We start from the raw sequence: 53,421 nt of genomic DNA, 5'->3' as shown, positions 1-53,421 counted from the left end.
TTGAAATTTTTTTTTTCATTCATCAGCGGCATCACGAAAGTGTCAAATTTGCACCAGTTTTAATGAATTCTTGCTCTAGCATGGCAAAAGCTCCTATACCTACATCGTTTTGATATCATCAATCCACCCCCTTCCGATTCCGACCTGTTGCATTAAAAATGAATGAGAAGTTGACATGTATTCTTTGAATGTACGAGTGGGTATTATTGTAAGCAAGCCCAACAATTCATGGGAGGCCTGTGGGCACATAATATCCGTATGGTTCAATTCGGCCAGCAAATGTCACTGGGATAAAAGTAAAATTTTAAAAGCATTTTCGAAGCAGACAGGGTCAGACAGCTTATTGATGATACAAACTGGTTACCTTGGGAACGAAAATACATGGCAATGTTGAGACGGCACTTCCAGCGAGGAAGAGAGGTGTACGACGCAATTATTACAATGCTGTGATAAAACCTAAAATTGGCAATATTAAGCGCTCCATTATGCCCGGGATGCACATGTTAAAAAAACAGCCCAAAGCACCAAAGAGGTAAATCATTATTGCATTCTTCGTCAGCGACCAGGATGCTACATTGATATTAATTAAAAAAAAATCTGTTTCTGAAGCAGACGTGCACACAAAATTATACGTCTGCTCCTGGTCGGACTGATTTTAAGGCTGCGTTCACATAGAAGTATACTATTCGGGTATTCGGGCTCGTTTTTCGAGGGCACGCGAATAGCTTGAATCGAACGATAGGATTTCCTCACACCGGTTCACATAAGAGGGCACTATTCGAAAGTACCGAATACCTGCGAAAAGTATAGCAAAGTGGGAATCGAGCTTGTTCGATTTTCTTGCAGCGTATACCGTCTCTCGTTTATGAAATAATGACAATTTTGGTCTGGATTTGCCCGTTAGCAAAAATAAGCATGTAGACTGACATTCTGATGCAGTTTAGAAATTAATAATAAGATTTGCTGCGATGTAGGAGGAAGAAATCCTCACTACATGGGATGGTGAGTTGACGGTGCGGGTGATGGTGTATTCGGTGCTCGAATAGCGAATAGCGAATAGCGAATACCGAATACCGAATACTTCTATGTGAACGTAGCCTAAAAGGAACCCGTTTGTGGTGGAATGCGATGGGTCTGTCTAGATGCTACTGCCATGCCTGTGACTTTTAGGCTGCGTTCACATATAAGTATACGTATTCGCTATTCGCTATTCGTTATTCGCTTCGCTATGCGCCGTCAAGTCGACCCAGTACACCATCACCCGCACCATCCACTCCCTATACTTCTTCCTCCTACACAATCATCCCAGCAATAACAATTTCTAAACTGCACCAGAATGTCAGTCTACATGCTTATTTTTGCTAAAGGGCAAATCCAGTTCAAAATTTTCATCATTTCATAAACGAAAGATGGTATACGCCGATTCCCACTATGCTATACTATTCAATGCTATTCGGCATTTTCCAACAGTGCCCTCCTATGTGAGGAAATCCTATCGTTCGATTCAAGCTATTCGCGTGCCCTCGAAAACGCGCACCGAATACCCGAATAGTATAGGCCTACTTCTATGTGAACGCAGCTTTACGAATGTGATAGACAGGTTTGCTAACAGGTTAACATTATTCAAATCATATGCATGGGCTTATGACAAAGATTGTTATTGTCAAAGAAGAAAGTCTGCTTGAAGTTTACTCCGAAGCTTTCAATGCCGTTAGCATAAACAGGTGGATGAAGATACAGTACATAACATGGGGTTTGCTCAAGTTGCTTGAGACGACAGCCTTGTTTGCTAACGTATTCAGATGTATGATTACTTTCACCGAGGTGCTAATAACAAACTATGCAATTCACCCGCGTTCACCACATACTTGCGTCAATACCCGATCGAGGAATCCAATTTAACACGCATTGGGTATTGAGATAGCCTGCTGGCAGGCAGAGGTAATGTTTGTTGTGAAGACAAACATTAAATCGCATGCTGGTTAACCAGTCTTTCCAATCAGAGGCCAGGGCCCTGTTTTATCAAAAGATATAATCGATTTTAAATTTCCTTAACACACACGCTGCCACAGACTCACGACAGAAATAAACTTTATAATCAGTTTTAACTCTTCAGAAAACAGGGCCCAAAATTCATCTTGAACGCTGCTATGCGATACTATCGTTAAGATTCCATGCAACAAGATTATGAAAAGTAATGACAGTCAGACGTTTACAAATGTCTAGTTGAACCCAAACTTTCTTTCAGACACAGATCCATGTCATCCCTTCTTATTCCATCAGAAGGGGAATCATTCTGTCACTGTAACTACCAGCGCGAAATAGAGCGACGTGTTTGCTACCGCAGATGCTGCTAGGTTGCAGGGCAAATTCTGCAAATTTATCAAAAGCTGTTCTATACTCGAATAGTGCAAATCATTCGAAAGTATGTTCCATCTCCATCACTTTCTCATATTAAAAGAGGGCTGTTTAAGATTCCATTATGCGTGGCGTGTATTGCATAGGGGTACAAGGTTGAGACTTAGGCCTAACCACTGCTACGACGATGATGATCAGGCATGGTGATATTGCTCTGCATTAATCTTCCTTTGATATGAATTGAGCGGTTCGTAATGTGATAACAGCTTATCTTATTAGAATTTTTATAACGTGCCTAATAGCACAAAATTCTCTCAAGCAGTATCGCCTGCTGAAGAAACTGCAATAATCTAGCATGTGTCAAACCTAAAAATGATGATATTGATTTATGTAGCGCATTATTATTACAAAAATCAATTTAATTAATGTCCATATGCTACTGGAGGATGGAAAGTATATGAATAAATAAAGGAGAATAGACATAAGAGAGGTAGGAGGAAACAAGGAAAGATTAAAAGTGACAAAACTTTGGCATACAGCGCAAAGCCTAGTCAACTGACAAGGTTTAGTTTAAAAAAATAATTATTCACCTCATAATTATACTTCTGGTTTCAGTCTTTCGAATTGTAAAAGTCACACACCCTTCGTGCATCTCGTTTCAAGTGGACTGACTATTCAAAGCAGTCCCAGGAGTGGTAATTGCCCTCTCTTTCTACCCCGTCCCATTTTCACCAATGACTGGAATAGCATTTGGTGATGAAAGAGTAGCATTTATCAAGCTTCAACTCACAAATACCTGACTTTGGAAATAAAAAATGAAGATGTTCCATTCAGTCCCTCCCTCTCTTCTCGTAAGCACTAAACTTCACTTGGCACTTTTCAAAGACTCACGATAAAGTGACCTACCTAACCCTAAGGCTGCGTTCACATAGAAGTATACTATTCGGGTATTCGGGCACGCGAATAGCTTGAATCGAACGATAGGATTTCCTCACACCGGTTCACATAGGAGGGCGCTATTCGAAAGTGCGAATAGCTGCGAAAAGTATAGCAAAGTGGGAATCGAGCTTGTTCGATTTTCTTGCAGCGTATACCGTCTCTCGTTTATGAAATAATGACACTTTTGGTCTGGATTTGCCCTTTAGCAAAAATAAGCATGTAGACTGACATTCTGATGCAGTTTAGAAATTGTTAATAAGATTTGCTGGGATGTAGGAGGAAGAAATCCTCGCTGCATGGGATGGTGAGTTGACGGTGCGGGTGATGGTGTATTCGGTGCCCGAATAGCGAATAGCGAATAGCGAATAGCGAATACCGAATACTTCTATGTGAACGCAGCCTAAGGCTGCGTTCACATATTCGGGTATTCGGGGCTCGTTTTCGAGGGCACGCGAATAACTTGAATCGAACGATACACCGGTTCACATAAGAGGGCACTATTCGAAAGTACCGAATAGCTGCGAATAGTATAGCAAAGTGGGAATCGAGTTTGTTCGATTTTCTTGCAGCGTATACCGTCTCTCGTCTATGAAATAATGACACTTTTGGTCTGGATTTGCCCTTTAGCAAAAATAAGCATGTAGACTGACATTCTGAGGCAGTTTAGAAATTGCAAATAAGATTTGCTGGGATGTAGGAGGAAGAAATCCTCACTGCATGGGATGGTGAGTTGACGGTGCGGGTGATGGTGTACTCGGTGCCCGAATAGCGAATAGCGAATAGCGAATAGCGAATATCGAATACCGAATACTTCTATGTGAACGCAGAGGGCACTATTCGAAAGTACCGAATAGCTGCGAATAGTATAGCATAGTGGGAATCGAGCTTGTTCAATTTTCTTGAAGCGTATACCGTCTCTCGTTTATGAAATAATGACAATTTTGGTCTGAATTTGCCCTTTAGCAAAAATAAGCATGTAGACTGACATTCTGATTCAGTTTAGAAATTGTTAATAAGATTTGCTGGGATGTAGGAGGAAGAAATCCTCACTGCATGGAATGGTGAGTTGACGGTGCGGGTGATGGTGTACTCGGTGCTCGAATAGCGAATAGCGAATAGCGAATAACGAATAGCGAATAGCGAATACGTATACTTCTATGTGAACGCAGCCTAACAGTACTACTTATTCAGAATATTACCGTCATCGAATTCCTACGACTATGGGTGCACATGATTATGGGCAGAGGTAACCAGGTAAAAGAGAGGTAGCGGTATTCATGTCTGTTGTGCCCGTGACTAAGAAAATCTCCTACATTGTTGACAGACAAAGTTGGTGAAAGCAGGTAAAAATGGCAAGGTTTTCCCGAAATCTGCAGTGTTTCCAACTTGCCGTCAGGTTATCGTGACGTGCTTGCAGGGCAAGATGAATGAAGAATTCGATCGAATTACCAGTAGGCCCACTTGGGCCCCGTTGCATAAAATTTACGATCAAACGCAAGTCAAGAAGATCAAACGTAAGTCCCAAATGCTCCATTCTGATTGGTTGAAAATCAAGTTGCATATGATTTTCTTGACTTGCGTTTGATCATAACTTTTATGCAACAGGGCCTTGGTCGGGTAGACTTCCAGCAATCTAATTGTAAGTTAAAATGATTGTTTGATTTTTTTTTTTAATAATTTTTTTTTTATTTCAGTGGGGGGAGGGGGCAAATTGAAATCTTACCAATCTTCACATACTGCAAAGTGTAGATCGCGATGTGGAATCACATGTCAAGGTGTTTTTTTTTTTCCGGGCAATGCTTAGAGAGCGCAAGTCTTTATTCGAGACCACTCCCTCGGTAAGAAAATGCCTTTCCGAAACAAATCTACAATGACATTTCTGCAAAACCGACTTGACAGAGATTGTAAACAACGGAAGCGTATATAAAGCTTTATCACACAAAATCCGCCATGACCACGATGACCGGTCTTTAGGCTGCAAAAAGTCGGTCATTTTAGTATTGGCAGTCGCAAAAATAGGCGTCATTCCCCCATCACTCAATGCAATGGTTTCCTTTATCCACCCCAATCTCCCAAATCTCTCATTTCAGGCTATTCAATAAATCCATCCCTGTTGAATACATTTCAAAAACTGGACCGTCATACCAAAATATTTTTTCCTCGATATTTTTTCCTCGATATTTCATTCATCTTACGACAGTCTAGGTGTAGGTTGTTCACCGTTGCCCTATTTTTTTTTTGTGATCCTTTGACATGGGGAGGGACACAGAGCCAACATGTCCTCGTGCCCGCCCTGTCCAAATTACGTGAATTTTATAACAGACTCGAGCGGGAGGGGGGGGGGGGGGGGGGAGAATGTTGTGCGTATTCGTGTCTTTGTGCGATTTGATGTTGTTTCTTTTTCTAGTATTAAATGTTGATTTACTCAGAAGGGGATACAATAGGAATTGCGAGGCAAACTCTGTGACAAGAATGCAGACTGACACGACCAGCTTCTGACGAATCCCAAATCAAAACACTTCATCTTTCAATTGGGGTATTTACATTGTCGCTACCCAGGGAGCCTTACGGGTTTACCTCGGGACAAAATGCGACGCGCGTCTCCTAGAAGAGGGGCGTCCCAAGCCCTTCTTTCTCCAACTGCACGGTCTCTTTCACAGGGCATTTGTTCAAAACCCCTAAGTTGTTGTTTTTTGTCAATTGAACTTATGATAATTATGAGCAGATAAACTACTGTTATTATCACCCCAGTCCAACGATACTTTCCCTATTTCTCTTTTCCTTTCTTCGTGATAGACAATGCTACACACAGGGGCGGATAAAGGAATTCCGTAAAGGGGAGAGGGGCGCCTTTACAAAATGAAGAGGGGGGGGGGGGGGGGAAACGCTCCCATTCCATTTTTCTTTTTATTTCTTTTGTTTAAAAAAAATAAGGGGCGTCCGGTGCGCCCCCTCCTGAATCCGCCACTGGCACAGAAAAAAAAAGTAATATGGCCCCTTCTGCAATGTATGCGGTTTTTCACCAGATGTTATGCAACGGCAATATTGTGTTTAATTGGAAGAAGTCTCCCTTAATTAAGTAAACACAACCACAGAATAAACGAAACCATCATATATATATATATATATATATATATATATATATATATATATATATATGGCGTCATGCAATGGATGATAAGAGGATAATGTGCATTCTAGACCCATATCAGATTTTGGCATGTTAGACTGAATATCGGGAACGTTGCGTTATTGTTTATTGTCATGATCACTGCCATCATTATCATCATTATCATTATCACTCTCATAATTATTTCTAGCCGACATGAAATTATGAAATACCAATTCAATATTTTTCGTAGATTTGTCGTCAATGAAGTAGCTTTTGCCATAATCATATCAAGAGATCATAAGCCGCAGCATAAGATATCTATATCTGGTATAAGTATGTTACCTCCCGATAGCCCGCCAACATGCTTTGTAGTATGGCTGAAGCATACGGTCTGATGTTTGTGTCATGGCAAAAGAAAATTATACATGTATATTTTCCGCCGTGTTAATCCACGACCAAGTGTACTCTGTGATCGAACATGCCACTTAGGTCAGAGATCATGAAGAATGGGAAATAACAGTACTGCAAGAACACATCTTATAATGCAATGACTAATATCAGAGACTGCTGTAGTTGTTTTTTGTCATCATTTTTGCATTTCCATGACTCTGGCTACCTACAAATGTATGTGTGTGTGTGTGTGGGTACTTCAGCACGCATGCGTGGGTTCTATAGACGGCTGTCACAACATCTATTCAAGTGTAGATGAGGGCATGTTCTTGAGTAAATGTTTTGGTAAGAATTCGAGTCCCCCAGCGTTGAAATGTTTATCTTGAAACCTTTGCCGAGTTTATTTCAGTCTCATGAATGGCTCGTGGACTCCGCCTTTAAGCTCGATCAATGTGAAAAACGTCTGAAAGTGCTTTATAGAAAAAAAAATACAATGATCCAACAGAGACTGAACTACTTACGTTTGCGTATATTCAGCAGCTCATAGCACAAACCATAACTGGTTTTGTATGTGTGTGTGTGTGTGTGTGTGTGTGTGTGTGTGTGTGTGTGTGTGTGTGTGTGTGTGTGTGTGTGTGTGTGTGTCTCAGTGTGTGTGGGTGTGTGTTTATGGGTGTACATATTGCATGACAAGTGAGAAAGAGAGAAATAGAGAAGATGGAGAGAGAGAGGGAGAGAAGAGGGAGAGATGTGGGACGAGAGAGATTGTAACCTGAAACATTTCACCTCTTTCTCACCTGTTCATTGTAACCCCAGACTGGTACGAGACGAAAATCCCACAACGCGTAGGTTTCAATTCATTTCATGTTGCCAGAATTATATAGAAGAAAACCCTCTCACGCAGAAATAGCCGATCTAATCTCCAAAATCAGAGATTTGTCGATTATTTTGGTCCTTCACCTTTCTCGACTCGTTGACAAAATCTCATTTCAATCAGTATCAATGGCGACGAAATCAGCTTCTGATCAATATCAAATTTCTTTGGTCCTACCCAACTATAGATGCCAACTTTTTTATAGGAGATAATACACGACATTGATGGGTGCAAGACGACATCAAGAACATGATTGCTCGTAATTCTTGCAAAAAAAAAATGATTCCTGAAAAAGTAAAAGAAAAACGTTCAGTATTTCAGTGTCTTGTCACGTATACTTTCTGCAAAAGCGTTGCCCCTTTGAATCATTTTTTTTGTCGTTTTAAATCGCGCAATATTTGGGACGAAAAGTGTTCTCAAACTCAAAACCAGGCTGCAGCTAAAGTGCATCTGTGCTCAGTTTTACAATACTTTCACCATTTTTTAAAGCCTTGCAAAGGCAACCGGATTTACCCAATCATTGGCTGAAACAAACCATCAAAACCAAGACTAGGTTTCATTAGAAGACCGATTGCTTGAAAATGCTTTTCAGTACAATTAAAATGATGGTTTGTCCAAGATTTATGCTTGAATGAACCAAGTATACAAAGTCGTTGCGTTGAAAGGGTTGAAAACCTCTCCTCGTAAAGGGCAAGGCCGTGTAAAGATTCAAAATCTTTGTCACAGAAAATAAGTAAACAATGGCAAGCCTCTTTACTTTCTTCTTTTGTTTAGGAGGGTGCCCTGAAATAACTTTACCCGTCGCTTCCATTTTAATAGATTCGAAATTATATGACTGCAAAGAAAGCACCGAAGCGCAATTAGAAATCCTCTTTTACGCCATGCCTTCACGTATTAAGTGCAAGCGGTGAAGAATTCCTAAAGATCGCGAGGATGCGATTGAACTTTTCACCTGTTTTCTTGTTTGTGTTTGTTTCCATCTTCAGCCAACAATATCACACTGCAATGCAAAGGGTGATTACCATCTCTATATATATGTCCATGTATGTAATACTAAGTATATTGTTATGGATTGTAACAGTGTACTGTTCAAAATTTGTTTCAAATTGTAATCTGTATTTTAATAATTTTATGTAATACAGGGCTCACTTGTAAAGCAGTTTTATGTACTGAATAGACTACCCTGTATAAAGAACACAGAATAAATAAATAAATGAATGTCATGTGCCCCGTGTTTCATCGTCTCCTTGGTCGTCAACTTATCTCCTTTTTCTTTCCTCATCCCTGTACAACTTCAACGTCTAATGTTGATACAAATACGACGACATTACACGGCTGTACCACTGCCAGAGTCAGAGCATGTACTTTTCACTGTAACGATTGCATCAACCTGGTCAAACTACCGGTAACAATGCATACTTGACTTCTATTTCTACTACGGGCGTTCCGATGTTATACTGTCAGTTTACTATGTATCTTTCTACTGCGAACAATATTGTTGCTTCTATTTCTATTTCTTCTTTTACTACTACTTTCTCTACTACTGCTGCTACTACTGCAACCACCAAGGATACCACAACCAAATAACTTATCTTTAATAGAATTACCGATTGTCACAACTTTGGTTTATTTAGTCACTACTTTTGCTTATGAAAACACCAATTCATGTGTGTAATGATGTATTCGTTCAATAGATCTGTGTTTTTTGAATGGAATGAATAAAAACTGATTTGAAATAGATGAGGTAATTTGTTCTCTCTCCTCTGTCTCCAGCAAACAAATGTTTTAAAGCTATTTATTTGGGTTTTTAAAAAATAATTTCCATTTGTAATTGTATTGCAACACTCCGCACAAGCGCTTTAAACTCATAATCTTTAATCACTTTCTACGAAAGTCAACATCGGTCAAGGTACAAAGAATTGCAGCGTAAGATGAAGTGACACATGTATATTCAGAGCTGGATAAATTGAAGATTTGACAGGGGCCTCGAATTAACTTCGGGCAATGAAGGTGTGCTCTTATTTTCTTTTCATTTCTTTTTTAACGTTCTTCCTCCGAGAATAGGAAGCAGCCACCGCCGGACTGGGTTAGGTGAGTAATGAGGATCAGAGGTGTCACAATAGAACCACTTTTATCAGCTCTCCCTCTCCAGACCCACCCCCCCCCCATTCTCTCTCCCTCTCTTTCTATCTCCCCGTGTCCCTTCTTAGATAACCCCAATCATGCAGTATACATCAGGATTCGTTTCTTTTCTATGTTGTAAAGAGTATAACTTAATTGCGTAGTCGCCATTATGATCATTCCCATCTCTCTCACAGCTTGGCTCGCCTATTTTTATTTGCGACTTTCTGACAATTTTTGACTATCATGCCTCACACAGGCGAATCTTCTGTCCTTTTTCAAATTCGTAGTCTCCCGTACCTTCTCTCTCCCCCATTCATCAGCAGGCTTCAACATATTCTCTAAATCCCTTTAACAGTGTTTAGAGGAAGGCTATTTCATGCACCAGAATTAACAGAGAGATAATTATTCATTCCATTGCACTCATCTCAGATAATGCTAGTGACGGAATGCATTAAGCCATTAAACCGTCTGGGTGAACGCGCAAATCTCAGTTTTGACTACGTCTGCTTTCGATAGCATGTAAGTTAGCATTTACGATCCACCAGGGTAGTCAAAATTGTATAATGGTCAAGTGTGTGTGTGTGTGTGTGTGTGTGTGTGTGTGCGTGTGTGTGTGTGTGTTTGTGTGTGTGTGTGCGTGTGGGTGCGTGTGTATGTGTGTGTGGGAGAGCATGTATTTTTATGATATATACATGAAATTATATAATTATACATGTCCATGCATTATCATGTATACATTATAGTCAAGGTCAAGAGAAAAAAAACATGGGTTACGCAATGCCATATTCTGCCAATAACTCATTGTAAAATACATGTAATTTATTGGCAAAAAGGCATGTCCATTTTTCTCTTAATATAACTTCCGACAAGTATGTTTGAGCGTGCGCGCTTTGGTGTGTATTACATATGCACGGCCAAACTTGTTCTTGTTATGAAAACGTTCATGCCACAAGGGAAGGGGTATGTCATAGCCAGAGGGTTTGTGACTTGCCTCGTACAAGTTTAGCCTTTGTCATTCCTGACGTAAGTCTGCATCGCTCATGATGAGAATTCAGCAATACGTTTGGCAGGATGTACTTTGAAAAGGTCAGTTTTAACATTTATTTGGTTACTCATAATTCATGGATTTTACTTTGTCTCCATCATGTAGGTTAGTGAGCTTTTGGCCACACATCAGCAACTGAAATTCAGTTTGCTATATTTGTTGTTGCGACGTCGCGAGTCGGGCGTAAGTCGGGCAAGCTCTGCGTCTGTGGGTTAAAATAAAAAGGAAGAAATGTAAAAGTTATCGGCAGCACTAGTAATTTATGTGTTATCAGGAATTGTCCTCTTCTTTTACATTTCACACATGTGAATTAAAGTTCCAAACATAAGTTGTTGCTATGTTGGGCAAACTTTTAGCATTTTTTCTTGGGGGGGGGGGGTGGGGGCGGAACAGGAAAGAGAGCTATTACGACCAATGTTTATATGAGCAGACCTTGACACAGTCAATACGCCTGCCATCTATGATGTTGCTGGTCCGGTTAATGTGAAGCAAAATTATGCAGTGCCATCCTCTGTACTTCTTGTGTCGTATATATTTTGTTTGTAGGAACAAAGTTACAAACTGTCATATAGCAACAATTGATGAACCTTATGTACCTCATTTCAAAACTTCGGAGAAATATCTATAAATTTGAGTTGACGAGTGAGCCTGGCTTCTAATAACCACGGCAACCATTCCATCTCTAAGCCGACTGACCCACGGCAGAGCAAGCATGCCCTTTTTTCTCCAATCTTGACTTGCTATTCAGGCATACAAGTTGATGAGTTCAGAAGGTCTTGTGTGTTGGACATTAAAGGTATATTTCCATCTTCCAGCCCTTTCCTCTTCTTTCCCCCTATAACGTCACGCCCTCCTCTCTTTCGCTCTCCATTTCTCCTTGAATACAAGTTTCTCTATGATGATGCCACAAGCTTGCGAAAGCATAGATGATTGAAAACGCTACGATGCTAAAATAAGCTAATGCTCCAGGATTACTGTCTTTAAGATGGGAGATATAGAATTGATCTCGGTCTTTTAGTGCTTGGAACTCCTCGCAAGTACCTACGAACCCGACAGCTTTCTAATCCAATACACTGATGAAAGCTTTCTGCTCTGTTAATTCCTTATTCGTTTTTCGGCTTGTTTGTTTCTTGAAGGAGGGTCTATAGCGTGGCTGCTAAAAAGTAAAGCCTACGCGAATAGTGCACGTCTGGAGCAGAAATGTCGACCCTTGGCGTTGATTTATGCCCTCAATTCGCTACGGCTTAACACATAATGCTTAATACAAGAGGCGCTGCCATAAGAAATCACGGCAGGCGACACATAGGTCTATATACATGCACCCATGCCTTTGAAAAGTAGGGCGTGTCCGTATAAAGCCATCGTCACTGAATCACCGACCCATTCTTATCCATTGTCTGGTCCCAGGTTCCTCAGAAGTCTTACAGTTTTCGATCGATGACAATGGATCGTGCATACCAGCCAGCAGAGTGGTAGGGCCAAGAGAGATTAACCTAAAGACAAATCTGTGCAAGGCACTATAAGAAAATAAGCAAAATATTCTCCACGCGTATATCTGTAAATCAGAATTTTAACGTTCTTATCTCCCACTTTCTCGCTTCCAGCGTATTTTCGCAAACTTGAGGTGCAGTATATACAGTGTCTACCTACAAAAATGCCAAGGTTAAAACTGTGTCCAGGCGCTTTTGACTTTCTTTAAGCTCTTGGTCTCTGTAACACGAAAATCTTTGTTATTGAAAACTATCTCTTCTTCTTCTTTTTTTTTTTTTGTTCCTTTATTCCTTTCTGGAATTTACTCGCTATCTTCATGTTACCGAAACAACGACAGGCTTGCGTGCATTGGAGATTTGCCAACACGTAGTGTGTAACCCACAAATAAAAAGAATCACTTAAGGGGACAACCAATTGCCCTCTAAACTTCCGACATCACGGTATGTCTTTTAAGTACTGGGGACTGGGGTTCAAAGACTTTTAACTAGAATTCTAACTCATAAGTGAGAGAGATTTATTTGATATTATAGATTATTATTTTTTGAATTATTTCTCATGAAATAGAAATAATCTAGGATAAAATTTGAAATTCAAAGTAATTTTATAAGTAAATATTCGGCGTAAATATTCTTAGGGTATGATAAACGCCCACAAATTTGAATAACAACAACAACTCCTTAATACTCAACATTAGCCAACCGGGACCCTATAGATATGTAGAAAGGTACGCCTAACTCTCGAAGCGATTTTAGGAACTAGAACGCACTTGACATCTCAAATCTTTAATGTCGTTTTCTCAAACCTTTTACTATTTTGGTAGGTGGGTGAAGGGTCGATATTTTGGGTTTGAGCTCAGAACAGTCCGCGTCGCAGAGAGTCGTGAAGTTAAGTTGCAAGCCGCGTCGAGTTTTACGGAGGAGCTCGTACCCTCGTTCTCCAAAGAGACAACGCAAGCTTCCGCCTCTATACAAATTACAAAATACATGTCACGCATTTCGAGTCTGCGACATGGCATTCATTCTTGTTTATCTGTGGTAGCTTGTAAGAAGCCTCGCTGTAGGGCTAGTGTTGATGAGTAGGCTACTTGGCAAGGCCGTTCATCGGTCGCTAGGCTTCCAGAATGTAAAACTTGGAGTGCTTCGTAGTAAGGAAAAGAGGAAGAGTTCATTCAGCGGTTTCCCTTTGAGAGTTATGCTTCGTGGATTACGCGGATTTTTCCCTCCGTACCTCAGACGATAGCAAAACGTGATCTCTCAAAATACTTATCATTGGGTGCGGCGCACATTTTGTTTTTGTTTTCGTTTTTGTTTTAATATTAGGCTATCGTACATGTTCATTATGTAGGCCTGCTCCGGTTTTGTTTTGTTTTGTTTTGTTTTGTTTTGTTTTGTTTTTTTTTTTTTTTGGGGGGGGGGGGTGTTGTTGTTAATGCCTAATCGAGCCCACCTAACTCATTACACAACCCATTGAATCATCTTTATTTTTTTATTTTCATATTCATTTTTATCTTTTATCTTTGCTTCAGGGACCCCAAATTACGGCCGACATAAGTAATACGAACGAGTCTAGACATTATACAATCTTGTAGGGATGGGTGCAGTGCTTGGCTGTAGAAAGGCTCGTGGGTGGGATAACGTTTGGGTCCATTTTAGCCTCATTATTACTATTATTGCAACCTGTCCTACCAGTGACTGGTTGGTATTATCAATGCCATTAAAACGTACCTATTCTTCCACTGAGAGTGCACATTCCAGACGATTTGAAGAGACACAGAAAAAGAAAACCATTCAACTCAAACACACACACATGTGTTAACCCTATAATCGTTCCTCTCCGCGTTTTAATAGTAGGCAAATCGTTAAGGCATCAGAGGGATGGGGAATTGTATATAGGGAACATTGTAGGCAGTGAAAAGGAAATCCACTGTAAGCTCTGTACGCTGGATGCACACAGTAAGTACGAAAATACAACACTGCGATAGAGCAGGCCTAGACAAGTTCTGCCAAAAAAACCTGCGGCTCTTCTGTCGGTCAACATTCTTTCTTTCATGTTATGTAAAAGAGACATGGCTCCGTATCTGACTAGATGGAGCTGTATGCCCTATTCATTGTGTATTCTATGTAACCTACTGCTGTACAGGTTTCCAAACAGTTTAGGACAGTTGTATCCAAACATGTAAAGATGGACAATGGATTGACAGGCAAACGTAATCATGTGATAGGCTAGTAATGTTCTCTCCCTTTATTCTCTCTTTTTCCTTTCTCTTTCATCTCCCTCTCCCTCTCTCTATCTCTCCCTACCCCACCCCTTCTCTCCTTCCTATATCTCCACAATCACTGCCCCTTTTTTAGGAGATCTTTTCTCTGAGAATCATTTCACCATGTTTCCTTTCATTCCATCAGTTTCTTTTCATTCTGTACAGGTGCAAAAAAAATCCATCGTACACTGATCACACGACCACACCAGTCTAGTTTTGTTTTGTCCATGCCACTTCATGTTTATTCATTTAATTATCGTTATCATTTTTGTTTCTTGGCACATTCGAAATGAATGAAAATGGGTAAGGGATGAGGAAGTACGTATAGAGAGAGAATCTGTCATTCAACTCTCTCTTCTTTCTTCTTATTCTCTTCTTATCCTTCTTTTTTTTTTTCACTTTGCATAATAAACAAAGTAAAAAGAAATATTCGCAAGAAAATCATCTTATAAACTTTGATATGATAATCATTACCAAGCAAGTCATCATTTAATATCGTCAATCCAGTCAATTTTTTTACATCAACAATCTTGAGTACTGCACTGCTGTACCAGTATGTAATAGCTTCAAGCACAAGAAGAAAATTACTTGAGATACACAAGAAGAATTAGGATTATTCAACTGGGCTATTTTTAGCTGCCCAGTATTGAGCCTCCATGATGGTCCTTACAATGAACAGCTTTAGCAGCCAGATTGCTAAAAATACACTGCATTGCTGAGGATCTACACAAAACTGTTTGTTATTGTTGTTGTTGTTGTTGTTGTTTAACACTAATTCTCAGGTATGGGTGAGCTTTGTACACTGACACTGTGTACTGTACGCTTGTTGACTTAAACATACTCACCACAATGGTCATAGTGTACACACTCCAGCAAAGAATGGTGTTTTTATTTAGACTCTAGAATAACATACACTTTGGTGAGATTCTCTTAAGGCAGTGTTCATGTGCTAACATGTTTTGTTTTTAATTCTCCTTTTGTCAAATGGAACCAATGATCTTTAATGCGTGATCAAATGCACAGCACTCTTTGCTCCAAGACAGGTAAAACTGTAAACAAGGGCACACTTGCCATTGTCATATGATTTTTATTTGTCTACTATTTCATTCATAATTTCTAGAATTCTACATCCCCATCAGAGAAAACTATGAGGTGGACATTAATTGTTATCAAATCGTCTGTTGAGAATGGGAAGGGCGTTAAGTTGTCTTGAACACTACGGGTTTTGTGGCAACTTAACGCCCTTATCATTTTCAGCCGAGGCATTCCATTGCATCTTCAATGCTTTAAATACATGTACAGTGACATTTTTAAGTGTCAATCTGAGAGCACAAGAAACCAGACACTTGTAAATCAGGAACACAAGTTGATCTACTACAATGTAGCAACGTAAAAGCTGCCATCCCTCCTCCATTTTGGAGAGTGTGTCTACTTCCCATGTTGTGCCAGTGTGCAATGTATGGCAGGGGCTATCTAGGGAGTTGGCCTTATTTTGATTCATAAGAATCTGACAGGCCTTGTCTGTAGCATCTTCTATTTATCTGCTAAGGCATTATATGCAATACATCTGTATCTAAACATGTCTTCAACCTCTTAGAGGGGAAAATTACTCATGGAAGCTAGCTGGTCTTGGACCTACAATCATCTTCCCAATAAGAAATTAATTCCTTTCTTATGTTTTTTTTTTCTTCAAACACTGATCAGCTTCAGGTTTTGTGTCCCTGATATGAGACAGAGCCAGTTCATTGACACTCCATTGACTCAAATCTTTGCAAATTCTCTAACACAGAAAACAGACCACATCACCTCTTAAAATTTGTGTGCCCCTTCTGCAATCCTGAAAATCAGATCCCTTTCACAGGCTGGTATATGGTAGAGATTCACATTCTTAAGTAACATGGGCTTAGCATTTAACTTCTTACAAAAAAAAAATCATATAAAAAAAACCCTCTTGAGATGTGCTACCATGAAACTTTATACATAGTCTAGGAAGCCATTTTGCTTCAAGCGTACATACAAGTTTGTGACATTTGCAGAAGGGATGTATGACCTTTAAATATTCTACAACAGTCTTCACCCTGTGCCATTAAACACGATCTGAATTGACCCAAACTGCATTGTCTTTGGGAAACCCTCAACTGTGCCCTCAAGACAACACAAATTAAATATCATCAAAGCAAGGCATAGCACTTTACATGGTCTCTTGGAAATAAAAAAGAAAAGAAAAAAGCTGCAGGTGTTACATTATGCAACATCCTGAAAGCAGCTGGTGTTGTTCTTTTCAGTTTTGTACAAATCTTTACGGAGCCATACCTCTGTCTCTCCTTCTTCTTAACCCCAACATATACATAAATTTGGTAGAGAGAAGTAACTACATATCAAATTTTGCAAAAAGCTCAGCAGGAACACCCTATGAACTCTTCTGAAATGATGCAGAGCATACTTAGTCTTTGCACCATGATGGTATTTAATCTCTTCCATGATCAACTATGGAGGATCTCACTACAAATGCAGATTCCAGCCTATGAGGATAATTGAGCCGGTTTGGGGTAGAGTCGCAAGGGAAGGGGGCGGTCATCTAGGGCTCAACCGTCATCATCGTGTCGACGGGGCTATTCCACTTCCAACGGCTACACCTTCTGATGCACTAGAACTGTCCTGTAGCTGTAAAGATTAAAAAGCAAACAAACATGGACATATACATACTTGACATCGTTAAAGCACGGTATTGCTTTGGCAGTTTAATGTATAAAATGGATAGAATATCTTCATATCACGTCATTTAGCACTGCTGTCAGAGAGATGCCACTAAGAATGTCTAAAACACAGAGTCCCCATTGTGGAAACACATGAGAGACAAAAGATGACATGATATTCCAGAATAATCAGGTTTTTACAATATCACAGATATGAAGATTTGTCACAATAACCGACAACTCAACATATGATTTCACTGTATCTGCTTTGTCTCGTTTTCAGGGACAAAACCTTTAAATACAGACATACTGGCACTAAATGACAAATGAGATGAACAATGCCTCAAAGACTGATAACACGATACATTACGATATAGGACTGTGGGGTCACATTTGCAAATAATAGAATGTGTAATTGCACAAAGAAGCAAAGGATGCAATCCACATAGTTGTATGGATGTGGGCAAATAGGTCAAAAAGAATACATGTACATATTCAAATCAAGGCATAAACTTTTCAGGCAACATTTAAATAAAAGTAAATGAGAACAGATATATATTTTCATTCAATTCGACAACAATAAAAAGCACATGATGTCATGATGTGACCCTAACTTGATGAAAGCATCATATACCAGGCATGGTGTACATGAAACCTGCTTCATAGCCTTTTAGCTCCCAATGTTCTTCCACAGTTCCTGCCATTAAAGGGTGTGTACAGTTCTGGTCGAGGTGAAGATTTAGCTTTTAACGTTTTGCGAGATATTCAGAAACCACTCTATGAGATGTCAAAGAGCATGCAGTTCTATGGGGTATCAAAAGCTTATTCGATGAAAATCAGTTTTGAAATGGCTGAGATATCCAAAAAACAAGGTGAAACAAAGAGATACTAATAAAGTTGGGGCATGTCGCCTTCTATTATTTGCTCTTTTTTGGATATCTCAGCCATTTGAAAACCAATTTTCATCAAATAAATGTCGAATCCTTCTTAAAATTACATGCTCTTTCATATTTCATAAAAGGCATTTCATTATCTCACTTAGGAATGTTCAAAACATGAATCCCAACCTCAACCACTACTGTACAGTCCCTTTAACATCCACTACCATCAAAGATATATTTGTGCAAATTATATATGGGCAAACTGGTGTACTGGGATTGAGAGACTTAATGCTTCCAATCCAGGACACTGGATCCACTGACTGTGCACCATTTCAGCGACAACTACAATCCTAAAGAAAAGCTTGAGAATATACGCCACTACTGCCTAAGACTAGGTAGAACACAAAACGCTGGAAAGGGGGGGGGGGGAGGATCAAGGAATCTTAAGTATCACGCCTTATTACGAGAACTGTATTACATGGCACACTCCAGCGATAATCTCAAGCATGATACGAGTCAAGAATTTCCCTGTCTCTGTGAGACCCTGGTTTGCTGACAAATTTGCTCAAAGTGCCTTCATAAAGTGCATATCAGGGCAGCCCCTGTAACAGTTCAATTGTTTTGTGAATTCCATTGCCTCCTGCTGGTTTCTTAATACACCAGATCTCTGTAAAGAGCATTAAGCAATCAATTCCGAGTTTTATTCTATTCTATTTGTTTTGTTGTTGTTGTTGTTGTTGTTGTGTGTGTTTGTTTGTTTGTTTCCAATGCCAGCATTCACGGACAAGACGTCTATCCTACCACCTAAATCCCTCCCCCCCCCCCCCCCAATACACACATACAAACACCCACTTTGGACTGCTACCAAAGCATCCTTCACTTGACGATTTGGGAATATTTTGTGGGCATCGCCTTGGCTAATAGATGGCTTGCTGGAAGATGACCTAAAACTGACGGAAGGCTAAAACTGACGAAAGGCTAAAACAGGAATGGAGGACACAGACAGCAGGGTTCATGTAAATCAGGATACTATGTAACAAGGCTTGTAAAGAAAGAGTTGGTGATCATCCAGTAAATGTCACTTGTAACATGATGCAGAAAGCTGTATAGTGAAACATGGAAGAAATGTATCCCACACTATACTGTTATAACACAGCGGGACAAAATACCTGTCCCTTCACACAGACGTGTTTGAAAATGTCACTGGGATCTGCAGCTGTGTGATGTAACATAGCATCATTTCATTTTACCTCCACCAAGAGAGGAGGTTCTGTTTTCGTTACCGTTTGTTTGTTTGTCCGTGTGCAAAATAACTCAAAAAGTTGCAAACGGATTTGGATGAAACTTGCAGGAAAGGTTGACAGTGACACAAGGAACAGATGATTAAATTTTGGCAGTGATTCCGAAACTTTTATGGATTTTATGAAGGATTTTGATATTTTGGCAGGTAGGGTCAATGAACTTGACCCTACACTGGGAGCTCAAGCTGCGTATTTTTGAAGTTTTCATACGCGCTCTAATGTGCGTGCTCTACTGCAAGGTGTGCAACGCAGCTGAGGGTTGATGACGTAACAAAAGACTTCAATACTTTGGAATTTGGATGATTTATAGCATGCCATATGTACAATGGGTGGAAATCACTGATCTCTGGAAGAACAGGATTATTGGTGGAAATTAGCTGATTGGCGGAGGTCTGCGCTCTCAGAGTGCTTCTGTAGTTATGTGATGGTATTGTATATATATGGAAGTAGAAACAATTGAGTTCTTTCATTGATTTCATTCATTGCTGCCACTAAATGCTCCATCACATTATGTCATGCCATGAAACTTGCCAAAGATATTCAATAAGAAAACAATCAGTCCAAGTACTAGGGAACCTCAAAACAGCATACCAGATGCATGATGGGCAAAAACTTTGAATTTCATGGATTTTACGGGCCCATTTTTATAAAGCAATGATGCACAGGCCTATTTCGTAAATCGGTGAGAATTGGATGCTTTCATCCAATTCTCACTGATAAACTGTGTCCTGTGCATCATTTGTATATTATTGCATTTGGCTTCTTATTGAGGTTTCACTGTCATTACACAGATAAGTCTCTATTCAATGCTTAATGTTTTTGTTGGTTTGTGTGTGCGTATGTGTGTATGTGTATGTCTGTGTGCATATGAGCATGTGTGTAACAGTAAAACAATCAGCAGTGTATTGGTGCACAACATTTAAACAATGGCTAGAATAACAAATAAGTAATAGATCTTACATACTCATTCCTGCCTGTCTTCCCCACCCACCCCCTCCCCCCCTCTCCACCCCTACAACCCTGCCCCTCCCATTGCCCCTAAGGCTCCAGATCCTGCACAACCTTAGAAGTTATTATCTTTTTCTTCCCCAACAGGCTAGCTGCATCAAAGGCAACACTCTCCACAAGGATCATCCCTTATTCAGGGCCTTTCTAGTCTGACTACAGGCAGCAAAGAGAAAAGAGAAACAAAGGAAAGAAGGAAATAAGCTTCTTGAGGGGGGTTCTTTATCTTGTGGTTTTAAAGCAGCCTCTGTCGTTCAATAGGCAAGGGTACGGCCAGTAACCTCGCCTGTGTTTTTCTGAGCCTCCACCTTTCCCCCTTTCCATTCTTCCTTAAAGGGATCGTATAGTTTTGGTTGAGACCTAATTTCAATTTCTAACATTTTTTTGTGAGATAATGAGAAACCTCTTACAAAATATGAAAGAGCATGTAATTCCATGAGGAATTCGTTTCTTTGATGAAAATGGCTGAGATATCCCAAACAGAGCGATTCTAATAAAGTGTGGGACCCACATTCTATTCCGATCGCTTTTCCGATTGTTTTACTTTGTTTTTGGATGTTTCAGTTATTCCAAACCCGATTTTCATCAAATAAACTTTTAATTCCTCTTAAAGTTGTATGCTCTGTACTATTTCATTAGTGTTTTCTTGGTATCTCGCAAAAAGTTAAAAGCCCAATTCTCATCTCCACCAATACTGTACCATCCCTTTAACCCATTGAATACTATTCCATCTTGTTTGCTTGTCATGATATTGTCTAGTGTCTGTCCAGACTAAAGCCAAAACAACACTGCGAGATGCGGGCAGAAATAGGAGGGAGGAGTGGGGGGGGGGGGGGGGGGGGGGCAAGGATTTCAAAGACTCAGAATATCTGGAATGGAGAACCAATACTATTACTGACAATGAAGACATGTCTCATGAATCCCCACCAAGAAACAAATACCAGCTTCCTTTGGAGCTCTGAGCAGTTATTTTCTACCCCACTCCCTCTAACCCCCCCCCCCCTTCTCCTTTATGTTTGTAACACAGCACCAGTAAATCACAGGTTTCTTTTGGTGGGTCTTCAGGTTTCCTTCACTGACCATCCATCCATTTAAAATGGGGGTGGGGGTGGGGAAGGGGGAGAGGAAAAGTGGTGATATAAAGAGATGAATGGCTTAAATTAAGACTTGACTCCGTTGAAAATAGGATTTTGTGAAGGAGTCTTCTCGTTCCCAAAGGTCAGGGAGATGCAATGCAATCAGATCTGTGAGGGGCGGTGCCGGAAGTTGAAGATAAAGCTTGCATAGCGTAGTCAATGGGAATGCTATAAGGAGCTCATTGAAACCAAGATTACACTGTGTCCCTTGTATATCACCGACATGAAAACCCTGGGGAAGTTCACTGTTATGCATCTAAACACTATCACACAAAGTACGTAATTCAAGCCCCCATCCAAAAAAAAACAAAAAAAAAAACAAAAACAAAAACAGAAACAAAAACAAGTAGAGCATATACACACACAAAAAAGGTAGAACCCACCTTTTATTACGATTGCTTTGTTTTACTTGTTTTTTTGGATATCTTGGCCATTCCCATACCGATTTTCATCAAATAAACTTTGAATTCCTCTTAGAATGTTATGCTCTGTACTATTTCACAAGTGTTTTCTTGATATCTCGCAAAAAGTTAAAAGCTCAATCCTCATCTGCACCAATATTACACTATCTCTTAAAGGAATTTTCTGGCATAGTCTACTCTTAGTGCAGTGTTTCCAGCTGAACATTCAGAGGATACACATCATATAAGGTATAAGTAAAAGGCAGACTTAGCAGTTGATATCAAATGAAGAAGAAGAAGAAGAAGAGGAAGAAGAGGAGAAGAAGAAGAAAAAAGAAGAAAGAAGAAGAAGAAAAAAAGAAGAAGAAAACTTTGGAAGAAATATCATGAGTTTGACAGAAAATCAGGGGTAGCTTGTGAAAACCACCAGCAGCAAGTGACTTTCAAGATCTTGAAGATACATATTAATCTGTCCGGCAAACACTCCTATCACAAAAAACCAAACCAAAACAAAACAAATGAATAAACAAACAAACACAAAAACAAGCAAAAAACTTCTTGCCAGTCATAAACCGAAGCAGTTTTATCCAACTGCTTCCAGACACTGGGTATAATATAAATCAAATTCATGGGGCTGCTATCAGTATTACAATTTGCAAGCAATAGGGTATGGGTTGAAAGCCATAACTTTGCACATTATGTATTGCCTATATACAAGGAAAAAAAAGCTACCAAGATCACCGCTAAAATCAGAGACAAGTCACACTCTAGCCTTTGTCATTGGACTTGAAATCATTCTATTCATCTGATAACTGACTTACAATTATTCTCCACAGCCTTTAGGTGGCATAGTCAAATACATCTCCACACATGAATCGTCCGATACAATTACACTCGTTAAGCTTAGGAACAATTACCAGACCTAATTTGAAACTCTGGTGGTCGTTACAAGGGAGGGTTGGGATACATAATCATTGTCCCCCCCCCCCCCCCCCCTCCCCCCCAAAAAAAAGGAAAAAAAAAAGAGCAAAACTCCACAAACAAAGGAGAGAAAAGTGATTAAAGACTGTTTCCAGAGCTATCCATGGCTCCTTCAAAAAGCCTCCATGGCTAAGATACCTGTACTTGGCATTGTCACGGTTGCCTATTGTATCCTATGGTGTTTGGCTCTCAATAGCCTTTAAACAAGGCGACTCGCTCTGCGTGCCCCCGTATAGCGCGTTTACCCCACAAACCTGTTGGCCGGCGAGTGGAGCGAGCCGCCTTTATCCACTCGTTCAGGGATGTGTACTTTTGTCGTTGTTGTCGCTTTATATTCTTTGACAAATTTGCGTACAAATTTGACGCAGAAAATACACACGGCACCAAGGCAAGCCTCGTTAATATTAAGTAGAATAAGAATAGTTACTTAATATTAACGAGGCTTTAATATTAACGAGGCTTGCCTTGGTGCCGTGTGTATTTTCTGCGTCACATTTGTACGCAAATTTGTCAAAGAATATAAAGCAACAACAACGACAAAAGTACACATCCCTGAACGAGTGGATAAAGGCGGCTCGCTCCACTCGCCGGCCAACAGGTTTGTGGGGTAAACGCGCTATATGGGGGCACGCAGAGCGAGTCGCCTTGTTTAAAGGCTAGGCTCTCAAAGGCTTCTTTTTTTTTTTCCACTGCAGATGAGAGGGGGCTTAACAATGATCTTCAAATCCCTGTGATTACAGGGCCAAGCTTGGATGCATTCCAACAAAAAAGACAACAGGGTATACAGACATGTCCACAGCAGATGGGATATCTTTACAAATCACTGAATGACACTTGACCATGCCCCTCTTCCCCCATCCTTGTCCTCCACTTCCTCCTATACTGTAAATGTGGACATTTTTGCACTTGGGGGCAGGTAAGACAAGTTTTGCCCGTTTTTAATTCTCTGGAATCCACACATCAAATACTGGAACATATGGCAAGCAAAAATATTTGTGAGCTTTCATTTTTGTGCTAGTTTGCACACAAAAATTTCAGCGCCATGAAAATCTCCACTTTCACAGTAGGTGAATGTAATAAGGAAAGTATGGCACTTGCTCTCTTTCAAAAGGAAAACTATTCTCATATGCTGGCAGATATTGGCAATTTTTGTTCTAAATAGTGCACATGTGCAGACGAAATGTGTGAAATAAAGCTGTGATGACACAAATTCAGTTGGGAAAAGATGAAAATGCAAAGTAATAGCCTCAAAGGTAGACCAACAGTATTGAAAATTCAAAGCATGTCTGATCGTGGTTGCTATGTAATGTTTTGTGATCAATTACACATTGGGCCAGAGCAATATCCTCCCCTAATAGCCTAGAAACCTAAATAGCTGCTCCTTTCATTTTTGTGAGCCCTCCCATCTTGAAGAAATGAAGACGGGTTCAAAGCCTTTGATATGTTTCTTCATTTGGTAGCAATTTGAAGAAGGTGGAAGGCAGTCATTCAGTTATCATTTTAACTTGAATATTGCTACAGGTTACATAACCTGACCATAGCTTGACATAGTTGACATGCCCATGCTAAAAATCAAAACTAAAACCACAAAATATGAAAACACAAGTTTTGAAGCAGGTGTGCAGTACAGCAAGTATGGGGAATATTTGGGTATGGGACATTAAAATCAAAGCTTTGGGGAAAAGAAAGAACAAGAATCACAATATACTATTAGAGTATATATGTAATATTATGGTTTGATTTTGTCACTTTGACATTGATAACACACTGATAACAAAATATTGCCTTGGTCTATTATATCCAGCACATGTCATTTGGTACCCATGGAACAAGGGGGATTTGACCTGCATCTTGCCTGTAATGAAGCGCTTGCAAATGTGACATCTAAATGACAGGATCATTCAAGCATAGAGAGGTGTGAAAAATACTTCACAGGAGGGGGGGGGGGGGGGAGGGGGGAATAATATATATACAGGGCTGGACATCAGCAGTGGCCGGGTGCCAGTAAAAATTAATGCAGAGCCACCAAATTTCCAAAAAGGCCATCTCTTGGTGGCCTGATTGGGTATCTAAAATTCAGAATGAAATTTTTATGCTTTATATTGGGCCACCAAAATTTCAATTCAAGATTTTAGTGGCCTGAATGGGCCATCAGAGAAAAAAAGTTGAAAAAATGCCATCAGTGAAACTAGAAATGTCGCTAAGGCGACTGGTATGCCTCCGCCATAATGCATGATTCTCCTAATAGGTCCATAGTACATGTGGACAATGTGTGATTACATTTTCACAAAATTGGCAAAATATTAAAATGACATGTTTGTCACAAATGTATCGAATGTTCACCTTCCTTGACCTATGTTTAATTGGATGAATAGGAGAGCATGTATTTGGGGATTTAAGAACTTTAACTTCGACTTTGACCCTTTCATAAGTTTACGCACTTGAGTAATTGTCAAGGTATAAATTGTATGGAGAAAAAGTGCAATTTCTGTATTGAACAGTAAATTGTTATCATTTTCATCTGGCCTTTGATTCATAAGAGAATCAATGTCAGGCAGAACATACATAAATATGTACTAAGTTTAAAGATAACTTGAGCCACTTCCGAGATATGGAGAAAGAAGTAAGTTCAGCACTTTCACTTGATCTTTGACCTTTTGACCTTTGACCTTCTTGGTAAAAAAAAAGAAAATCCCAGAGAATCTCTAGTGGGTTATACATGCATTTTAAAAAAATAATCCTGCTGGCATTGCATAAATATAAGGAAAATAGTAAAATGTTGAAGTATTGCCCTTGACCTTTGACCCCTGACCTTTGACCACATGAACCTCAAATTCCCTAGATAACCACTGCCAGTCAGTACATGCGTATATACTTTGTTCCATAAAGATACCTTGAACAATTTCCAAGATACAGAGAAAAAAGTGCAATTTTAACATTTTACTTGAGCTTTTGACCTTTGACCTTTTGACCTCATGACCCCAAACTTTCACCAATGAATCTTGATTGGGTAACATGTATACACTAAGTTTAAAGAAAATATCTTTAGGCGTTGCATAGATATGGGGGAAAAGTGAAATTTTAAGCATTTGACCTTGACCTTTTGACCTTTGACCGTGAGCATGTGCACCCAAAAGTTGATAGGCACAACTTCACCTCCTAATACACATACATGCCAAGTTTCATTAGGATACCTCAAAAGGTTTTGATAGTTACCCTGTCCACAAAATTCATTACGGACGGACGGACGGACGGACGGACAATCCGAAAACATAATGCCTCCGGCACCACTTCGTGGCGGAGGCATAAAAAGTGTCAAACCCTGACAGAGATATAAGCACAGGACAGAGTAAACCAGGAGTCCTTGGGCAACTTGCATCTCCATTGAAACAAAGGAGAGGGAATATGTGGCCCGCTACAACAAAAGGATCCGAAAGTCAGGGAGGATGATTTTCTGAAAATGACATGACATTATTCCATTACTCTTCCTCTTCAATTGTGTATATAACACGACTCATAAAACTACTCAGTTGTGGAGATATTGGTGATTTTATGAAACCACGTTGAGTGGTCCAGGAAATCAGCGTTTTGAGAAAATCGCCTTCAAAGTTTCCTTTCAGATGCAATCATAATCAAGGGGAGGTAAGACAGTTTTCACCTCTTGACAATAGAAGGTCCGCTCCTAGCAACCTCCGCGATGTTCATTCAAGCTTAGCGCCAGCAGTCTACGCACAACCAATCAGTAACCAGGGGGCCACACACTGACCAATAAGATCATTTCCTCGTTCCTAAGAGCGGACTCTATCTGTGGCACTAAATCCAAATCTTTGGACACATTTCTGTTCTGATGGCAGTCAGAAATTCATGGCCTGGAAAAATGCTAATTTCTTCCCTTTCCTTTGATCATTTAGCCTGGAAATTTCGGCAGATGATAGACGATACATTAGACTACAAAATTATGCAAAAAACAAACAAACAGAAATCCGTTGTTTTGATCGATTTTGATGATCTGACTTCAAACTCAATTTTCGCGGCTCAGCCATCAGTGACTTCAGGATCTTTTTGTTCTAGCGGGTCACATATTATGTCAGACTGCTTCACACACATAGGTACACCAGGGTGGGTGTGGGGTAGGGGGTTGGGCGGGGATTCACTCTGATGAAATGCACTGGGCAACACTGTGCAAGGTAGATACACGGACGGGAAGAGTGGGCGTTGGTGACATTTGAGCCCTCACCTCCGTTAACACTCACATTAGAGAACTACATTGAGTCAGTGGTGTCCGTGAATGGCAGGATACGAGAGGTATGTATGGTGGGAAAAATATGAGAATTACGGGGCGAACTCCGTGGGGATCAGAAAAATCTTGTTAGTACACTATGTTTTCAATTCGATCCATGGATTGGAAAGCGGAGGTGACTCATTCATTCCCTCATTCACTGTCCATCTTTTGACATAATTGCAGACATGAATCTTTTGTAAGATTTGCCTGGTAGATGGTAAATTTGTGAGAAAGTTTTGCAGTCTAACAATGGGGGAGGGGAGCAAGTCTTTGATCATTCCTTGCCAGTGGGTTCTTGCTACAAGTGACATGAATAGATTACGGAATATTTTCTTGAAAATCAAAGTTGTCACCTCCCCTCCCTCTTCCATATGTGTGTGTAAAATTAAGATTTTGAGTTTTGTTGTCTTTTTTAAATGAAACCAACAAGCATACAACAATTTGCACGAGTCTTTCAGTGACTCTGAAATAAAACACAATGTACCATTCACTGTACGGATAAAAACTGTGGACTATGAATGGTGTTTAAGAAGTTGAGTTAAACTGCAAGAAGTTTTGTGAAAGGGAAGAGGTGTAGAATTAAGAATTGGTTCCCAATCTCACGGATCTGAAGCACTACTGAAGAGCTAGAATGCAAACTCCACCATTCTGAAATAAGCGTATGTCCACAATGCACTATCAGATGCTGTTATATTTTGCTTTCAGGATTAGACTTATGTAACATTTAGGTCACTACTGTTGTGAGCACTTACCTTAACTTGAATCTTATTCTTCAGCATGGCAGACCTCAAAATCAAAGCCTGAATGCAAAACGAGACAAAAGTGACAAACTATCAACAGCTATTTTACCATTGAAATACCTCTACTGGCCCACAGTATAGCTGTTGACACTGTAGGCAACATGCCTTGTGGTCAAGAAACAAATTAAACACAGAAAAAAAAAAATCACTGATTTACTGCTTTACTGTTAAGCAGGGGCATTTCCTATGAATGCTTGAATGGTTTTGGTCAAACATCTATCGCTGATACTGTGCATCTACTTTCACATACTGATTTATGCTCGTCCAACTGAATTCGCCGATACGATAATGCTGTCCATCATTTATCCTCTTGGGGAATTCAAGATTCCTTCTATATACGTCATGAATATGGAATGGATACATCTAGTGTTTGATGTAGTTCATGACAGTCACTGCTTTTTGACACATGTCTCAGGAATGCAGGCTGCTGATCCACAATCAAGCATCTGGCCAAGAAGTACTTGCCACAAACTAACTCTAAGTGGTTTCATGATACATTGCAGAGAATAAAAAGAAGAGCTCTCAATGTTCACATGAATTTTTTCCCTTCATTCCTTTTTCAATAAATTTATTCATTCCTTTCTCTGTGGAGACCAAATTTTGTTTGCTTGTGGGTGAATTCAGGGCCTTTGGCTGGTGGTCTAGAGAGATATGAACATTACTTTTTGAACATTGGTTGCAATGGTACTGTCTGCCATTGATCATACTTCAAAGTACACATTCATATATCTGGAGAAAAAAAATCATGAAAAAATGTAAATAGAAATACTGTATTAGGGAAGAATGAACACTTTTTAAAGTAATTTTGTATTCAAAAAAACACCATAGGTGCAACTTTTAATCAAGAGACCCTCTTACCATTGGGTAAAATGCATTTAATGGACTTTTCCCAGATGGATAGCAGAGCATGTTGGGGTTTGTATGTAGTGTTATATGACTCATTGTACAATTGTACTACTTCTACACCTGCAATTATCTATCACACACATGAATGACCAAAAAAAAAAAGAACAAAAAGAACAAAGTTGCCAGTCATTTCCAGTTTTGTCCATAGCTTTGCTCCTAAACGTTGATGAATTGATGAAAAAGATGGATGATATGTACTAAGGGAGTAGCTATACACAGAGCACAGGATTACCTTTGTCCTTCTTTGGAAAGCTTTCCCCATGGCCAGGGACTTCTCAAAAGTTGAGCTTCTCTGGTCCACATCTCTTGCATACAGAATCTGCAACACCACAAGAGTACAAGTCAATGAACATTTGCAAACTCATTACAAAACTTCTTGCTTTTTAAAACAGCACAAAGAGAAAAAAAAAAGGACAAGAAGAACACACAAAAAGGAGAGGACATTGAACAGTGGTTTATGAAAGAAGGACTAGATCCATGTAGGAATGCTTGGCTTTAATAATTTGTGGCATCGACTATACACTTAGAGGGTTCCCAACATTCATCAATCGAATCAGCGAAATTCCAAAGGGCAGTGAAGGAGATACTTCTGTCTTACATGTGTCTCAATGGTCAAAAACAATTCTCAAATCAAGGAGATATTCATATAATTTTTGATCTAGAAATGAAGAAATCATTTAAGTTTTCAGGGTGCCTCCCCTAGAATTAGGGAAACTTGGTAGCTCTCAGCATTCAAACAAATTGTTTGAATGCTGCTTGACCATTTGTATTGGATGCTAGATTCTCTTACTACTAGGCATACATTGTATGTAGATAATGCTTACATAGTTCACAAGGAAAAGTAGAAATTACGCGGTGCGTAATATATGTCCCCGCCGGAAGTAGCATTTTGTAGCAAAATGTACAATACAGGTCAAAAATCAAGGTCAAAGGTCAAAGAAGTCAAAGGTCACAATTCTGTGTACAAGTTTTGAAGCCCTCACCTAGTGCCATCACATAAAGCAAACGGAATCGAAATCGGGTTAGAAATGGTGAAGGAGTAGCATTTTGTAGCCATGCAATGTACAATATAGGTAAAAAATCAAGGTCAAAGGTCAAAGAAGTCAAAGGTCAAAATTCTGTGAAGAAGTTTGAAGCCCTCACCTAGTGCCATCACATAAAGCAAACAGAATCGAAATCGGGTTAGAAATGGCGAAGGAGTAGCATTTTGTAGCTAATGTACAATATAGGCCAAAAATCAAGGTCAAAGGTCAAAGAAGTCGACGGTCAAAATTCTGTGTAGAAGTTTTGAAGCCCTCACCTAGTGCCATCACATAAAGCAAACAGAATCGAAATCGGGTTAGAAATGGCGAAGGAGTAGCATTTTGTAGCAAAATGTACAATACAGGTCAAAAAATCAAGGTCAAAGGTCAAAGAAGTCAAAGGTCAAAATTCTGTGTAGAAGTTTTGAAGCCCTCAACTAGTGCCATCACATAAAGCAAACGGAATCGAAATCGGGTTAGAAATGGCAAAGGAGTAGCATTTTGAAGCAAAATGTACAATATAGGTCAAAGGTCAAGGTCAAAGGTCACAACTGAAATTCTGTGTAGAAGTTTCAAAGCTCCCATGTAGTGCTCTCATATAAAGCAAACAGAATCAAAATCGGCTCATAAATGACAGAGAAGTAGCAAATTGAACATTTTGATCACACACGGACACACGGACGGACACATGGACACACACACGTACGGAGCCTGTTTCATAGTCCCCTGCTCGAACTCGTTCGGCGGGGACAAAAATTGATTTGAAAGGATCTTAGGTAAGGCACCCTCAAGAATAATGTCTTTCATTTTTGCTCAAATGATATCAAAGTGTATCAGTACCCTGAAAATTAACTTTGTGACATGAAAGAGTATTGCTCTAACAATGTTTTCTGAAATCATCACAGTGTGAAGCTCTCACTAGTAGAAATAATGATAAGAAAAATATTCCAAAATATTACAAGTTGTGTATGTTAGTTATCACATGATCATGATCATCCAATCACTGACTGGTATTTGACTATTAACCCATACAACGAAACAGTTTGTGCTCTCCTGGCACCGAATAACATCAGTCTGTGCATGGCACCTTGCTGTGAGAGTCGATTCTGGCGTTGATCTGTCCATCCAGGATGAGCTGCATCAGTTCGTCCTCCAGCTCAGCCACGGAGGTGTTGAAGGCGCTCGCCATCTTGTTTAGATCCGCCGAGACGTAGGGGCTGAAGTACTGTGGACAGAGAGAAGATCATAATATTGTGTGTGGGGGGGGGGGGGCGGTACTGTAAGAGCAATGATCATGGTATCCCTTATCAGTTATCAACATCATTCCTGCTGTGACCACAAAAAATAGCATGTCACATATTCATGACAGTCCCCAAATTTGTCTAGCATTTGTGCAGAGCTTAAGAATCTTAGCATATCCTACAGTAAAAAACAATGGGAGAGATGGGAAAAGAAATGGGTGTCCCTGGGACAGTACCTAATGGGAAAGAGAAGCGTTGGAGACCAAGGATACAGTGATGGGTTTAACCTGCTGCCTGTACGGTATCTAAATTCTTCATAGACTTCACACCTAATACCTGTCAGTCTTGGGTTAACCTAGATGACATGGCCCTGTTTCTGAATTTGGGACAAAGAAATGAAGATGCAGGGATTGGAATTACTTTTTACTGTATATGGAATATGTCTTGGAAATGGATAATAGCCCTGTTTCTGATATAACTGTGGGAGTACAAGATGGAGGTGTGGGATGGAGGTGTAGATGTGGATGACATCTGTTGTTTATTTGAGTGGATGAGAGCCCTGTTTATGACCTGGGATTACAAAACGGATATGGTTGGGGATGTGGGTGAGCTCTTTTAACTGGATGAGAGCTCTGTTACTTATCATGGGACACTGGATAGCAGTATGGTGGAGCATGGAGTATGGGTATGTACAACTTCTTACCTGGATGAAAGCTCTGTTTCTGATATGATCGTATAAAATGAACTTATGGGTGGAGAATGAGGTATGGCTGATGTTTCTTGCTTTTACCTGACTGAGAGCCCTGTTTCTGATCTGGGGTTGAGGATGGAATATGGTAGCCATTTCTGCTTTTATCTGAATAAGAGCTGTGTTTCTGATCTGAGGGTGTAGGATGGGGACATGGGTGAAGGATAGGGTATGGTATTTTTACCTCCGCCAAGGGATGATGTTACATGTTTTCTTAACCGTTGGTTTGTGTGTCCATGTGCAAAATAACTCAAAAAGTTGTGAACGGATTTGGATGAAAATGACAGGAAAGGCTGAAAATGACACAAAGAACAGATGATTAAAGTTTGGTAGTAATTCAGGAATATTTATTGATTTTAAGAATGATTTTCAATATTTTGGCAGGTAGGGTCAATTAACTTTGGGGTTCAAGCTGCATATTTTCAAGGTTTATATACGTGCATTGGAGTGCATGCTTTAGTTTCTGGCCCAGGGCGAGACGCGCCGTGCAGCTGGCATTGATGATGTAACAAAAGGTTTCTGCATCTATATTGGGAAATCGGGTGATTTTTAGCATGCATAGTATGGGTAGAAATCACTGTTCTCTATGGAAGAACAAGATCAGTGGTGGAAATGAGCTGCTTGGCAGAAGTCTGCACTAGAGTGCTTCTCTAGTTTTCTTACTCTTATTTGGATGAGAGTCCTGTTTCTAATCTATGGGCATAGGCTGCAGATATAGTTTGAACCTAGGGTATGATAAACATTTGTTCACATTTACATGGATAAGAACCCTATCTCTGATTTGTTGAGGATATATGTGGAGGATTAGATATGGGATATGAAGATATGCTTCATTTGTCTTCTTACCTGGATGAGGGCCCTGTTTCTGATCTGTGAGTAAAGGATGGAGACGTGAGGAGCCAGGTACATGTCCAGCAGGAGGTTGTCTTTAATGTCATCCAGGAGCTTGAGGCAGGAGGCGTACTTGGACTCATAGAACATGAAGATGATGTCACGCAGCTGGGGCTCCAGCTCCAGGAACAGTTTGAATGAGCTGCAATGGGAAAAGTCAGTGCCGTACTTGATGAACCAATTTTTTTTACTGCATTGAGACTTTGTTTCACATTTTGTTTATGGTGACTGTTTACTTGCTGGGGGGGGGGGGTGGTGATTAAAGATCTCCGCCAATGCTTGCATACATAGAAATTATCACGGTTCTGACATATCTATATAAGAGAAGATCAACAAGAAAACTCAAGCATATTCAGGAAAAATTGATGATATATTAAGTGCCACGATGATCTATACACTTCGGCAGAGCACAGTAGATACCAGCACATACATCCATTCCAGGACATTTCATACTGCTTCAAAAGATCTACAAGTGATAGGCTCTATGCATTACAGTGTTAAACAAGAACACACTTTCAATAAACTTTACAATGATTTGCACATTTACGCCATTATGATTTTAGAAGAGAGGGACCTAAGTCCTTTGAGATGTCAACTTAATTTCAGTCAAAACACAAGAGTAAATGAAGAGTTTGTTCGCAAAAATCAAAAAGTCCATTTTTGAAGATTTTGAAGTACGGTCTCTGTCATAAAGTACAAAATAATACCTTTTAAATGATATATTGTTCACTACAAATAAAGGTACATTTTTGAAGTTATGGTCAAAAGAAGCAAATATTTTCTTATTATTCTCTTTATTTTTCTTGACCTTTAATTGCAAATATCTCCATTTGGCAAATATGGACTTATCGGTTTTTGTGAACAAACTCTTCAAATATATACACAACAATTAACCACACATACCTGCTGGATATCACATTCTTCTGGAGTTCCTGCCTGTCAAATGATGCCAATGCGCACAGGCCTCCGTACATTGCAACATTGTTGGGCGACATGAGCTGCATTCATACAACATATCAAAAGGAGACGAAAAAGAGCGAGAAAAAAAAATGTTGTGCACTTCGCTTTACATGCAAATACACATCAGACAATCCCAGCTATGTCTCTTGTTCTAAACTTTTGACAGTCTTGGCTCTACTTAGTTTCACTTTGATACTTTGTTCAGTATAACATTACGATAAATAGATAATATCTGTACATTATTCTATATACTATTCTACAGCAACAACAATTACGAAAAATCTACCCTTTCCAAAGTGGAGAGGATTAAAGTTCCCAAATTACTGAGCCAAGGTTTGCAAAGTGAAAATGTATGCAGCAGTTTGTGTCTATGCCTAATGCATTGAATGCCTGTGGCAATTCATGAAAATTTCATTCTACAAAAAATGGTTGTCGGTTCTAATTAGCGAAACTTTCATGCTGCAAAAACAACTTGCTTTTACAGTATATATCAATAACTGATTCTGATCAATTTTCAACTAATGTCAACCATGTCATCAATTCTATGCAACATGGGGGGGGGGGGGGCAGGCTATGTTCTAATCTCTATGTGTCTTTCCTGACAAAGATAAGACAGATCAGAGTAACAGACTTACAATGGTCACATGATACCCTCCTTACAACCCCATATTTTGCTTCCCTCTTCAATTCTCCTCTTTCTAGGCTCTTCTTCTGCCAAGCAACAATCCAGTTAAGGACTACATACACATGGTGTCACCGCAAACCTTTCTCCCTCATTTACTTCACCATGCAAACCTTCAAGCAACACAAAACCTGCCCTTGATTGCAATCCTCAAGCTAATACTCAGGCCTCCCAACCTTTCTGACGGAGAAATACGGATGATTTGGCTCAAAAGTAGGAAAGAAAGAGCAATTCCCATACGTGTGTAGTAAAATTATCAAGAAAAATAGGAAAATCCTATTGCAACATGAGTTGGAAACGGTCAAAATTCAGATTCTTTCCTCCAAATTCAGAATGCTTGGGAGGTCTGTATACTTCTCCAGATGCAGATGCTGGATTTTCAAATCTAAATGCCTCTTCTGCCAGAGGAAGCAAAATAAAAACCACAAAGATAATGGACTTACATCTGGAAATTCACAGTGGTCAAACGATGCCTGGAGGAAGTACTTGGCAGCTGGTTTGTACTTCTTGGTGGCCAGTTCAGCCAGGCCGGCGGCACACTTCAGCTTGGTCACCACCATCAAGTTATCCTTGGTATCCTTCTGAAGGTCATCCCAGTAAATGGACACAAAGAAATCACCAAACTCATCAGATACAGCACAGAACACTTTGGGGTTAACATTTTTGCTTCGTACATACAAAAACTGCCCTGCTGCCATCAAAACAAACAAACAAACAAACAAACAAAAAACAAACAAATAAATAAACAAACAAATAAGCATTAAAAAATCAACACAGAAGCAAAACTAGAAATGTCGCTAAGACGACTGGTATGCCTTTGCCATAATGCATGATTCTCCTAATAGGTCTATAGTACATGTGGACAATGTGTGATTACATTTTCACAAAGTTGGCAAAATATTAGAATGACAAGTTTGTCACAAATGTGTTGAATGTTCACCTTCCTTGACCTAGGTTTAATTGGATGAATAGGAGAGCATGTATTTGGGGATTTAAGGACTTTAACTTGACTTTGACCCATTCATAAGTTTATGCATTGAGTAATTTTCAAGGTATGGAGAAAAAGTGCAATTTCTGTATTGAAAAGTACACTGTTACCATTTTCATCTGGCCTTTGACCCTAAAATTCATAGGATAATCACTGTCAGGCAGAACATGCATAAATATGTAGTGTCACAAATGTACACACTAGTAATTATGTACATGTATGATGTACTGTATGCATGGTTGTTTTAATGTGTATGTACACAGGTTGACCAGATTAATGGAGAACATTCTATGTGGTATAGATATAGTACATACAGGCTGACCAGATCAGTGGAGAATTTTCTAGGTGGTATGCAATGTAGCTATACAGTACATGCATGTAGCAGGAAATACATTATAGCTCACTCAATTTAGATTGATTTCACCCATTCCAGAATGTTCTGGGAAGTGCTAACATATTTGGCTGAGTGAGGCACTGTCCCTGTAGCCCAATGTGATTGGTAGTTATTCTTGGTAATGATGTTTTGTACATAGTTAGGCAGTGAGTCATCCAGGTTTCCTGGAACTTGGACTGGCTAGTAGGTTGGAGAGAGTTATAGAATGTGCTAGAAGGGGTTGAATGGATAGTATATAAGCCAGAGAAATTCTGCAGTAGGCAGAGTACCCAACACCTCTGCTCTGAGAGTTACGTCACTTCTGGCTCTGAAGCGACTTGTTATAGTCAGTCCTGTGTTACCTGCTGACCTGTTATGTTTGTGGAGATACTTGGCCTGGGAGACATTTTGCCTGCAGAGAATTAATGTGCCTTCATTGGACTCCATATTTTAATGTCAACGGACATTGCTACGGCAAAGCTGTGATGGGCTGGATTCCTAGCTGGACAATATAAAGTGAATCATCATTCAACGCATCGACTGGACGTGGTTGTTGGATTCTGCACATTTCGCTGGGAACATTATACGGTGGATCTATTGTGGACATATACCCTGGATTTATAACGCGGACTATTGTAACCTGTGCCTCTGGATTTACGTCGAAGGAATCATTCATCGGTGCATCACGGATCATTCATTTGTGCATCGAACATCGTATTTGGACACTTTCAAAGGATTATTTAATACGTGTAAGTGATTCCACTACCGATTTATAACTGTTTCTATTGATCATTGTTGTACTGATGTGACGCTGATTACCAGTCTGTACCCACAATATCACTGTTAATAAACCGCCTGAACATCAGTTGATTGTTTCTTTTGTGCGATCATTCTCAGAGTGATTTTGGTCGTAACAGTAGAAAGTTTCAAGATAACTTGAGCCACTTCTGAGATATGGAGGAAAAGTTAGCTCAGCACTTTCCCTTGATCTTTGACCTTTGAGGCAAAAAAAGAGAAAGTTTCCAGAGAATCCCTATTAGGTTATACATGCATACACCAAGTGTAAAAAAAATAATCCTGCTGGCATTGCATAAATACATTGTATGAGGGAAATAGTAAAATTTTGAAGTGTTGCCCTTGACCTTTGACCCCATGAACCCTAAATTCTCTAGATAATCAATGCCAGTCAGTACATGTATATATACTATGTTCCATGACGATAACTTGAACAATTTCCAAGTTACGGAGAAAAAAATGAAGTTCTAATATTTTTACTTGACCTTTTGACCTTTGACCTCATGACCCCAAACTTTCACCAGAGAATCTTAATTGGGTAATACATGTATACACTAAGTTTCAAGAAAATATCTTCAGGCATTGCATAGATATGGTGGAAATGGTGAAATTTTACGTATTTGACCTTGACCTTTTGACCTTTGACCTTGAGGATGTGCACCCAAAAGTTGAAAGGCACAACTTCAGCCCCTAATACACATACATGCCAAGTTTCATTAGGATACCTTAAAAGGTTTTTTAGTTACGCTGTCCACAAAATTCATTACGGACGGACGGACGGACAGGCGGAAGGACGGACGGACAGACAACCCGAAAACATAATGCCTCCGGCACCACTTCGTGGCGGAGGCATAAAAATGATGAAAAATTGTTTAGAAAAAAAAATTGTATAGATGCATACACAAACTGATGAAAACATAAAAAAGTATCTTTACATGGGACAAAAGGGCAACAAGATATTCAGCAAACTGAACAATAATTAAAGAAAAATATATGACAAACCACCTGATGTGTGGAAATTCCATTAATAAGAGGAAAGGAGTCAAGAAAATACACACATCATTACTACGACAGTCTTCATTTTATCTCTGAAACCTGTCTCTTTATCTCAAATTTGAGTAATTATACCAGCATTCCCAGGATGTTGAAGCAGTACAGGGGTGTACAAGCTCGATAAATACATAGACTAGTTCTGAAGCAACATAATTGTAATAGATTTATTGTATAGGCTGTTATTTTCGCGCGCAGATATTTTCGCAAATGAGCAGGTCACGGACATTTTCGCGAAGTGTTGCTTTCGCGAATTGACACTGAGGTTTGCAAGTGCTTTTGTAGCCTATAAGCACATGGCGACATTTACGTGTGTTATTAAATTCACGGTCCAACAGTGATTCATGAAATTCATGAAAATAACAGTTTATACAGTATGTTAGAAGATGGTAGTAATGACTTTACTCAATAAAAGTTCGAGAAGCATCAGACAATATGGAGACCAGTTCTTCAACTACAATACTTGGTACTGGCATTTTTTCAAAGGATCTATATCTGATGGCTAGATGGGAAAATACTTTTTTTCTTTAAATACGCTCTAAAAATTGTAGCATGATGAAATGCTTTTCTCTGTTTTCTTTTCTCTTTTACATCCATTTCTGTTTCAATAGGTATAATGAGCAGTCCTATTAGTTCAGTGTTTTGTATTAATCACAGCTGACCTTTTACTATACTTCTCTTCACTGAGTGTTTCTCTTCCCATAACACTTTCCCAATGTTTTTCAAGCTGCCAGCCAGTTAAAATGGAGCAGCTAACCACACTTGACAATTAATGGCGTGAATGCGTTTGGGACTACAAGAGTACTTCTACTACTCTGAAATGCATACTCTGTGAAGCTTAAAAGAGAATAAGGGAGAGGGCTTACTTTACTCCCCTGCTGTGCATGCACGAACAACCATTACCCATTCACGGTCGGTCAATCATTTATAGGATTATCCCGCCCTACACTTGATAATTCCGAAGTACTTTAAACACTCAGCCAAATGGCCACTTTGTTGGTGGGAAATTACATCACAGGGGTGAAAAGGGGGAAATTGGTAATGAGGAAAATGTAATAAGATGGGCTGAAAGAGGGAAGGGAATCTATTTGGTAGGCTTAATCTCAGAGCTGTATAATTTTCATGGGGTATTATCTGCCATTATCCCTGCTTGCTGATTTTTTGAGATGTTCCAGATTAGAGTGACCAACCAGTCACCTCTTCATCTGCAGCACCCTTCACTTCAGTGAGAAGAAGATATATATTCTTCTGGACCATACATCATGGCTGAGAGACTATCCTTGCCCCCCCCCCCCCCCCCCTATATCAATACACCCCTTCCCCCCCCCCCCAAAAAAAAAAAAAAAAAAAAAAAAACCAACACAACAACAACAAAACAAAAACAAAAACAAATATATATATATATATATATATATATATATATACTGACATCAAAAGACTAAACCACAACATGGCGGGGCGGTGCAAGAACAGTAAATCTATTGACAGCAAATCTTGCACATTAATAGACGTGGCTGGTGTTGGGTAGCACCCCTTTAATCATCGAGCTTTCGGGCGAAAAGCCCTTCTTCAGGGAAAGTACGGAAATTGGGTCATGATGAAAGGGAACAGAACCCACAGATAAATAATCCCTACGAGAGTCACATTAACACCGTGTCCGAACGCGTCAGTAAAACAACAAACACGACCTCTGAACGCAAGCGAACCAATAGGAGATTCAGGAGGAAAAGACAAGGAAGAAAAACGTCAAAGAATACATGTAACAATAACAATGCCCAAAATGTACCCCCTGAATCCTTAGTCGAAAACCCTATGGCAGCCATTGTGAACCTCTCGCACCATAAATTATCACCAGCAGAAACAAGTCTACTCTCCAAAGGTCTGAAATTTTGTCCCACGCCCCCTCAGGTTGACGTTCAATCCATCAACAACGATTTTGAATCGTTTAAACGGAAAATGTCTCTGAAAGCCCATTATAGCACAGATCAAAAAGAAAAAGAAAACAATAACGCTAGCACCTCCAGCCCTCAGACTTACCCCGGCATGCAAGACAACACAAACACGTTCATTCCACCAAAACCAGCAAATATGTGGTCACCTCCAATCACCAACCCCCACTTGAGTGTCTACCTCAGCAATATACAGTCAGAAATGGAGGACAATGCCAAATCATATAACTCATCGCGACACATTGATAATCTCACAAAGGATGAACGGGAAGCACTGAAGGCACTGAAGTCAAAGAAGGATATTATCATCAAACCAGCTGATAAAGGCTCGGCGGTTGTCATAATGTCCACAAATGACTACATTGCAGAAGGAGACAGACAATTATCAAACAGTACCACATACAAAAAACTCCCTGCGGATCCCACCCCACAACACTTACAGAAAGTGAAAGATGCAGTCCAGTCTTTAGATGTAGACTCTGACACAAAAAGGTATCTGGTACCACAAAACCCAGTATGCCCAAGCTTGTATTTCCTCCCAAAGATTCACAAGCAAAACAACCCAGGGCGCCCTATCGTATCCGGCTGCTCCTGCCCTAGTGTAGAAATTTCAAGGTTCCTAGATTTTCACCTCAGACCACTCGCACAACGACTGCCATCCTATCTAAAAGACACAACCCACTTCCTGAACCACATCCTCGACATCAACACACATCACACCCCACTCTCTTCAAGAACACTCCTCGTCACTGCAGACGTCACATCGCTGTACACAAACATACCCCACCAAGAAGGCATGCAAGCATGCAAAGAAGCACTCAACACCAGAACAAATACACACCCACCGACAGACCAACTCCTCCGCCTCCTCCATCTCGTACTCACACTCAACAACTTCTCATTTAATGGTGAACATTACCTACAGATCCAAGGGACCGCTATGGGTACCCCGGTTGCCCCCACATACGCCAACATCTTTATGGGCAAAGTAGAACATGACATACTATCGTTGACTAATCCTCCTCTCCTCAAAACTTCATGGCGACGCTACATTGATGACATCTTCTTCCTATGGAACGGCTCCCCCCGCTCCCTCGCATCACTCCAAGAGAAAATGAACAACATACACCCAACCATCAAATTCACGTTTGACTCCTCACCCGAACAAACACACTTTCTCGACGTCACAATCAAACACGCGGACTCACAACTTCACACAGAACTTTACACCAAACCCACTGACACCCACACATACCTCCTCCCCACATCCTGTCACCCAGCACACTCTTTCAAGGGTATTGTCTACAGCCAAGCCCTACGCGTCACACGCATATGTTCAAACACAGAGTCACTGGAACACCACCTACAACAACTCGCACAACATTTCATCCAACGAGGCTACAACAAACAAATGGTCCACAACCAGATAACACGGGCAAGACACACACCACGTGATGAACTTCTCTCCTACAGAAAGGGAGGCGACACACATAAACAGGACATATTCTTTCCAATCACATACTCGCCTGCCACTGCCAAACTACCTCACATCACACACAAACACCACCAGACTCTACAACAATCTGACAACACCCGGGAATTATTCCCCAAACCCCCTACCATCTCCTTCCGCCGTGGACGCACAATAAGAGACCTCTTAGTTCGGGCCAAAGACCCCTCCCCAAGCACGCCATCACACAAACCTAACGGATTCTACCGTTGCAACTCACGAAAATGTAACCTTCACCAACACATCGTAGAAACTACAATATTCCAAAGCACAACCACAGGTAGACAATTCAAGATCTCCTCACACATCAACTGCAAATCCACATGCGTCATATACCTCCTAACATGCTCACTCTGTCATAAACAGTACGTCGGGAAAACAGAAACAACACTGTACACAAGAATCAACAACACACTATCAGAAATACGTAACTACCACAACCCACATCACAAAACACTCCCATACACCAAACATTTCAACCTACCCTCACACTCATTATCCAACCTACAACTTACAGCCATCGAAGCTATCGAGAGCAAATCACACACGACAACATTACGCCGAGAATCCTTTTGGATTGACAAGTTAAAAACCCTCCACCCAAACGGAATTAACATAGAACCTTAATGTCATTTTTTTTTTTTTTTTAAACTGATTGTCAGATATGTATGAGTAATTGTAGAAATAAATGTAAGTATGTATGTATGTTTGTATATATATTATGTTTTGCAGTTGATTATTTGACTTATGGGAAAGTATTGAATAGATGTATAAGGGTGTATTATATAGAGATAGATGAGAAGAGATCAATTGAATGTTAGTGTATAAAAATATGTTATTTTTTAGATTATTACAATATTTGTTAGATTAATTGAATGTTAGTATATGATAAATATGTTATTGTTTGAGAAGGTTAGAATAATTTTTAGTTAGATAAAATTAGTGATTGATGGAAATGTAGGTAGATATATAATAGGTAATGTAATAATGGTATATGTATTTTGGGAAAGTTGAATTGTAGTTAAAGTAACGTGGTTGTAAGTATGTAAGTATTTGGATAAATAGATTCATGTGTATAAATTATATTATGTATGCGGATATGTATGTTTGGATGTATTACAAGAGGTGTATTAATATGTAGAAATTGTAATGGTAATTTGGAAGTTTTTCTGTATTGTTGGATGGTGAAAATTTTTGAGTATTGGTAGTTTTTGATTGATTATTGAGAACGAGCCTTAGTACAGGAACGCCCCCCCCCCATATACACAAATACATGTAAGATACCCCCGACCACAACCTTCACACAGACAACACTACAAGACCACACTCAGCACCAACACAGTATGTTTTGTTTTGAGATTGTATTCAGTAATAGTATGCTGATTTGTTTTTTGTTATAAAATGCGCTGAATTGAGGTATGTTTTATGTTGAGTATATTCTGAAATGTATAGTATATGAGGCTAGTTGAGTTTTGTATGATTTTATACCTAGGTTGATTTCATTTATACATTGTTGTCATTGACTGTATAGATCCTGAAGAAGGGCTTTTCGCCCGAAAGCTCGATGATTAAAGGGGTGCTACCCAACACCAGCCACGTCTATTAATGTGCAAGATTTGCTGTCAATATATATATATATATATATATATATATATATATATATATATATATATATATATATATATATACATATATAATAAAAAAATAAATAAATAAATAATCCACCTGAGGGATTCCCTGCCCTGGCAAGCTGGTTTCCCTTCACCCTGGTAAATAAGTCCCATTTATATCATCAAAAGATGAGACTTCATCTAAATCTCTGAATCACAGTGGTCTAATCCTCTAATTTCACCTGCACTCTTTTTTTTTCTTCTGTAAACACCATGCCATGATTCACACTGTTATGTACTTCTCTTGGGGACATACTGTATAATCTACAAAGACAGGTCACTAAAATACAATGAAGTAAACATACATTATCAATAAGAAAAAGAGAAAGTATATGTATCTGCAGAAGTTCTTCATTCCCAATTTTATCAACGAAACAATCCCCTGGAGAGGGCTCAGCTTTTAAAAGTTGAATTGATCTTCTTAAAGGAATAATCTGCTAACTGCCTTCTCCAGTTATGAAAAACTCTGTCACGCTGGGCACAATATTTCTTCATCTTCTTCTTCATCTTGCTCAACATCTTCTCCTTCTCCTCCTCCTTCTTACTGGAATCACATTATTTGAATCTTGCAAATGCAAGGCCTTATATCTCCTCTCTTAATACAGCACAATTAGGCACGTCCCCAATGTTTGTTGATACTTAAAAGCAGGTAACTTAACCCATGGCCATAAATGAAAAGAATTTTTAAATTCTATCGGTTATTATTCAAAACACTGGCGATCCCTGGTGTGCTGCTGAGGACCCATTGGCATTGGCGGACTAAACACCTTTCCGTTATTTATCCTATCCTACAGCTGAATACACAAGTATTTCCAAGATTATCCTGACAAAAGAACTAGGGCAGTAACAATGCCATAATTCTCTTGCCAATGATGACCTGTTCAAATTATCCCTTTACAGTTCCTCATCTACTGTACAAGCTGAAATTTTTCATGCACAGATGTTTGTGATTTGCTACTTGTTGGACATTTTCCCATGTTGTTAATATTGTGGTTGCAAGGGTCTTGTAATCATAACTTTACCTTTTATGAAGTAAGAATGAGTTGCAAGCCACAATACTAGTTGGACTGAATGTTTTAACTTAGTGATTCCATACATTCAGGGGCGGATCCAGGAATTCTCTGAAGGGGGGGGGGGGGGCGTGACTATTATTTCTGGTGCCACTTCCCCGTTTCATTTCATTTTTTTTCTCTTTTGTTTTTAACGAAAAATAAAGGGGGGCGTGCGCCGGTTGCGCCCTCCTCTGGATCGGCCACTGACATTGCACATAAACATGTACAAGCTTGAAGCTCCGTAGTACAAAGTAGTGTGTTTTGCACTTCAATTAGTGTGTACTAGCATGTTGTTATATCCCAGATGTCGCTATGTCATGGGCCATGCTGCTAGCGAGACCTACAGTAGTTTCTAGTTGTGTGCAATTCAGTGCTGGCATGGCTCAACTTTGTGAAATTATATTTTTGCACACTGTTGCTTTGTTATGTTTTTATATTCATGTGTTATTTTTCGTGGTTGAAAGACAACCGCGAATATATCAGCTTGTACAGTATTGCATCTGAAAATTGTCTTATTTATCTTTTATATTGCAAACACGAGAAAGGTCACTGTCAGTAGGTCCCCTTACCTCAGATAGTTCAGGAGTTGCTTCCGCTTTGTTGACATAGCTGAGAACATGTGACCAATTTTGAAGATGGATGCTAACCTGAAGCAAAACAAAGTTGGAATTTGTGTTAAAATTGCCAAAAATTTGCCATTTTCCAATTCCCATTCTTAGATCAGGCATCTTTATGAAATGTGAGATGAAAGCACACACAATACAAAAATAGCACACAACCTGATACATGCTAATAAGTTTGTACAGTTGAACCTCTATTATCCGGCCTCCCTTTATCCAGATTTTTCTATTATACGGACGCAATCTCGCCGTGATTTTTTTTTTTTTTTTAATAATTACGGGAGGAAAGGGGGATTCCCAACTCCTTGAGATCTCCTATACAAACACAATGAATTACATATACTTGATACATTTCTTAATAATTATTTAGGTAAATCATCCCAAGAATTTATAAAAGAAAATGATTTCATTCTTGCAAACACGAACCTCTATTTTGGGGTCTGTTACTGAGTGTAACAATGAAAAGGTTGCAGCATACACATTACTACATGTGGTACTACAATGGGCTACATCAGTACATGTGTATGTATATGTACATGTATAAAGCATTGAGTCTCCCGTATCCGGCCAAATCACTTATCCGGATGAGCCCCGGTCCCGACTTGTCCGGATACGAGAGGTTCAACTGTATATACAAACTTGCATTTGTTTTGAAAGAATCCTTTTTTAACAATTGGTTTTGTGCCATACAGCATCCACCTTTAGGTGGAGCTAGAGTGTTAACATTTATTGATTTATCTGAACAATTTTTGCAAAGTACACTTGTACATACGTACAGAGCAGCCTACATCATGTGTTCCAAGGTAGCTGTAGGCAATTTACATGTACAATAGGAGCATAAAATTGAAAGATTTTTAAAAAAATGAATGAACTTATAGTAAGAGAGATTGATATCAATGTGTTTACAGATGTTTATAATATCAGGCGATTTGATTATATGGCAGACCCTATCAGAAGGCAAAACTTGTACATATCCCTCAGTGTAGTGGAAGAGACAAGGGAGAGACAGACAGACAGACAGACAAACAAACAGAGGGAGAAAGAGACAGCAAGACTGAGCTGAGAGAAAGAAAGAAAGATAGGGATAGACAATACAAGAAAAAAAAAGAGAGATGGAATCCCACTGATACTACAAACACACACACACACATCATTAGTCCTGTAAGCACATGGCCACAAATTGTTAAAAGCAAACAAACGAAACAAAACACTCTCCCTGCTGTGTAGCCTGTAATCTTGGTGGAGGATGCAGCTATTGTCTTTGCTGTAAGTGACGCTAAATGTCTGATGTGGCAAGACTACGAACAGTGGAAGCATCTATCACTTTATATCCTCTTGTCTTGCTTTAATCATTGTTTTCTTATTATCGACTATGAAAGGGTGGCAGTTTTTTAAAACGAGAATCTGCCACTGATTCATAGTCGATAATGAGAAAATAATGACTAAAGCGAGAGGAGTGGATATAAGCAGTGAATGCTTCCACTGTTTGTAGTCTTGCCGGTATCAGACACTCATATTGCTTAGCAAAGACAATAGTCTCGCTGCATCAGATGTTTTGAATAACAGCAAAGAAAATAGCTGCATCCTCTGCCCAGGTTATAGGCGACCTGCCGTGTGGACATGATGTCATCTGCATCAAACCTGCACTCACCTTGATCACATTGAGACACATATTGATGATGTGCTTAGGACTGGTACAGTAGTCCCTGGCCCTCGAGTAACACTTGAGGGCGTTGCTCAGGTCACCCTGGTCCAGGTAGTGGTCACCGAGGTCATCATGTCCTCTCCTGGATGGTCAAGAGAAAGAAGATATCTGATCATCACAGACACTTGGCAGCTGTGGGTATCCCATACACAGTACGCTTTGCAGTGTAAAACTTTTCCTTGCCTGTATTCTGCAGTCTGCTTTTGTTGGGTGCATGCTACAACTTGGCAACTGGTACATCATACATATCAAATGAGATTGTTTGCGGACTGACCATTGTATAGTAAAATAAATAATTGTCGTTCATGATTAAACATACATTACATTGAATACATACAGGAAAGTCTAGTCATAAATTCATTCTTGTAATACAAAGGGTATCACAATTAAATCACTATTAACTACATCCTTGTATAATCTGCAGCCCCCCTTCCCTAAACAAATACAAATCTAGCTATTAGAAAGAAAATAAAATACATGTGCTGGTCCTCCAGCACCAACAATCTGAACAGAAGGTCTGTTTTGCCTCAGAAATCATCACAAATGCATAATACACACTTGTAGATGAAAGCAATGGTATAAATTTGTAAGTATATCTCCTTAGACTCCTTAGACTTTTACCCTGTATTTGGCACAAAACTGAGCCAAAATGCTCTACTAGTATTATGGAGGTTCCCATTTGGAGAGAGCTGATGGTTTCACAAGCTCTGTATTGACAACTGTACACCCAAACTCTATAGAGGGCAGCATACCATTACTACTGCAAGCTCATCATAACCTGCATTATATAATCTACTGAACCATACATGTAGGTTTTCTCCACTGCTAGTGCTATCAAGCAGCACACATATTGTGTGATCACAATCTGGCTTGTGAGCATATCCAGTAAAAGAAGCCAAAACTGTACAGTGAAATGTTAAAAAAATTGAACTTTGTGAGTTTTATTTTTGTCAATTCCTGCCCATGAAATATGCTGAATGAGGGCCCAGCCTACTGTAGGTAAAGGGAACAGGTAATCAGACCTGCTTTGCTAGTTAGCAGCAGTGCCACTGTCAAAACAGTCTCACTCACACATTTTCATTATGGTAGTTTAATACAAGTAATTACGGCTGCAGAAGAATTTGACATGCAGAGCTCAGGGGGCTTTGCAAGGAGTGACAGGTAAAATATAGAAATGTAAGTGGAGGAATTACATAGAGTACATTATAGAGTGTGTCAACAGTGATCCTCTAAATATGAGTAAGAAGTATAGTGTAGAAAAAGAGTAAAACTTGTAAAATTAGAAAAGCACTCGTAGAGTGTAGACCTCCGCCAAGCAGCCAATTTCCACCCATTATACATGCATGCTGAAATTCGCCTAATTTCCCTTTGGTTTACATCATCAGCGTCCAGCTACACGCCTTGCATGAGCACAGCAAGCGCTTTAGAGTATGTATACATGCAAAGCTCTGATACACACAGTTTGAACTCCCAAGTTCATTGCACCCTATCTGCAAAAAGGTTAAAAAAACCCTTCAAAAATACATAAGAATTCCCAAATCACGACCAAACTTGAATCGTATGTTCCTTGTGTCGTTGTCAACTTTTCCTGCAAGTTTCATTTAAATCTGTTCTCAACGTTTTGAGATATTTTGCAAACAGACAAACCAATGCCGATGATCACTTAACCTCCTCCTTCCCTGGCAGAGGTAAAAATTTGGGAAGCTTTATCTATCTTTTGTTTGAATTCTTCTGCTTCTCTTGAGTGTATTGTAAGTGTAAGGCAATGATCTAAAGTGCCTCCAAAATATCAATGACCTCTGTACATTTTCTATGGACTATTGCAACCTGTATAGGTGAGTCTGCTAAACTACATCTGATTGATGCAGTAGCAAAGCAGTGCAAGACACTCAGACTGTCATTATACTTTGGTCCTTGCTATGTGACAGAATTTACACTTGGCCAAATATGATTAACTGATATAGACTTGCAGTCATAAACTAGAGTAAGACGACTCCCTTGTTACATTTCTTGATCAAGTCATTCTAATCTCCTGCAATACAAGTGTACATAACAAAGGAGAAACGAAAACAACTCCCTCACAAGCAACAACATTAAACAAAAAAGCAAACACAAACACATACAAAAAAGTCAACAATAATTGTATCATAAACAGAGGCAAGAATATCATGCAGAAAAGCAAATGGCATTTCACGACAACAGCCCAGTGTAAGTGTTCAAACCAAACATAATTTGATGAATCATACCGTACCCAAGGTTAAGTCATTGTGTAGCGCTGTCTTGTGTTCATATGATGCACAGTTACACGCTGCCATCATGGTGGTCAAATTTTAGCAGTCAGTCATAATGATCCCAATGACGATTCAGTCATGTTATGACATTTTCTACCACGATTACAATAACAATAATACTACTTTTTGAATTTCTTTTTGAAACATGCTATCCAATTTTGAACTTTCAATGAGATCATTTAAATTCACGAACTCAGCCCATGATTATTCTACATCTTCCATGGATTTGGTAATGCATAGTTCGGAGCTGCCGACTGTGTGTGACATCGAGATCGCTGGTGTAGCGTGTGTGAAGAGCGCTGATACTTTGATGTTGCTACACTGCTAAGCTAACTGTTGCCACAAAATTTTCTTCCATGAAGCTCTAAAAATTACTTTCACACATCTTTTGATAATCGGAGGTACTGCACTGAATAACAATTTCAATAAATAGATAATGCAACAAAATGGAAGATTTCTATTTGGTACCCCAGGGTACCAAAAACCACATCTTTTACAGGAGTCCTGCCTGACCTGATGCTCTCCTTGATGGAGTTTGTCTTGTAGTTCTTGAGGTCGGTGTCAAGCTTCTCCAGCTTGAGGGCAGCCTTCTTGTTGGTCGTCTCGATCCACTGGGTGTCCAGGGATGGAACATTGTGCACCACTCCTGCTACAGCATCAGGCAGCACTGATGGGTTGGATCTTAGGCATTTAAAAAAAATAATATATGTACAGAGTAAATGACATTTATTGGTTGGATGAGAAGTAATAGTAATAAAAGAAGATGAAATAGCAGAGATGTTGGAGTTGATGAATGGTGTTACTCATACAGCCACTCTAAAACAATCAACATTCTACAAGCACTCAGATATTTAATGACAACATACAATGTACTTTAGTCCCCTTAGGTAAACTGTATATTTTAAAATCTTGTACAATATTGTGACATTTTGAGTCTACAATTCAAGATTACATATAATAGTCTTCACACTTTGTAAAACAAGCTACATCCACTATCATGATATCACAAACTATTGTAGCATTGTCATCGCAAAAAACTTAATATTGAAGTGGACTGGAAGGTTTTACAAAAAAAAGTTGCTACATCAGTTAAATGTATCCTACAAACTACATGAACTACAGCTTACACAGCATCTGTGAGTCTTCTGTGTACCATCTGGTACATGTGTGTGTTGTATGTGGTCTGTGTATAGTTGAGGGCCATGCGCAGGGACTCAATCTTCAATCCTGGACAATGGAGGGCGACAAACATCAGCCTGTTGATCTTGGCCAAACCTGTGTAGCTGGTTGCATAAGCTTCTACATCCTGAACACAAGAAACAATAGAGAAATTGCAATGATGACTAGCAATCTAAGTGAATGCAAATTGACAGTGTATTAGAGCTGTCAAAAGAGGAGTCAGTCAATGTAATGAATGTTTTTGGAGCGTGCACTATTAATGTCAGAATTATCAAAATGATGTCAAACAATACTGCTCCCTACCTGTTGATAAAGTGAAGGTTGATAAGAAAATTGTCTTTCACTCGTCAGTCTATACTTGTAGCTGCAAGAGGTCTATCAGCAAAAATCTGGGTATAATTGTGAGCTCACACTGCATGGCCAGTGGAACCAGGGGCCAGGGGGGCTTGGCCCCCCCCCCCCCCACTTTTTGTGCATCATACTTTGCCCCCCCCCCCCACCTTTTTTTTAACCTGGAAGTGCGTAAGTGGCACTAAAATACAGTATCAGATAGAGATCTTGAAGTGAGCACGGTAAGGTGATGTTTTTTGCACTGAAGACCCTTTTTTTTTTTTTTTTTTCAGCTTGTCTTGTCAGCTGAAGAAACCTGGAAGTGGCCCCCCCCCCCCCCCCCCACTTTTGAAAACGCTCCGCCGGCCCTGTAATGATCCAAACATCCCACTTTAAATGCAGCTCAACAGTTTCTAGAATTTCACCTCCAACCACAACTTCATGCTGCAAGAATATCTTGATGGACAGTAAACGAGAAGTGAGTAACATTCCCTCCTAATACTTACCAGAGTGGGATTATCGACTGAATACCTCAGCTCCTCCTGTGATTCTGATCTCTCGGGTGGCAGGTCCACCTGCATGGGCTCCACAGGGCCCTGGTCAGGATGAAAGCACAGTACAGATACAAGTGAAAAAAGTAGTGCAACAGCCAGGGCTTGAACATCTATCCATGTGTTGATTAAGAAGCTCAATTTACAACCTTTGTCAGTGAATCACAAGCATTTTCATTGATGGGAACACACTCTAAATATCAGATGTGATTAACACAAGGTAAAGCAAACTTTATGCACAAAAAATAATGTATAAATGTCCACAGGATCATCATAATGACACTTAAATACTGTAAAAGTGGTTTCTTTCGCGGTGGTTTTATTTTCACACTTTTCGCGATTTGAGGTTGAACCGCGAATTTAACATCACGCGAAAATGTTTTGAACTCGTCGCTTGTTACAATGCTATCATTACCGACCACGAATTTAAACACACGCGAAAAAGTTGGCACCGATGGAAACCGCGAAAGTTTCTGTACGCGAAAGAAACCACTTTTACAGTAGGTAGCACAGGTGCAAGAGGTAGCATTCCTGGTTCATGTAGGGAGGTATGGCGCATGTAATCTCTGTAAATGTAGAGGTTTAGTATGGAAAATTGTTCATCAGTTCTGAGCTTCTGAGACCTGTAAGGTGTATGCATCCATAGTTGTAAATTTATAGCCATAACTTTAATAACTCTGAATGTACTGAAAACAACACATTTAGACATATTGCAGTGCAATTTATGTGCCCAATATAAATAGAATTAGGGGTGCAGATAATACGTTGGTAAATATCTATAATTTATTCAGCCATCTATCTATCCCTCCATTTCAACTGATAGTTACTAATCATTTCAACATTCATTTAAAAACTTGCACTCCTTCATCTGTTATCACCTACATTGTATCCTATATTTATTTATGTATTGTACAGTCATTGATCTACTTACATGTACCTATTCATCTATTTTCATGTACCACGTACATAATTTATTTTCTATTTAGGGTTCATGAAAGAATTGTCAAATAACTTCAATAAATTTCATGCCAACATGTAGAAGGGGAGACTTTTATTTTTCATTTTCAAACATTATGTTATTTTAAAATTGAACAAATTGAAACACCATTCAATGCATTATAACATGCATATACCACTAATTTATCTCCTCTCTCACAATGTGTATGACTATAAGTTTACAAGGTGCACGAAACCAGATTTCTTGACTTTAGACAGCTAGGGTCTAGGCTAGGCCTAGCCCAGGTAGAGTAAAATACCCTGTCTGTGGCAGGATTTGTACAGCTGATTACAGGGTGTCTATTTGCAGCAGGGACCATTTCATTCACTGATGAAAAGGCCTAATCATGTGTCACTACCCATAACAGTTAACACTTGCGAGTAACTCCTGCTTGTGTTCTAAAGTGGGACTAAGCACATATATGAATTATGATGTTCATTAGCTGTTTTATTGATGAATGAAAGTACCCCTGCCAGAAATAGGCACCCTGCCTCAAACTGGGTTGATTTATACTCTTGATCTAGGTGGGTCTATTCAGATCATTGCACTTTTGCAACAACAAATGAATAACACAGGAAAATCAAATTTTTATGTATCTTTCATTGTTTCACTTCTTAGTTTTTTTGTGTGTCTTTTTTTCTTGGTCACATTGGTGGCAGTTCTTATGAGCAAAATTGAGACACCATTGGCCGCAATTGTCCCCACATGCAATAGAACTCTAACGTCAATTACCATTAAGTCGCCACTACCTTTAAGGGTGTGTACAGTTCTGGTTGAGGTGAGGATTTAGCTTTTCCGTTCTGCGAGATATTCAGAAACCACTCTATGAGATGTCAAAGAGTATGCAATTCTAAGGGGTATCAAAAGTTTATTTGATGAAAATTGGTTTGGAAATGGCTGAGATATCCAAAAACAACGTAAAACAAAGAGATCTTAATAAAACGCGTGGCCTGTCGCCTTTGATTATAATCACTTTTTTGGATATCTCAGCCATTTGAAAACCAATTTTCATCAAAGAAACATTGAATCCTTCTTAAAATTGCACGCTCTTTCATATTTCATAAGAGGTTTCTTATTATCTCACTTAGGAATGTTCAAAACATGAATCCCCACCTCAACCAGCCCTGTACAGTCCCTTTAATCGCATGTGATGTGCGCCACGATCGGAGATCAGCTGGGGCAACGGATTTTCATCGCTCTCAAAATACATTCCTAATTCACTCTTTTCCTCCATAAAAACACAAATAATTGTAATCCAAATGTATTTTACCATAGGTCCATATGTAAGAGGTGACAAAACCATTCCATTTTTAATGCAAGAATGTTTTTTTATTTCAAATGGATTTCAGGTGGCAGATTAACAAAGTTTTTCAAACGCGATGATGCACAATGCATCCTACATTGAAGTGTGTGTATAACACACACGCGCTTATAATGCATGATGGGCGGCGAACTAATTCAGTGCCCATTGTTGATCGTTAGTTCACCAACCCGGGAGTGCATTAGGAAATAGACTGTCTAGAGTAACTGCGTCAGTAAGCGGCCTTGCAGCCGTTCGCGGCAGGTACAACATACACGGTAATATACCGCTAAACACAAAGTGGACGTTACCATCGAAAAAAACCGGGATAAACACGAGAAAGACATCAACAACACCGCCAGAATTGCGATCTTGTTTGCGGCCAATGCATGTGCGCACGCTATTTTCACGTGCTTTCGCAATGGGAATTGGCGCTTACGCAATGTTCGCGAGACATGTGAAGGCGTTTCAGCTAAAGATCGCGGAGCACGCGCGTATTGCATAGGGATTGTACATCGTGCCGCAAGCAGAAATACTA

General features: G+C 39.6%; 1 protein-coding gene across 1 annotated transcript; it reads right to left on the bottom strand.

Moving 5' to 3' along the window:
- Window positions 1-31,070: 31,070 nt before the first annotated feature.
- LOC139731187 (COP9 signalosome complex subunit 1-like) lies at window positions 31,071-50,628 on the bottom strand. Its single transcript, XM_071642070.1, has 9 exons — window positions 50,542-50,628; window positions 49,654-49,832; window positions 49,040-49,207; window positions 46,182-46,317; window positions 44,480-44,557; window positions 34,967-35,104; window positions 33,785-33,879; window positions 32,837-33,023; window positions 31,071-31,226 (listed from the first exon to the last, which is right to left on the bottom strand). Exons 1-9 carry the CDS (start codon window positions 50,614-50,616, stop codon window positions 31,071-31,073), a joined length of 1,212 nt encoding a protein of 403 aa, XP_071498171.1. The 5' UTR covers window positions 50,617-50,628.
- Window positions 50,629-53,421: the final 2,793 nt, after the last annotated feature.

This window comes from Diadema antillarum, unplaced genomic scaffold (assembly GCF_040938485.1).
Source record: "Diadema antillarum isolate AM-2024a unplaced genomic scaffold, OU_Dant_1.0 seq00000364_RagTag, whole genome shotgun sequence".
Taxonomy (NCBI): Eukaryota; Metazoa; Echinodermata; class Echinoidea; order Diadematoida; family Diadematidae; genus Diadema; species Diadema antillarum.
This window is presented reverse-complemented; position numbering and strand designations above follow the sequence as displayed.

Excerpts from the sequence above, each read along its gene's own strand:
- LOC139731187 (XM_071642070.1), bottom strand. The coding sequence starts at position 50,616 with ATGCAGGTGGACCTGCCACCCGAGAGATCAGAATCACAGGAGGAGCTG. Across the intron at positions 49,208-49,653 it reads AGAAGACTCACAGATGCTGT|ATCCAACCCATCAGTGCTGC; the intron begins GTAAGCTGTAGT and ends TAAATGCCTAAG. Across the intron at positions 33,880-34,966 it reads ACCACTGTGAATTTCCAGAT|CTCATGTCGCCCAACAATGT; the intron begins GTAAGTCCATTA and ends GTATGAATGCAG.